The 55,820-nt window shown below is 39.6% G+C and overlaps 4 protein-coding genes and 1 long non-coding RNA gene across 5 annotated transcripts; 4 read left to right on the top strand and 1 right to left on the bottom strand.

Moving 5' to 3' along the window:
- The first annotated feature begins 5,891 nt into the window (after positions 1 to 5,891).
- LOC118210339 lies at positions 5,892 to 9,564 on the top strand. Its single transcript, XM_035386448.1, has 7 exons — positions 5,892 to 5,900; positions 8,005 to 8,115; positions 8,310 to 8,331; positions 8,454 to 8,530; positions 8,614 to 8,691; positions 8,916 to 9,076; positions 9,414 to 9,564. Exons 1-7 carry the CDS (start codon positions 5,892 to 5,894, stop codon positions 9,562 to 9,564), a joined length of 609 nt encoding a protein of 202 aa, XP_035242339.1.
- An 82-nt stretch (positions 9,565 to 9,646) lies between these two features.
- Positions 9,647 to 11,669, top strand: LOC118210288 (protein NETWORKED 4B-like). The gene is made up of 7 exons (XM_035386342.1): positions 9,647 to 9,763; positions 9,908 to 10,080; positions 10,445 to 10,577; positions 10,708 to 10,785; positions 10,908 to 11,080; positions 11,491 to 11,602; positions 11,661 to 11,669. The coding sequence occupies exons 1-7, from the start codon at positions 9,686 to 9,688 to the stop codon at positions 11,667 to 11,669; spliced, it is 756 nt and encodes a 251-aa protein (XP_035242233.1). The 5' UTR covers positions 9,647 to 9,685.
- Positions 11,670 to 12,022: 353 nt separating this feature from the next.
- Positions 12,023 to 12,495, top strand: LOC118224919. Its single transcript, XR_004764723.1, has 3 exons — positions 12,023 to 12,037; positions 12,131 to 12,198; positions 12,433 to 12,495. It is a non-coding gene; the product is annotated as an uncharacterized LOC118224919 (long non-coding RNA).
- Positions 12,496 to 24,429: 11,934 nt separating this feature from the next.
- Positions 24,430 to 47,339, top strand: LOC118226577 (zinc finger protein 292-like). Its single transcript, XM_035416335.1, has 8 exons — positions 24,430 to 24,633; positions 34,270 to 34,424; positions 34,823 to 34,901; positions 36,306 to 36,441; positions 37,089 to 37,291; positions 38,084 to 38,220; positions 38,358 to 38,499; positions 39,030 to 47,339. The coding sequence occupies exons 1-8, from the start codon at positions 24,472 to 24,474 to the stop codon at positions 46,470 to 46,472; spliced, it is 8,457 nt and encodes a 2,818-aa protein (XP_035272226.1). The 5' UTR covers positions 24,430 to 24,471; the 3' UTR covers positions 46,473 to 47,339.
- Positions 47,340 to 48,058: 719 nt separating this feature from the next.
- Positions 48,059 to 55,472, bottom strand: traf3ip2a (TRAF3 interacting protein 2a). The gene is made up of 8 exons (XM_035408040.1): positions 55,313 to 55,472; positions 53,851 to 54,025; positions 52,409 to 52,590; positions 51,154 to 51,242; positions 50,983 to 51,051; positions 50,095 to 50,199; positions 49,658 to 49,732; positions 48,059 to 49,212 (listed from the first exon to the last, which is right to left on the bottom strand). The coding sequence occupies exons 1-8, from the start codon at positions 55,374 to 55,376 to the stop codon at positions 49,066 to 49,068; spliced, it is 906 nt and encodes a 301-aa protein (XP_035263931.1). The 5' UTR covers positions 55,377 to 55,472; the 3' UTR covers positions 48,059 to 49,065.
- Between the last annotated feature and the right edge of the window lie 348 nt (positions 55,473 to 55,820).

The following is a 55,820-nucleotide window of genomic DNA, read 5'->3' as shown; positions in this document are numbered from 1 at the left end:
TTGAACAGGTGTACCTAATAAAGTGGCCGGTGAGGGCATACATATGTGGAACGTGTGTCATGGCTATTAAAATATTAATTGCTGAAAATGGCGGATGTCCTGCATTTACTGTTAAGGCAGTCGTATGTGGAGGAGCCCCGCGGTCTGATATCGAGCTCAGACTGTGTTAGGACTGGCAGCCATGCTGGGTGGTAAGTAATGTGGTGTGGCCGCGCCCAGGGAAGGGTGGGGCGGGGGGGGGGGGGTCTCGATCAGCAGGACATCCGTGTGCCTCTTCGCACAACAGCAACTCCTGCTGGTCAGTTGGGAGTCGGCAGTCTGCACAGGGCAGTGTCGTTATCTAAATTAGTGTTGACTCAGAGGAAGCTTAATTGGTGGGCCGTGGAGTGAAGAGCAGCAATGGCTTGGCATCACATATTTTGTTAGCAAGCCCCTCCAAACTGAAAGAAGCTTGCAGTGAAGTGAATTGGCATACAGACTGGCCATTCCAATCTGGAGAAATTCACATTTTCCTTTTCCCTTTTTTCCCTTCTTATTGTTCAAATTATTATATTTCTTTTCTTTCATTCTTTTATCATTAAATGTTTTGTGTCCTCCAATCTCTCCTTTGTCAATAGTCTCCTCATAACAATGTCCCTTTCCTTATTTCTAACATTTCTCTCCCCTTTATTTCTCTCACTCTGTTCCTTTTAAAACACAAATGGCAGTTGGTTATTTAGTTTTCATTCACTTCTTTTTGTGAAGTTTGAATTTGGCGTTTTTTATTATTAGCCCTATAGTTATGGTGGACATACTGTATATTTCAGAACCAGTGTTACTCTGCCACCCCTCCAGATGTGTATGTCTCCTGCTTCAGTCAGTGAGCAGATGTGGGAGGGAGCTCAGTCATGGAATGTGACCTAAAAGGAGGTGAGAGCATAAAACCAGTGTCTTTGCCTTAATAATAAATAATACCTTTGAGTTGAGTTTTGCCAGGCGGTGTGCAAATTTCGAGAAACTTCCACATTTTCCAAGTGTGACTTTGAGGAAACTTTTTTCAACTTATCTTGGTTTTGAGGCCAATTTTCCCAGTGCTGAGAAACAGGAAAAAGCCTCAGAATAAGGTCTTCTGTTGTGGCGTTTCTGGTTCCGTTTATAAACCTGTGGTTTGGTGTCATGGGAGATCTCAAATATAAACTCTGGGTCGTGAGCTCATTACTTTGCATGCACAAATTTGCATTAACTAACATAGTTGTCAACATTAATCAATGGTGTACAAATACATCAATTAAACATGACTAACTTTTCATTAGTTTTAAGTTAGCAGATGCATTAACTGATGGAGCAGTTACACGATTATACATTTGGGATAAACTTATGAGTTAGCCATTAACAAATGAATGAACTGTTTTTTTTTCTTATTCCAATATGAATTGGCATTGGCAAGTCATGTAGTTGTTAACATGAATTAATGATGTACAACTACATTAACAAAGCTGTACATATTAACTTTTCAGTCAGTAGTAGTTACCAACTACATAAGTTAATGTTATTTCAAGTGACCTTATTGTAAAGTGTTACCACCTTTTCCAAATGACATTTTGAAATGAGAGGGGTACCCTCAAAATGAATAGTGTGAATAGTAAAACATAAGAATCTAATTCTTTAAAAAAAAAAAAAAAACATTTCCTTTCCCAATGATCAGGGCATGTATCATCAAGTATATGAGAATAGATTAGATTCGGGAATTGCTGTGCACTCTTGCTGTATGTTGAGTTTTGTCAGGACTTTGCTAGTCAGTCACAGACTTCTGTATTTTCATGCTTTCGAGGCATGAAGTTTGAACATGGCCCCAGACCATGGGCACATACGCAGAATGGTCCAGTAGCTTCAAAAATGCATTCAGTGCATGTCCATGGACTCTTCCCACAATGCAGTGTTCAGTAATGGCAGGACTGATGCAGACTAATACCTCGCCCAGTGTAGCATATTGCCATGCAGACATCCTCACCGCAACAAAACTAAGCAAGAAAGTGTGGCTTTAACAAATTGTGGGTCACTTTATGTACATGCTAATTTACATAAAATACAGTCAATCAAGTCTTTAAAGAAACATATTGAACTGAACAAATTGTACACAGTCAAAGGCATGTTTTTGGCTGCACGGAGGTAGAACATTACTCTTTTGAATAATTTTTTCACATCCTTTTACTTTTTTAATGTAATGCTATCTGATGACAGTTTTCATTAATGGAATGTGCATGTCCATTTACTGCCCATCTCTTTCAGATTTGTAATGAAGACATGCTAAACACCCACCCCTCAAATTACTGAAAAGTTATTTGCTTGCAGTGTTTAATGTGAATGCCAATTTGCAGAAATTAACTTGGAATTGTTTCAGAATAAAGGCAAACACACTAAAATGTCCTATGTTAGATCAACTCCTACAGAGTACATATGCTCCCTATTGGACTCATGTACCCTGTTAGAGTTGAATTAGCACTGGACAAGTGTTGAATTTCAACTTTGTAAATTTTTCAAATAAAAACTTGGCCAGATGGTCTTTTTGACATACAAGCCTTAGTCCATGCCCACAGAGTTTTTTTGTGACTTTGCACTCGTTTCAATAATGTTTACTGATCATCTCCACTGCCAGCCTTTCTTCAAGACAGTTTTTTGTTGAATTCAATCAAAACATTCCCTCAAGGGAGTGTTTAAATATCTAAGCCTCACAATTAAAGCAGGAGTATGTTGTCTTTCTTTGGATTAATATTTAGCGTGACAGGATGACATTGCTGAGGCAGTGTTCAACTCCAAAGTGCGCTGGACGGTTTACTGGTGTCTCAGTGGCCCACGGACAAAACCCAGAACCAGCCGAGCAGTGGCACAGTGAGGGGGCGGGCGACTGCTGCCGCTGAAGAGTTGGCGATCCTGATCCGGCCCTCCACGGCTGGGTGGACACGGTGGCACAGTGGTTAGCACTGTCGCCTCACAGCAAGAAGGTAGTGGGTTTGAATCTCGGCTTGGGGCCTTTCTGTGCGGAGTTTGCATGTTCTCCCCGTGTTCGCGTGGGTTTACTCTGGGTACTCCGGTTTCCTCCCACACTCAAAGACATGCATGTTAGGTGCACTCCTGCAGTTGCCCTTGACTAAGGCACTGGCCTCAGAACTGGAGTTGGGCCCCGGGCACTGCACTGCGGCTGCCCACTGCTCCTAAGTAACTAGGATGGGTCAAAATGCAGAGGACAAATTACCCCACGGGGTTCAATAAAGTATATCTATCTATCTTTCTTCCTCTCTTCAATGTAGCTTTGTACGACCGAGATGTCCATGTCACCTGGGGGTAAGGAAGGAGGGTTTGGACAGGGGTGAGAAAGAAGCAGGCAGAACACTCGGAAGACACTTCTTTGCAATGAAAAATTGTTTGTTTGTGCTGTTTGCGGGACTGAACTTAGTACACAAGGTTGACTCTTCGGTGCAGCCTCATGTATTGTGGGCGAAGAGAGGAATAGGCAGACGTGGCAGCAGGAATGGTTGTTGCTCAATAGCTTTTCATGTGAAGTCACTTAGCTAGCTAACATATCTTTAGGTAATTCTGTGGAAAATAACAGTGAAGATATTAGGAAATTGCAGCTGGAGGCCATCCCCATTTCCAATCTTCCAACCATTATCTATACTCACTTATCCTGGGCAGGGTCCCAAGGGGTGCTGGAACCTATCCCAACGTGCATTGGGCGAGAGGCAGGAACACACCCTGGCCAATGTATCACACACAACATTCACTTACACACTCATAGCTATGGGCAATTTAGAGTCTAAAATTAGCCTAGGCTCAGGCCGGATTTGAACCCAGGACCTTCCTGCTGTGAGGCGGCAGTGCTCCCCACTGCAGTGGCAATGACAGATTAGAGGAAAACTGGGCCTGAAAGATGCATTTTGACATTACTACATTAATTGGGTTTCGTGGTTCCATATTGGGCCATTACAAATGCTAAGAGCATTTCTTAAAAAAAGAAAACCTGTTGCATTTAAAATAACTGATGCTTCAATTAATTTTGTTTTATGCAATGAAACGTGGAAATTATCATTAAGTTAAACACATTTAACGTATTTGTAGTTACACCATATTTATTTTCCATTTAATTATCATGGACTTAATCTATGAATATTCTCAGGTTCACACATCCCTAGCTCTACGTTTTGAACAAGTTCATTATAAACATCCACAGACCGGTCTTTGAATCTTTATGATGGTGTGCCAGTCGTGAGACCTCACAAAGGCAGGAACATTTATTCAAACGCAGGTGGATTTCAGGTGAATCTCATTTAAATTTTATTTTCATCATTGCATTAAGAATTGCTTGCTTTTACTCATCTATACATTTATATATACTGTAATTTCAACATAGAAAAATGTGAAATAAGTCCAAAGGGGGTGAACAGGAACTTTGAATTGGTCGTGACATCAAATTCAGTTTTTACATGTTCATTGTTACACAAAACCTATAAAAATTTAATATCCTTGGGTATAGTTATCAGTGAAAGAGGCAAATGGCTTGCTAAACCTATTCTAAATACAAAAATGCATACAAATTAGACAATGCTATCTAGCCAACATCAATGATGTTGACTGACAAGCTGCTTTCGTAATAAACAATTTTTGATTTACTGTAAACTGTAAACATGAAAAGAAAGCAAGCACATCAGGTGAAGGCATAAAAAAACAAGTGGCAGGGCTAAAACAACTTCCTGAATAATGGTAGATGTACACAACATTACAAACTGCCTCATCACAGTTTAAATACTAAATGTATTCAGAAAAAATAATCATAATGTGATGCAGATAAAGAATACTTTTACGTGTAGTGAATGTGTCACTCCAAACTGTCACCACAACGAAGATGGGTTACTGAACTGAACTGTAAGCTATGAATTAATAGTTGTTTAATTTTTTCTCTGAGTCACAGAGCTGTTACGGAGATAATTTTCACTTTCTCCTTGCTACTTTTACATTTTTTTGTAATTGGCGGTCCTGATTCAAAACCGTATTTTTAAAAAAAGCATATGAATCAGTACCAGCCTATTATTTTAGGCGGTACTCTACATTGGAATCAGCCAGGGAAAGATTTTTTATGGTGGATAGGCCTACATTTCAACCTTAATAAAGAGAAATATGTAGAATATCAGGGATGCATTGAAATAACTGAAATAATAATAATAATAATAATAATAATAATAATAATAATAATAATAATAATAATAGAATTAAAGCATGCATATACCCTGTAGGCAACAGTGTTCAAGTCATTTGATTTTCCCTTCTTCACAAGAGTCAATTTTTTTTTCTACTTGGGAACAAAGTGTTAGGAGACATGCCAGCTCTAGGTAAAGAAAATAGCAGTGGGGAAAAAGGCAACGTGATATTTTTATGTCCCGGTACGGTACCACAAGGGAAAAAAGAAGCTGACCCTTCCCACCAATCCCATTATTCTAAGATTAGGGCTTTAAGAGGTGATCCCTCCCATCCGCCTCACCCAGTGTGAGTGACCTCGGTGGACCCTGCAGTGATGTTTCATTTCCCAAGCAAACCCAAATAGTTCTTCAAGACTACATTGTACAAAACAGCACAGGAGTGTTCCACATTGTGTCTCCTCTAGTGTTTACACCAGATGAAACACAAGCACAACCAAGACTACAGAATAATAAGTATTCTGTACTATATGTGTATTCTGTGCCACTAAAAATCTTTCATCCAAAATCATCATATATTAGCTTGTAAATGGCACTACCATAACACAGCGACAGTTTGTAATAGCCATTAGACCAAATCGCTAAAGCAAGCACAAAACCCGCTCTGCCTCTTAAATTGTTAAACACACAAATATCTTACTACAGTGAAAATGCACCGTAACAATGGCTAAGGTCAGAATGTTTGGGAGCATATACAACTGTAATTATAACCATTATCCTGTCACATGTAGCAAAACAAATGTATCTTACACTTTGCACTTCACAGAGATGTATTGATCTTTATGTTAGCACTTTTGGAGATATGTGGAGTGCATGCCCCGAACATGCCTTTCATTGACCCCGGTAACTCTGTGATTGCATAAGTGTGCATAGACATCTTCATTGGGACTTATGTGAAAGATACACTTGCTTTGTAAGGGCAAATAAAGTTCAGTTGTACTCTATTTTTCCACTGTAGGCATTTCTTTGGTAAAAAAGTTCAAGCAGGGAGCCTACAGTATTTGTGTCAGTATGGTTACTCTCTTTCAAGATCAGCACCACAGAGAGCAGTGCTAGCCAAGTGGCTAATGGAATACTGAGTATATGGTTGTCTAGGCAACCAAGGAAGCAGTAGGCCTTTTGAAAAATATATGAATTGAAAAATACTTTGTGTATTCTGTATTCCTTTTGCAATTTAGCTCAGCTACCTTCACTGTTAAAAAGCTGAAAAGACACAAAGTTAATATTTGTAATTATTGTGGCCTACCAATATTAACAAATTAAAATGATATTCAAAAAAATACAGCTACAACAACCATGAGGCCTGACATCACAAGGCGGAAGTCGGCTAGAATTCTAAAAGCCATGAAAATATTATGTTTTAAAAGTTCTGTGTATTATGACATCACAAGGGATGTCCGTCACTACATGCAACTCTGCAGTTCAATTATTCACCATTGCTATTCTTAACGCAAGCTGACAGATTGTATTGGTTACTGATTTAATTTATTAATTTACTGCTCTTTTCAAGAATTGTTACTAAATATATACGTAGTGTAGCACGTAAGTATGCCACCCAACGTGTTTTCACGTTGGTGGCTGTTTGTTTTCCCCTTTTCCCTTTTTATTTTCTTTTTCCTCACAAATTCAGCATTTTCCAACGTTGGTAAGTAAAGGGGTGCATTTGTTTAATTTGAATTTAAAACCGCTGGTCCTGGTTATTTGTCTGAACTGTGTAGTGTGCCAACTTTTGGTTTCTAGAAAGTACTGTGGTTTAACAAATGGGTTTCTTCTATGTTATTAATCAGCATTGAAATATGAATTTCTTGTATAGCCTGAAAGAACTGCCAAGATATGAACACCGAACAAGAAACTAATGCTGAACTTATTCCATATGATGCTACTTATGCTAGATATCATCAAGAAATGATTAGCCAAATAGACAAATGATTAGGGGAAATTATTTGTGTATGAAGATATAGGCTACATGGAGCTTATGGACCTACTTTAGCTGACTGTATTAGAACAGTTCTCATTATTATCACAGACTTCCAATTGATGATTTTATTTGTTCATCTTTACATTTACAGTAATGAATAGCAGTATAGTGACTCAATTATTATTATTATTAAAAAGAAATACAGTTACCTATAGACAGCCATATTTCCATATTGGAATGTACGTTCCAACCAGCTTAATAATAATGAGCTTTATGTTGTATGTATGGTTGAAATATCCTGGCCTACATATCAATTTCCCAAAATGGAATGTAAAGTACATTGTTTTGCCAGCATTTATAGACAAAGAAATTGTGCTGACCACTGAATTGTGATTTCAGTAATATTTAATCTGTAATCAATACAATTCTTTCCTTTGCCCAGTGCTGAATTCCCTGACAATCCCTACCTTCTCCAAAGAGGTATTTCTTTGGCTGTCTGACAAGGTAATTTATACCACTTTCTGAAGGCTTTATTATTCATTACAGCATGGTGATATTTGATGCATTAATATGAACAAAAAGCTATTGTTAATTGTGCATTCATACCATTTTATGAGATTTTCATTAGATAAGGTGGGATTTCTTGTCTGAGAAACTATAGTAATGAAGGGGATCAGTGTGTATTTTAACTGATGGAGACTTAGCTATTGTGTGGCCACACTGAGGCATTATAAAGTCATTAAAGTTGATTCAGTTTGATGGACAAAGGAAAAAATACTGCCGTAATAAGATGTGTACAAGTTGACCCGGTTGAAGTGCAGTCCTCTGACCTGGGAAGGTTTTGTGAATCTTGTTCAGCTCATCACCCAGCTCCCAGAGGGCTGGAGAGCGGGCCCAAACTGGGAAGAGATTAATATACTTCTGCTGAACGTAGCATGGGTGTTGATAGTGTGGAGGACAGCAGCGACGGTAAGCTTCTTTCACTATGTTTGCTGTCTGCAAATAGTCTCAGATCTCTGCTCTCTGATGGCATGATCAAAACTTGTCATGTTGTTGAGGAAATCTTCACCAGTGCCTTTGCATGCAATGAAGGTGTTGTCATTGACTATGTTTTTTACTATTGATTATTTTTTCCTCTCCTTTCTCCTGCTTGTTGTCCCCAGGTTAAAAGCAGGATACACCAATGTAAGTTTAAACAATTCATTGAGCACATTAGTATATTTCATCTTAGATGATGGATTACTTGTGTTCCAGCCCTCTTGTTTCAGTGTAAGATTTGTTCCTACTCTGGTTTTCAATTTGTTTAGGGACAAAGAAAAAAGTGGAACGACTGTCTGCAGAAAGAAATACTGCTCTTAACAAGATCTCAGACCTGAATAAAAAAGTAAGTTTCGGAAACCCCTTTACTGTATATGTTGGTTTGGGCATAACTTCAACTAACCTTTTTCATATACTTGTCAATTTTAGAAAGAGGACATTGAAGACCATCTGAAGAGGATTAAAAGAACTGTGACCACCATAATAACTGACAACAAGCTTCTTAAGGTAAAGCGAGAACATTGTGAACATTGCCAAAAATGTGCAATTGTGTGAGACCAAAATATTTATCTGAAATATCTTGAACTGTCTGCATGTAATTCATGGCTGAATTGTGATTGGCAAGAGAAAAAATAAATATCAATAATAAAATTAACAACAAAAATATTATTAACAATAATAACAATAATAATTATGGGCATTCCTATTTACACAATTTCTTTTTCAAAAAGGCTTCTTGCAAGGCCTATGAAGATACAACTTTGAAATCGGCTAAGGTGAACCGCAGACTAAAACAGAAGGTGAAAAACTTAGAAAAAGAGGCAGAAATAATCAACAACACGCTGAAGATGACTGCCAAACTGCTTCAGCGGAGGGAGGGCAGTCTACAGCAGTAAGTTTGAAGCTTAGAGAATATTTAAGGTGACAGCGAAAACAATCAAGTTCAGGACAATGGTTTTATAATGATTTTAGTTGCAAAGACATTGGTAAATACATGATAAATACATTGGTAAGATACATGAAGGGATGAAATTAGTTACGAATAATTACAGTAACTGTATCTTTGTACTGTAATTTTTTTTCTAATTTTTTGGTGATGGAGACATTCAGTTATGGGACATAATAAATATATTTTAAAAGTACAGCAGTTGTGATCAGAAAACAATGAGTTGTGCATTTGAGGTCTTAACACCCCATGGTCTCAGTCTCCAGGGGTCTCTGTTTCTCAGGAAACTGGCTCAGGAGCAGATTCTTCACCAGGAGACAGAGACCAACTTGAACTCCAAGCTTAAGGCCTTCCAACAGGACATAATTCAAATGACCATGGAGCGAGAAAAGACAGAAAATTCACACAAGATCCAGGTGAATAAGTCCAGCTAATTCAATTTGTACTTTTCCTGTTACGTGAATCACATTTATTTTGTCATGGACTTTTTATGCATACTGTGTAGGTTTTGGGAAAAACTGTAATCAATTAGTTTCCTTGCCTTGTCCAATTTAGATGAAGGAACTCAGAGAACAGTCCTCAGACATGGAAAGACTGCTTAACGCTGCCAAATTGGAAAGTGAAAAGCTGAGGGTAAGAAGCTGAAATGGGCCTTTGGCCCAAGTGCCAGCATCGTCAATAATGCTTTGCTAACATAATGTTCATGTGAGTCCTGACTGAAAGTCGAGTGTTTGCCATGCAGAAGTTCCTACATTCGCAATTTCATGTTTAAAACAGGAATCTTGCACGGCCTTCCAAGTACAGACCACAACCTCAACTGAGGAGATGAGTCGCCTAAAGACAACTCTAGACCAGGACCGTAAAACTCATCAGGATGAGATTAACGCCCTCAAGAACAAACTGGAGATGATCACCAGCCTGGCCCAAGAGAAGGAGACCACTTTACAGCAGTAAATATTGAGCAAACTGTAATGTGAAAAAACGAACTTTGTGATTAACATAAAAATCAAGTCCATGCTAATGATGTTATTATAATCTTATTTGTAATGATAATGATTAAAACAACTGATACTCAATGTCCTGGAAAATGTAACTAATAAATACAGTCTTAACTCCTCAAGCAGCATTCCAGAAACTGCATCTTTTTACTAGAAAATCATATTTTTCCCAAACCTTCATGGAGGATATCTTTTAGTTTTGGGACAAAATCAAGACTTTTAAAAAGTACAGCAGTTATGATCAGAAAATAATGAGTTTTGCAGTCAAGGTCTTAATGCCCCATGGTCTCTGCCTCCTGTGGTCTCTGTCTCTCAGGAAACTGGACCAGGAGCAGACCCTTCACCAAGAGACAGAAACTAAATTAAGCTCCAAGATTAAGGCTTTGGAGCTGAACATAAAGGAAATGAGCATGGAGCGGGAAAAGATAGGAGATTCACACAAAGCCGAGGTGACCAAGTCCGGCTAATGCTACTGTAGTACTTCTGTCACTCTTGCCTAATGTTTTGGATTTCTTGCAATAAAACAGATTTTGGACCAACTGTAATCATGACTGTGTTCCCCTTTGCTGTCCAATTTAGATCAAGGAACTCCTAGAACATTTGGTGAACAGAGATAAATTGGTTTACACAACCCAATTAGAAAAAGAAGAGCTGAAGGTAAGAAGCTGTGCCAACATTGTCAATAATGCTGCACTGTTATCATCTGTCATGTCTGAAAAAATAAATAAAATGCTCAACATGCATCAATCTCTGTTTACACAATTCCACATTCAAAAAAGGAGTCTTGCAAGGCTTTCAAAGTAATGACTACAAATTTGGCTGAGGAGATGATGGTGCTGAAGTCGAGCATCGAGCAGGAGCGTAAAGCACACCAAGATGAGATGAACACGCTCCAGAACAAGCTTGACATGATGTCCATCCAGATGCAGGAGAAGGAGACCACTTTCCAGCAGTGAGTTTCAAGCACAAATGTCATGAGGAAGTAGGAATAAAAATCACTCTTCGTTAGAGAACGTAGGTCAGTTTTGATGAGCATCAGCTGTTGCACACTCAAATGTGCCCTTCCCATGATTTAGGTGAGTTAGCAATTTTAGCTGCAGTAACAATTTAAAGAAATCTCAGTATTTATTCTGACAGTCATCCGAGCATCTGTGTCAAACTTCTACCTCCAGTCATTACAGTAGTTGCAGACAGCAATAACTGGTTGGAGACAATATGTAAATACAGTGCCTTGGTGGAATAAATCTTGTCTCATCAAAGCATGTACATGATACAGTATTTGAAAGAAACATGAATTATGGGCTAAAATAATGAGTTGCGCAGTAGAAGTTGTACTGAATCCCAAGGATTCTTATGTTACAGGAAACTGGTTGAAGAGGAGGCCAGAACAGCCCAAACAAATTTGAAATTTGCCGAGTATAGAGAGGAGATTAAGACGGTCACCAAAGAGCGCCAGCGTTATCTGAAGAATGAAGTGAGCCAATTTTCCAGAACTAATAATACTGATATAATAGTGTTATTTCATATTCTAGTGTCCTTAGTAGCAGTTTATTTAGGTTGTAACCATTTCAAGCAGCTTTCTTTTTAGTGATTTTCATGAGCATAGTGTACTATACATATCCAACATAAAACGTCTGTTGACTTAATTACTAATTACAGCAAATGTATTTTCCCCGGTGTTTCATTGTGAGAGCTAATTAACAGGAGATACACTGCAGCCATAACCACTACATTATGCAAGTGCTTAAGTTTATATTCCGTATTCATCTTCATGGTTTTTGTTCAAACTTACATTCAATCAGTCAGATCCTGAAACATTATTCAAATTCATCCAGGGAAGTTCAGTGTTGGAACTCTTTTGTTTTTATTGCAGATACAGATCTATCAAGGCAAAGCAAAGGATAATCTGGTAAGACTAACACAATCACATTTTTAAGAGCAGGTTTGCAATGTAATGTATCTGACCGCAGCCGAATGCTAATTCCTCTCCCTTTGCCTCCAGATGGCTTACCGTGACAGTGCCCAAAAGCTGACCAGGGAAAGGCAAAAGACGGGCAACCTACAGAGGAGGTGGGTTTAGTCACCACAGAATTCTTTAGATATGAGATAGTGACAAATGCTGAGACGAAAACTGACAATGGATGAATTATTAAATTAGTGAGAAGCTGGTTATTGCCATTGACAGGATGGTCCTCAACTCTAAACTCAAACTTGGTTTATACTTTTTGCTGAGCTAAATGGCTAGACGTTCGTGTAGGGTAGACTTGAGGTCATCTGAATGCCTGTGCTTTTATTGGTTCTCAGGCTGGATGAGCTGAATGAAAAGCTGTCTCAGACATTTCAGGCACCCTCTTATGAGAAAGGTGAGTTCTGGGCCCGACTGAGTAGCTCATCCTGCTAAGAAGCCGTGTTCCAATGTGAGAGCACCCCATATTCTGGGATATTCACGATAGCACAAAACTGTCCCCAATGGCACCCAGGGAAGGTGTCAGTTTGCAGGATAGTCCTGGTATTATAGTAAGCAAGCAACTGTTGTTGATCAGGCGGGTGCAGTCTGACACCTGTCACTAGTCTGTCCCTTATACTTTGATTTGATACTTTTCATGAAATTTTAATTTAAGATTCATTTATCATTTGATTTGCATTTCTTACATTGTCTTTTCCCTGGTCATTTGTTTTTATCTGTCACTTCTAGATGACGTTGCTCAGAGTCATTGTCAGTCCACTTCAAGAACACCGGTGAGTTTTCTGACTTTATCTCAGTATCTACGCATAGCACTGTGATGCATTCATTTCATTATGCATAATTGCTGATGCATCTTAATTGCTGGTGCTGAGATAATTTGCATCAACATGCTTATTTTAATAGTTTTGTTCATGTTTGAATTAGCCAATTATTGGCCTGGTTTGACAACGAGCATTTGTAAAATGTTTAATTTTTTATCCTTAACTCATTTCTTTGATCAAAAACTAAAATGAATTCTTCTTTTCCTTCAATTGAAAGGATGTGGATCAGGACTCAAGGCAGCGACATGAGAGACAGCCAGCCTCCAGAGCCCGTAGAGCAACACAAAGATATTTTTATGATAGAAAATATGATTAGTAATTAATGTAATAATTATTAATATTAATGTTCTAAGTATCCCACAGAAGTGGTAGTAAAACATGATCTAGAAGAGAGGTAAATAATTTGGCTTCTGAAAGAATGATGGATGTTTCTGATTACCCCCACCTGGCCCGGTGCCAGTGACCAGTATTCCGTTTAGGCGGTTGGTGATCTTAGACCTTTTTCAGGGGTGTGTTTCCAGCCATGTCTCTTTCCGCGGTGGTAAATGTTTCATAAGGAAAGTTCATATAACCCCAATGGACATTGAAATTAGAAACGCTGAAATGCTGACAGAAATGCTGTCTAATTATCATTTTAAACTGATTAAGGGGAAAAGTTAAAAATTTAGAAATACTTATAAAATATATATTGTTTAAGCCTTTTAAGCTCTATTGGTGATTTTTAAATGTTAGTGTATAAGCCTGTACAAGAATTCGTTTTTAGTGACTTGTATTTAGAAATTTTGAGATGTACAAGATATATTGCAAAAAATTATATTTGAGAAGAAAACATTTGAAATAAGTAACACAGGACCTTGCTAAAAGAGGGCAGAAAGAACTAAAATGAAAAAGAAAGGATTACAAAACAATTTGTTACTAAAAGATGATGGTTATGTATAAGGTTTGAGTATAATGCAAATACAAATTTAGAGAAGAAATGTGTTCAGAGTGAGCAAAATAAAAATAAAAACATGAAACAAGTAGCAAAGGACGAAAGTTTTAAACAAAAGGTATAAAGGATTTGTGTATTTAAATGCATGAAGCAAGCTTTACCAATATTAGTTAAAAGCAATGATGCACCCTTACAGATAAAAATACTTATTGAGAAAGAAAGAATGATTGAAATGCGCACTCGTTATATATCTTGGATGAATTCTGCATGGCTTTCATCCAGAAAAAGAGGGCTACAGCTGTTATTCCGTACAGATGATGAGCAGTTATAAGTTCTCATTAAAAATGCTAGCACAGAAGCAGGCCACACCCCCAGAACAACCCACACCCCTTTTCATAGGTTTTTATCTTGTTGATATGATCTCCAAATAATTGATCCACTACAGTTCAGGCTTGAAAGGCCATATGGTCAACGAGACATTACAGAAACCTGCATTCACACACCACTGTTTCTTCTGAATAGACAGAAATGCCCAATAAGTTATTGCCAAATAGCCAGCGACAGCATCACAGGAAGAGTACTGGAGTCATAGGCCATGAAGTAAACCTTGTTACACAAACAATTGTTTCTTCTTCAGAGGCCCAAAACATGTTTTCCTTAGGGCTGATAAAAGCTTGAACAGGAAGTCAGCAAGGCTAGGGTTTTCATCTTATGGAATAAGATTGATAATTAATAAAAATTTATCTGAGCACTGGTCAAGGCCACTCAAGGGCCATGATGGTTTTGTCCACCTCCCACCCCACCCCCCTCCCCCCACCCCCCACTGCCAAATTCATGTGAGTATATAAGTATGTATATGCATGCAGAGGGTTTTCACTTTTCTTTCACAGTTGTAGGTTTCTTTGGAAGCGCGGTTACAGAGGACACCCAGATTCACCCTAATCAGCATACATCAAGGGTCCAAGCACAAGTCCACGTGTCAGCAAATCTTATGCCACTGGAGGCAACATCCTGCCCTGACTCACCAAACCAGCGTAAGAGGCTTTTAACTTTGTCAATATGTTTCACATTTATATGTAAGCCTGTAACTTTATGTGACTTAAATTTACTGATACAGTTTTGGCTCTGTACTCTAGCATATTGGATTTAAAATAAAACACTGAATATGCAGTTGAAGTGTAGACAAATTTAATTATGGAGTATTTACATCCATATCTGGTGATCTGTGTAGGAATTGCAGACCTTTTAATACATAGTCACCCTATTTTGGGGGAGCAAAAATAATTGGATAAAATAACATAATCTGTAACAGTCACACTTACTGCTTGGTGCCAAAGTGTCAGGCCTGTACTGAAGCCATATTCAGTTTCTCTTTGTTTCTGGGGAATTTTTCCTTCAGTCTTGTCTTCAGTAAGTGAAACGCATGTTTGATTGAATTCAGAACGGGTGACTGACTTGGCCCATCAAGGACATTCCATTTCTATTTTTGGTTGAATCTGAGGAGATAAGATATTTCTGTACACTTCGAAATTCATCCAGCTTTTGATGCCATCAATGAAGAGAATTCCAGTGGCAGCCATTCATGCCAAAGTTGTGAGACTACCTCTACCATGTTTCAGGCAGGGGGAATGGGGGTGCTTTGGGTCATGAGAAGTTTCTTTCTCTACACCTTCCTCCTTCCATCATTTTTGCACAAGCTAATACTCATCGCATCTGTCCACAACAATACTTTGATCCAGAACTCTGTGGTTATGCTGATGTCGTCTTCCCTCAATAGCCTTTCTTTTGCATCTATGCTTATATCTTGGAGATTGATCAGTTTGATAATTGAAAAGGGGTTTTTCTTCACAATTGAACGTATTCTTTGGTCATTCCTTACAGTGGTCTTCAGTGGTCTATCAGGTTGTCTGCTTATGCTGCGCTCATCAGTGCTTTCTTGCTTCCTAACAATGCAAACAATTGATTTTGACACACCCAATGTTTTCTCCATCTCTCCGATCGATTTTTCAGCCACATGATGGCATGCTTTACTGGCACTGACACTTATTTGGTCCCCATTTTGAGAGACAACAGCAACATACTCAAATGCAGATTCCACATCTAGAATCTGGTCTAGACCTTTTGTTACCTTTCTTGTGCATAAATTAATGATGCAACAACACACTGCTGGTCAAGAAACAGCTGGGTAGCCAATTGTCCAATTACATTTTCTCACCCAAAATGAGGGGCACTACATATAAAAAGGGCTTAAATTCCTTAATGGAACTCAATATGGATATAAATACTATTCAAGTAAAGCTGAAAGACTGCACTTTAACCTTCTACACATTGTTTTATTTCAAAACCAATACACTGGAGTACAGCCAAATTAACAAAAATTGTGTCCCTGTCCCAATTTCATTGCATTTAACTGTATGTGCAGTGTAAATATACAGGGACACCCAGCAAATTTTCAAACTACTAAAGGCCTAAGCATCTGAAAAAGATACAGCCTGGCAATCTTTAAATATACATATTTTTATTTATATTAATTAAAGCAGCTAAAAATCTTTTAAACTGCAGGATATGTGTAAAGATTAATTCCTTTATGTTGCGATGCTGTAAACACAAATGGTATAAACAGAAGCAGTATTGGCTGAGAATGGATCTTGTGAGTGTAGTTCTTAGAAACAGTATAAAGCCATAATTATTGCATGTTTTCAAACATTTTATCCTCTAGGCTGTCTGCCTACTACAGGACAAGCCTTCTCCCAAATTTCTCCAGTTGTTTCTATTTTGCTTTCCATGGCCATGTTATGCTCTCTTTGTGTTTTAGACACATATTTCTCCATATCTGCTTCTTTCTTCCTTTTTATCTTTTTCCTTCTCATGGTCGCCGTTCTGTAGTTTTCTTTGTCCATCAGTTGATGTTGCCTTTCATAATGTGGCCTATATGTTGCATTTTGGTCATATCCCTAATGTCTGTGCATCTTAATTTGTCTGTCAATTTTATTTTAAGTATTTTTCTTTCCATAGCTCTTTGTGGCATCCTTAGCTTCTTTAGTATCATTTTTAAACAGGCACACTGGGTAAGGACTCGTCTTTTTTGAAAGACTATCAGCCTAATTTTATTCTTGTATCTACCTATTCCTCTGTTGTATCTTGTATCTACTTCTTTTGTTTTATCGTTCATGTAAAGTATGTTTTAGTCTTTTACCTTTAATTTCTTCTAGTCGTAGAGGTTGACAGAGGTTGATTGGATATTGGGCATATAGTTTAGGTAGGTTTTAGTGGTAGGTTTCATTTGTTTCATTTTTTAAAAAGAGTTCATTCATAGCACTTATATGATCTGTTGTCAAATATATTTTCCTGAATCCTGCATGCTATCATGGCTGCCTTTCATCCAGGATCTTTCCGAGTCTGTTTTGCAGGATTCTTGTAAAGAGTTTGTAGAGATGAGATAGTAGACTAATAGGACAATAATTATTGATGTCTTTGGGCTCTCCTTTCTTACATATTTTGCTTCATTCCAGCTTATAGATACCTTTAGACTTTTAATGATGTAATTGGACACTTCTGTAGTAAAATCTATTACTGTTGTTCCACATCTATTTTGATGTCATCCTTTCATGTGGCTTCATTTTTCTTCTTTATTTTCATTGCTTTTTCTACTTAAGTTGCAATCAGTGGGGCATTTTCTGTGTCACAACTATCTGGTCTTAAAAGCTTTGGTTTTGGTAAGGAAGATTTGTATATAGTTTCATTAGTCTGCACACAATTCTAGCATTTATTGCTTGCCTGTTGTTATTTCTCCATTTTCTTTTTCCATGCTTGCTATTTTTGCAATTCTTTCCTTGTTTGCAAATTTTCTTAGGACCTTTGCCTATCTCAATAATTTAGATTATAATCTATATTATTTATTTATTTTTTTTACTAATTTGTTCATTTCAATGTACAATTTATTGATGATCTCTGGAGATGTGGTTCAGTGTCCTACTCACTGGTTCTGTTGAACCACTGCTTGTGTTTGTGTGCGTCATCATGTGGTGGAACACGTTAATATCAGGTCTATATGGCCAGCAGGTCCATATTGGCTAAGGAGTCACTATTAACCGTGATAAAAGAGCATTTTCATGTTGTAAAACACCTTTTAGGTTTGAATACACAAGAATTACGAATACTGCTGTTACTAATAATCGGCATACTTACCAGATCCATTCTCAGCCAATACAGGTTCTGGCTCTACTGTAGGTTTTTAGGTCAGTGTGATTTATTCTGTATGCAGTAATCATATTTACACAAAGCCTACAATGTAAAACATTTGTAGAATGCCATGTAGAATGTATAGGAAATCGTCCAGGATGATAATTTTCCCAATGCTTAGGCCTTGAGGAGCTTCTAAATCCACTGGTTTAATTTATAGATGGACAGCACATATTTAGATCTATCTGTAAGTATTTAAATCAAAGGCTTACACACAGATGTTTAACATATCAACAAAGTTAAATGCCTCTTAACCTGGTTTGGTGAGCTGGAGATAGATTTATTTTTGCCTCTGGTGGCTCAGGGTCTGCTGATCCAGACTGTTTGCTCTTTAGGCTGAATCCTGCTGTCCTCAGAAATGTGGCTTCCAAAGAAGCCTAACTGTGAAATAAAAGTCCCTAATGCTGTGAAACAGGCTGTCCCTTAAAAAAACCTAAGCTCATGCAAGAAAATAAGCAACTGTGAATAATTGAACATGTATGCAAGCTATGCTTTTTGATAAGATACGTTTCTGTTACTGTGTTACGTAAGAGCAGACTTCTTTAAAAACCTACTAAAGGGTGGGCGGGGGATGGAAGACAAAACTATAATGGCCTTACAGGCTTGAACTGTGCTCATATCAATTCTAATTTTATTTTATTAATTCTTATTCCCCTTACTGAAAACCCTGGCCTTGCTGATTTTCTGTTCACTCTGTTGTCATCCATCATGCTAAATTCATTGGAGGCCATTGCCTCTGAAGAAGAAATGATAACCTGTGAGTGAAGGTTTATGCCATGGCCTAGCAGTCTGGTAGTCTTACTGCTGATACTGTCAATCAGCCATTAGGTTAAAGTTTCTTGGGAGTCTCTGACTATGAAGAAGAAACAATGGTCTGTGTATGCACGTTTATGTAATGTCTGATTAACTGTATGGCTTTGCAAGCTTGGTTGGGCAATTTCTCAGCCATAAATCATCATCAGGAAAATAAAATTCTGTCTTAAGTTTAAATGGTTCCAAATTGTAAGCATTTATTTTAATTTTCCTGTAGTTCCAATTTCAAACAAGGATGTGATTACATTAAAATTACAAAGCTCCCCATAAACACCTGAATGGTCTCATCAGAAACACCTGTTATTGGCCTAGCAGGCTTCCTGTTGACTGATTGCAGAACAGCTATGACAAGGGCTGTGGGCTGTTCGGGGGGCGTGGCCTGCTCCTGTACTAGCATTTTTGATGAGGACTTAACATAACATTTCAGCTTCTGCAAGGAACAACAGCTGAAGCCTTTTTCTTCTTAAAACGAATAAATATTTAGCTTCTCACTCCCGTTTTCTCAAAAATATTTTCACTAATGTAGCATTTGCTTTGTTGCTTCATACATTAAACATATGCATCTTTTACAACTTTTACCATGTGTGATTGAATATATATAACAATTTGTTGAAAAAAGACACTTGTTGGACTTACAAATATTAAGAATGTGGCTTTTAATTTCATTTTTCAAAAGTATTTTTATTTTTAATTAAAGTAGCACTGTCTTTCTTTTAAAATTTTAACAGTGTTACATAACCAAATTCCTTTAGTAACCAACAATTCAGTAATCCTTTCTTTTAAAGTGTCTTTTTCTACTTGTTTCAAATGTTGTTGTTTTTTCTTCTTCTTTTCTTCAAATGTCAATGTCTCTTATCTGGAAAAATTTCTAAATTAAATTTTTTAAGTCACTCAACAACACTCATCTTTGCACATGCTTATACAGTGAAATCTGAAAAACAACACAAATATTTTAATCCTAATAAGAATTAATTAATTTTACTTCTTCCTGAAACATTTTCCACCCTAGAAAGAGACATGGCTGGCAACAAGTAACACAAAGGTCTCAGGTCACCAACAACCTGAACGACAACTGGGCACCTGGGGGAAATAACAAAAAATGTATCATTTTGGCAGAAACCAAATTATTAGTTCTCTCTCCTTCTGTTTCAATGCAATAATAAAAACTTTGTCACTTTGAACCAATTGTGTTGTCAAATTTGTATACATACTGTTTTCATGTAATCAACAAATTTGGTAACCCTAAAATTGTTTACTTTGAAATGAAAGAAGATAGGACATTGACGATGCATAGCATTTGGGCATCACAGTCAAGAATCTCTCCCTGAAGAACTGTTGAGACACTTTTATCTCTACTTTATACACTCACCAAACAGGCAAGAGAGGCATTGGCAGGTTGCCTGGCCTCACCTGTGGGGCTATCAGTGTTTCTGCAAGCATTCATTACCCAACAAATTATAGTTAACTACACACTTAATAAAATGAACATGTGACTCCAGAATGGGAAAACATATTTAAAATGTTACTCCTAGTTGGCCAGAACATTTCCTTATTTGGCCATATGTAAACTGAAACTTTCAATATGCCTATCATGATAATATTAACTTTAACATTTGAAAATAAAAGTGATTTTATATTCCTTGCAAAAAATAAAGGTTCATTGGGGTTCTATATAGAACCTTTAAATTCTTTGAATCGTATTTTAGAACCATATTTCAGAAAAGATTATATCATAAAAATAATAGAACCTTTAGGGTACTTAAAAGATTCAATCATGAAATAATAGAACCTTCAGGGTTCTAAAAAAGGTTCAATTGTGAAATAATAGAACACTTGTGGTTCTAAAAGTTCAAAATATTTAAAACCCAGGCACGTGAAGACAGAAGAGTCACCGACGGTTACAATCTACATTTTGACACGGTGAGTGAGTGAGCAGATTGTATCGTCTGTAACATCGACATTAACTTAAATGAAATGAAAATGTGAAATTTAATTTGTGTGATTAACCAACTGTTAATGCATGACTTAACTGTTAGCACAGTTAATGTTAGTTTTGACTTGAATAAAGCTGACCGGTAAGTAACTGAAGTTCAAGAATATTCAGAGAGAGAGAGAGAAAAAAAGACTATCTACGGCTCTGGCTATCATTACATGTGATACATCATAGCTAACATGCAACTGGCTAGCTAAATGCTAGCTATCTAGACGTAACTTATAAGGCAACGGAACAGGGCCCGATTTCTCAAAATCATTGTAGAGTTAAAATCATTAAATTAAGATTTAAAACAAAGAGTACACAAATGAAATAGATAACTCAAAACTAAATCTAGACTTTATTTAATATTTTTCTCTTTAAACTAATAACTTGACACACGGTCCAAAAACCGTGCGGCTCCACTCTCTAACATAACCCAGGAGACTTCCAGACTATTTGATTGACAGGTTTACACAGAAGTATCTTTCTTAAAGAGACATGCGCTAATTATCTAAACCATAGAAACATAGGTCTGAACACTATCACTTAAGATACTATAATGAAATTATATGTTAATATTTATATATCAATGTGGTGTGGGGATGGCTGGTTTAAGCAGCCACACCTGCCCTGGGTCAAGCTAATTAGACCTGGCCAATTGGATAATTGGTTAAGAATTAGATAATTGGCCAGGCTAATTGGACCCAGGAACAGGAGTGGCTGCACCTGTGCGTAGTGAGGTAATCACTGCGCACAGGTTAAATCTGCCATCCCCACTCACACGGGAAGCTCTCTGTCATGACAGGGTTTAAGATCTGCTCATTTGGCTGTACCACCTTGCCAAACACTCGTAAAATAAATCTGGACTGTTGGAACATCATCTCCCTGTGTCTCTGTGCTGGAGGGCCCCAAGGAAAGCCACTTCAGTGGCCTGTGGCAGGCGTGTTTGCCACAATCAAATAACATAGATTTGGCTCCTACACTATCATAAAATGAGACAGAGGCAGAGAGAAGAGAAATAGAGAAACTGAATAATCCAAAAAGCAAACCAGCAATGAAAAACAAGGAAAACAAAATGATTTAAGATCATTATTTTTTAGCAAGCCTGTTCATATTAAAACGTGTTGCAAAAACGTCACTAAAGTAATGACTGGGAATGTAGCTAACTTAGCTAGCTAGCGTCCATATGTTTTGCCATCAAGACTTGACTCAAAGCGAAGCCTAACGTTAGCAAAGTTGAATAGCCTACTGGTTACATATTACAAACGGAACAAAAGGAACCTTTTTGGGGGCCATATTGTTTTTTACAGGATAATTAATTATGTCCCCATTGGGATAATTACGTATTCTATATAGAATACTTAATTATCCCCATTGGGACATTTCCATATCCATAGCAGCATGTAACTTTCACATTTACAAACAGACATTTATATCAAGAAACATACTTATTCACGCTATAGAAAGGCTGGGCGGATAAATACATAAATACTAATAAACATTTGACATACTGAGGCCTATTAAATAAATCTCGACTCTTACAAATGTATGCACACATATGTTTTCCCCATTAATGTACTGTATGCTTGAACACGCAGGGCCAAGTTCTTGTAATTTGGCATAATTTTGATATCAATACTTTTAATGGCAGGCCTAGATTTTCCAGTTTGAATGAATGACTTATAGTGCTTATATATTGTGCTTTATATGTTAACTTGGCATTTTTGTACATTGAAAATATGTTTTTAATCAAATTAATTAATTAACGAGAGATTAATTTATGTTTAAGGAGGTCTAGAGAAGGTCTGGTTTTACCCCTTTTTAGAAAATATGTTTGGGGTCACATACCAACCACTAGATATCTTTGAAAGGATCCTCTCACAATGAATAATGTAGAGATGCCAAACATAGTTGTGCTGGGGTTTGGGAAAGACAAGTTTGGTTTTTACAGAAATATTTGCTGGGCTACTATGTTGGCAAACTCAGGCAAATAATGTACAAAATATCAGGGTCAGTAATAACAATCGGGACACTTTTATCTACTGTGGCCTGACAGTAACCTCAGCAGTCTGCTGAGGGTTGATGCGATGCGCCTGAGCGGCTGCGCGCTCCCCCCAGTGTCTGTGCTGCGATACTTCCCCTCCCCGACACCCTACCCCCTACCACATGTGCAAGTCTTCGAGTTTTGTTGTAATGTTTGTAATGTTTTTATGATGTTGCTATGTGCTGAGGTTTTTCTTCGTTTCAATGAAACGAGTGCCCTCTCGTTTCATTGAAAGGACTGTTTTTTTCCTACTCCTTCCTCCTGTTCTCTCATTTCTCATCTAATAAGATGGCGCCGCGGATGGCTGCCTCGGTGTGTTGACCAAAACAAATTCCTCGTATGTGAAAACCTACTTGGCAATAAAACCTGATTCTGATTCTGATTCTGATTCTGAAATATAGTGCTTATAGATTAAATCAAAATCAAAATGTGAGATGTAGGAGGGTACAATGTGTGTGCTGGAGTGGGGTTTCTTTGTTTGAGCCATCTCAGACCCCCAGGTGATGCTCACACCAAACACCCTCACAATGTGTTCTGTATTTGCACTGTATCACTTCACCAGACTTTTTTTTCAAAAGTGCAAAATTACATAGGCTACACCAGACAATGATTCCCCCTCCTGTCAAATTCCTGGCCATACCAGTAGCCCCAGTACCCCTGCCAAAAAGCATCCCTGTGTATCTGCTTTGATTCTTTATCCCAAGCTGAGCAGTTAAAATAACACGTTAAAAATCCCAGAGGGATTTTTGAACTGGCACCAGCGAGTTTGAAGCACTGTGTTCAAAGTGTTTCAAAACACATTGCTCATTTAGTTGCATAATAGCAAAAGGGTCTTTGAAACACATACAATTTGGCCTTGTCAGAGCAAGATGGGGGAAATGCTATTGTTCCCCTCAATGATTCACTAGACACTTTTAAATAACATTACTCAGAATACATTTTACATAAGAAATACTAAATGAGCTTTAATGTTCTTTTAAGTTTTTAATCTTAGGCAAACACTGTAATGTCAGATGTAAATTAACGAGGGATGAGTTACAGCTCAACATGGACTGAAGTTATGCTGTATGTATTCAGGATCCATGCTATCACATGGAGCATCCAAAATCACAGCCAAAAATGGCCAAAATTTTTGTGGTCTTATATCAGCTTGAAAAAGAAGTTGCATCTTTTAGTTCTACCGACACTGGTGTACTGGTTCCCACAGGCATGCTTCTCATGCCTTAGTTTAATCTAATATTTGAACACTGGGTGTAACATACACAATCGTCTGATATCGACAGTCAGCCGAAAGAAAAGGGTGAAAACCTCATGCCTTCAACAACATGGGGGTTTTCACGATAATACTACATAAACCTGCAATAAATACTATTATGTAATAATATCACAAAATCTAGACATTTTTGCCACAGACGGTAAATATATAAAATGTTCGAACTATCTTGACGCAAAGCAACAACAGTAAAAGTCGTCGCCGAATCCCACAGTACGTGAACGTGAACGAATGAGGTCACATGACAGTGTGCGTACGCGGCGGAATTAGAAGTGAAGATGGCGGACGAGGAGGCTGAACGAGAAAGGGGAACGAAAATCGGTACAGAAAAAACGATTTTGTCTCTAAGAGAACGACTTCAAGAATTGGACACTGCACTGAAGGACAGTCCGGAGTCTCCCTTTCATTCTGCCACTGAGTATTGCCAGAAATTTTGTGAGGTTAGTCGAGACCTTTCTCGTTCTCTGTGTGTGCACAGTAGGCGATTTTATCTGGCTAGCTAGCCAGCTGTCGTGGTACAGTTGGCGAGCAAGCTGTTTTTGCTTCATTTTGGTTATTTGTTATCGGTTGTAGCTCAGCTTGCTGGACATTGATTGTTTTGTGTGCTTATTCTTGAACTAGTATCCAGCATTCCTATTTTTTTGTACTGAAAGCCCTGGGGGAAATTATGTGCGCAGTGGATATTCGTTTGCCAGTCGGCTAGTTCAGCGAATGTTAGCACAGACTAAGTCAGCCATAAATGGCTAATGATGCTAACTATGCTAATTTAACCAGTGTGTGCCCATGTATGAAATATTACGATTTGATATCGTTGGGAAATAGCTATGGCAAAGGGAATAGGCATACTCGATTTGTTTCCTGGGGGGCAGCATTGCTGGTGCACTTTATCTAGCTAGTTATAGCCTATAGTTATATAGGTTTCCTACCTAGCACTACTGTTTAGTTACTGTGTGGATTGTTTTCTTTAACAGCAGTGATTAGTCGTCCAAGCTCGCTCACGTAATGTATATGCTTTTCAAAGTTGGTTGTAAACTAAAGTGGATGTATATACAGTCCATGGCTTAGTTGGTTGCAAACTAAACAAAATAAAATAGATTTATTTAGCCTACTGTCCCTGCCCTTCATGATTGGTAACGTTAGCCAACGTTAACCACAGAAGTTGTTTGGATTCGTTATTTATCTAATTCAGAATAAAGTATGTGTAACGTTATCCTGCTGGCAGAATGTTTTCTTGGATAAGCTAGCTGGCTAGCTTGTTAAACGTTGTGTATTGTTTAATGTGTGCCTTTGTGAACTGCAAGATAATAACGAGTTGGCTTGCTAGAGAGGAAGGTTGGTTTCGACCCTGTAGCCAGGGCTAAGCTTTTGTTCTTTTGGTCCTTCTGCTGTAGGGTGCTGCTGACCCATACTTGTCATAAAGCCAAGATAAGTAGCTAGCTGGTTCACTGAATTGGCTATCACATGCATGGAAGATGGAAGTCCTTTATAGTTAAGGGTTTCTCGGCTAATGAATATTGATGTATTGAGTCTGCATGGAAAATGTTTATGACTATATTTATAGAAGAATTTGCTAGTTATTGTCACTACATAAATACCCTACCATATATGCCCTAGAAGACATGTTTAGGCTACTATTTTTTCTTTTTAGCTAGTAATGCTCCTCCACGTGCTACTAGATACTTAGTAACGTTTTAGTAATACGTAACAACAACACTTTTTTAGGTTGTATTTGTAATGTCTTATATAAATGCATTTTATATCAAATACATTTTATTAAAGTGATCAAAATTATTTTATGTAAAATATCAATATACATAAAATGATTTTACTTTATATGAATGACCAAAACCTATTGCAGTGCCTTTGTAGGGTTCTTCTTTGTAGCTACTGCTTAGCTAATCGATAACAAAAAACATTCATCACTGAAGATCCGAATCCTCTTCATAGTAGTTGTTCATCAGCATTACTAAATATCGCGATGTAGACAGTTTAAAAAAAACACATTTCACTGTTAAGTAGGCCTAATTGAAATACCATGTGAAAATGTTGCCAAACTGTGTCAGTTTGACGCTGTAAAAAGCGGCTGAGAATTTTTGCCATGAGCGGGGGCAGGTACTTAGACTTTATATATATATATATATATATATATATATATATATATATAAATATGAGTGCTCCAGAGGGCAAGGCACAAATGACTGTGCATATACTTCTTTTAAAAATGGCATTCGGGCTGAAATGCAGGGTATCCTGGGCAATGGGCATGTGGCCGCTGCCTCATTGAAGCACTGATATGACAAAGAAACGCATAAATGAGAGTAGGTGAAGAACTGTTAATTTTAACGTAGGCAAAACGGTTAAATAAAATAAGATTAGGCATAATTAGGTACATTTTGTATTAATTATAGTAGATGTTTAGCGTGTTTTATTGAGTCTTTTTAAAAAAAAATTTTTTGCTTTGAGAGAATAGCAAAGCTGAGCGGTGGATGCTATTCGTCACCAATGTCTTGCCGTTGGGGCAGTATTTAGTAAAATTATATATATTTTTTTTACTACTGTGCACCTGGAGATTAGTGATTGTTTCAGTGTATAGCACCTAACAATAATAGGTTGTTATGCACTATGCACAGAAACACAGCAAATTTTATGAAAGTTGGACTAGATTGCCAATTATTTTTTTGAAGTATTTTTAGGTAGGATTTTTGAAACTGTCCACTGAGAAGTGCTCTAAGGGATGGGATCACTGCTCTGTGAGCTCAGTGGTTTCACTCTGATTCTCAAATGCATCTGCAGTGCCCTCCAAAAAGCATGGGAATGGTGGAGTGAAATGTGTTATTTTTGGTGCATACTTAAGGCATTTGGATTTGAGATCAAAAGATGATTGAGACAAATATAGATGCTCAGTGTATGTGTTTTAAGATTTTACAGAAACAGCTGTTTTTGTGTTGAGTCCCTCCCCATTTTCAGCTGTGCAAAAGTACGTTAATGGATTACTGATGGATGTTAACTCTTGCTCGGTTGTTTCCTTTTACATGGATAGTTCACACAGAGTGAGTGTCTGGTCTTGGTGTTAGCTTTTGTTTTCATCTGTGGAGATTACATTTGGAGTCAGAAGACACACCATCATGAAGATCAGAGAACTAACTAAGGCTGAAAAAACTGTAGGTGATTGGACAGAAGAATTCATTAAGAATGACAGCACAGAAACTGGGTATAGCAAGAACAGCAGTTAGTTTGGAAAGTCTTGGGAAAAGAATGAAACTACTGGTAGAAATAAACACCATACAGGTTGGCCAAGGAAGACAACCACTGTTGATGACACACAAATCCTAGCTATGAAGAAAATCCTAAAACAACAGTCAGTGACATCACCAGCAGTCTCCAGGGGGTTGGGGTGAAAATATCACATGCCACCATACACAGAAGACTGAGAGCAGAATTATAGAGGCAAGAAGCAAACCTCATCATCTAAAATTAAAAGGCCAGATTAGAATTTGCCAAAAAATATAGAGATAAGCAAGAAGACTTCCGGAACAAAGTTTTATGGACAGATGAGACCAAAATAAAACTTTATCTCGATGATGGAAAGGAAAAAGTGTGGAGAAAGGAAGCAATAGCCCATGATTCAAGGCGGCCGCCCCTCCCCCACCTGTGAAATGTGGAGGAGGTAATGTCCTGGCTTGGGCATGTATGGCTGCTTCTGAAATAGGCTCTTTATCGATGATGTAACGAAGGATGGCAGCATTAGGATGAATTCGGAGTGTACTGAGAGACTGACTATGTATAGCTAAATAAATTCTTCAACTCATCACCTGGTGTATCATCCTGCAGCAAAAGTGACCGCAAACACACTGGAAAGTAGAAAGTTTTGGACTCGCCAAATCAGTCGCCTGAATTCAATCCCGTTGAGCCTGGGTTTTACTTAATGAAATGTCTTAGATGGGCTGCTTGTGTGTTTTTTCAAGCTGTCTAAGCTGTGTGTAGGAGAAATCGTGCAAATAACCGATAAAATGATTAGAAATGGGACATGAATGTATTGGTACAATTTTGTTGTGACTGATACCACATTTCAAGTTTTTAAAGGTTTGACTGCTTTCAAGTTTACGTACAACCTTAAACATGCAAAATTATCGACTGTAGAATACGCTTAATTGCGTAAAAGACTGAGGACTGACGACCATGCATGCCACTCAGGTGTCCACTATCGACGTGATTTTCAACAGAAGCCGCTAACCTTCCTAGATTTTTGTAGTTTTGTGTCTTTATCTTTATTTAATGTATATTTGTAAATCGTTATCCAATGTAATTGGACATAATGAAAATATCTGAAATATGCGCTATTGGTTTATGCAAATATGCGATGTCTGCAATGGTATGAATAGGAAATGGTCGCTGTCACAAAGTCACCACCTAAGCCTATTTTGAGTCAGGAAAAACCGTACAGTTGCTGCATTGATTTACATTTAAGTTAATTCATTAACTTTGTTTTTCCCTGCTGAAAGTGGGAGGGATTGAACAGATAAGTAGCTTTCTGTAAAATGGTAAAACATATAGGCTAGGCTATGCATCCAAATACTAAAAGCCGATCGTCTACACTTTTTTCTCGTATTCAACTTTTGATCTTAAATCTAAATGCCTTATGTATATCGCAAAAAAATTCAAAATTTCTCTTCACTGTTCCCATACCTTTGGAGGGCATTGTGTATTTTCTTGGTCAATTCTCCTGCCCCACATCTCCAGCTTTTGTGCTAGTTGACCTTGTCCGTCTGGTGCGGTGTTTATCTTTGCCCCGGAGCTTCAGACTGAATTCATTTTCTTTGCAAATATGTCACTGAGAGGCCAGTTTCATTAGACATAGCATATTACTAAGCTTGCTGGCAATGCTGCCCATGCTTTCCTCCTCCAAAAAAAATCTGAATTTCCTTTCTGAGCTCACGCACTTGGGACAACACTTTCCCTCAGGAGAGTCATCTAGCCTCACAGAAACAACCTTCAGAGAAGAGTCTCACACTTTGTTCAGGGGTCTTGTTTTGATTAAATTGTTTTACGGTAATTACTTCAGACAATGTCTCATTTTGTTTGAGACCCAGCAGCTTTTCTGCCTGGTAAGGTTGCACGATATATCAAATGTGGGTTTTTATTTTTTAAGTGAACCGCCTGTATAGGTGATATTTTGTCTTTTTTTTTCTTTTATCATACATGATGTGGTAGTAAACTACCAAATCAGCAGCCATGTGAAATGCTTCCAGGAAAAAAAAAAAAAATTACTATATCTATTGGATGCTGATAAGACAGCCAATCAGCAGCAAGGACCTTGCAGCTTCCATGTGATTTGGGAAAAAAACAAATCCCATCATCAGAAGCTGTACGTCCTTGCAAGATACAAGATATAGGCTACTTGCCTAGGGATGGAATGAAAAAAATTGAGGAATCGATATATATGGACAAAATTATCCATAATATTTACATTTTTATCACTTTAATTGAAAATGCATTCAGCAGTTCTGTGTTGAAATATGTCTAGGTTAAGATCCTGTAGTTTTCATTTGCACCAGAGGCATTATAGTCACCACAAACACAAAAAATCTCATTAAAACCATATCGTATTCTGTTAAAGAATTATTAAATGCAGTGGAAACTACTGGCAAGTAAACTGTGTTATTTGAACAGAACTTGTTACTAACTCGAGGAGAGACCTAACTGCTTCGTTTTTGCTGGAAAAGTTTCCATGCTGTCATGGAGACAAATGATTTTAAGCAGTTGCCATTCCTAAACCTGTGAAACTAGAAGAAATATTAAAAGAACAATGTATTCAGTTGAAGTATTCGGTTAAGACATGTTCCGTTAACATTTAGAGTTCCATGGTGGTGCGAGGCTAAGCCATACAATTTTAAATAGCCTATTGTAATTACTTCATTGATCACTCAAATTTCTCTGTGAAAACTACCGCCATGTAAAACTTGTTTGAATAAACAGATATAGCCTAACCTTTTACTGACTTGAGGAGAAAACAACTTTTCATTGTTATTTCTTAAACTGAGACAACAGCATGACCTGACAACAGCTTTCTCACAGTCACTTTTATAAAAACAAATAAACAAATAAAACGTCACTGCCATATCCAAACTAAGAATCTTTGTTTTTGTTCAGAAAGAGAGTTGGCTCCACATTCTTTGGTTTCAGACTTGAATTTGTTTACAATCTGTCTTGCCTCACTGATTGCCCTTTCGGAAGGGACAGATATGCTCCTTGGGATAGCTGTGTCCATGCGTCTGTGGTAATTGTTACAGAACCACAAACCGATGCATAGTGTTTGGATAAGTGTTTGGTGTGCAGAATGTTTATTTAAGCATAACGTTTGTTTGTTCAGAAAGTTTATTTATACAAACAATGTTATCTTGCGGTCAAACGGTCAAAGCTATCGAGCTAATCCAAATTATCTGCTAAAAACTGCTAAAAAAATCTGTTACAATCAATATAATAATTTTCCCCAGATAGTGGCAAACTGATGTGGGTCTGTTGAAAAGTTTGCCTCCGGTAATGTTTTCCGGTGCTTGTTTCAGACCACGCCTGGCCAAAACACTCTGATTGGTTGGGAAAATACAAGTATCCCGGGAAGGTTGCCTCCTTCGTTTATGCCTCGAACGGCAAGGCATCAGCCAGGCTCTGTTGAACGAAGTGAAAAAAGAGACTGGCTCGCGAGGCTAGCAATACCTTGACATCCTCCTAGGGGGCACACCCCACTGTTTTAGAACTATGGGGCTTGGCCAACAGTTTATTCACTCAGCCATTGCTTACACCTAAGGGGTGTCTCCACCGGAGGCCCTTTCCACACCAGTTGCCTCGAGCTAAACGGCACACGTCCTCTAGGCTGGACACGTGTGGTGTGCGAGTGTGCATGTGTCTGTGCGTGTCTGTTACCACATGTGTTTGCGTATGTCTGTATGCACGCACTGTATTCATGCGTTCGTACCTCTTATTTTGTCTCTGTGTGCATGTGTGTATACCATCATCTCGTAAACTGTTTATGTTTCCTTGTAGGCCTACTTGGTAGCTCTTTTATTTTTTTATACTACACCTGTCCTAGCGCAGATTTTTTCAATTTAAACGTGTCCTGAGTAAGAAGAATTGTTAGATTTTCTCTTCGATTGAAATGTGTGAATTGATTATATTACTTTATTTATTTATTTTTTCCTGGGCCATAGGGTCATTTTGCATTCAGTTGTGTCTCCGCTGTAGTCCGCAGTGTAATCGATGGCCCCTGAAGGATTCTGCTGCGCTTACAATAGAGCAGATGTACTCAGGCCCCTGAAGTTAGCTGAATTCTGTGCAAGTTTGCACTAATAGGAGAGCAACCTTCTGCTACCTATTGTGTTGTCTCAGGCATAATTTTTTTCTGGCGAAGGAACACAGATTGATCCAGTTCTAATGTTGGAAATATGGTAATTGATATAAAAACCTTGCTAGAAGACTTGCAAGACTTGCTACATCTGCTATTAGGCTACACCGTACTGGTCGGCACACACTGGTTGGTTTTTTCTTGCGGTTGAATGCTTTTTGCCTGAATGTCAGCTGACCGCCAAAAAAAATGTACAATATTAAATTTCTGATTTGTGTTATTGTGAATATTGTAGAAGAAGTAGGACTATAGCTTCCATATAGCAAGATGGTCAAATGACACTCAAGGCTGTGTTCCGTATTCTCATATCGTCTGCAGCTGAGAAATGGGGAAGCCTACTGGTGATTGATGTGTTGAGCCTAATTTATGATGTAGTAAGCCGTGCAGATCCGCCCTGCATCAGTCCAGAGTGTGGTGGCCAAAGTTGTGTGTAAATTGAAACCCATAGATGGGGGGGGGGGGGGGGTGCTGAAGAACCACATTGTTGAATTTAGGAAAGCCCATGTCACAAGAAACAATTCCAAGTAAATTAAAAGCAAACGCTGTGTCGACTTAGGTGACATTCGGCAGTGAACAATAGCATCTACTGCAGTGATTGGTTTTATGGGGATAATGTAGTGACTGATTAAAAAAATGTGTTAGACCACAGAGAAATACCTGCCAAAGCAAGGGCCAACAATGGACGATGATGGATCTTGTTTCTGTTATGTAATGAGTAAATATGAGTGTCGATGCGTGTATGTGCCCTGTTTCGATGTTGCACAAAAGCAGTTTCTGAGGGCTAGTCCGTGCTGTGAGTCGCAGACACGTTGTAAGTAGACCATACAAATAGTTTGGTGAAGCACTAATGGGTGGATGGGGAGGAAACTGATACAAATTGTATGGAAATTGCTTTGTTTAGTGTAGGCCATGCTTCAGTGAGGCTAGGCCACTGAGTTTTTGAATGTCAACCTACATTTTAACTAGACTGTTCTCTTTGGGAACATTTTTTGTGCATAGCTCGGGGCTGCACGCACACTCCTTAAGTTACTCACATGCACACACACACACAGTTATACACGCAAGACAGTCACACTCTGGTTTCCACAGTCTCTATCAGTCGATTTCACAGCGTTGCTTTTACATCCGCGGATATTGTGTTTGCAATTGCATTACTGGCACCGCGACGGCCAGCAGGGCCAGTTAATCCACACGTAGATACCACTGTGACCCAGGTCAGCCTGCCTGCTTCGAGAAGGATTCACTTTCCTACTATCTGTAGCATCAAACACTGTAGCATTGGAGCGGCTGTGTCCTTGGCTTTCACAGTTATATTGGATGGGGAACTAACAGTTAGACTTTCAATACCATCAAAAAGTGAGAGCGACTTCTGGGCTTTTTGCAGTGTGATGCGTTTTAAGTGTTGGCTCAGTATGTATTTGTAGGGTTTGTGCAGAGGGAAGATTTCTTATGCATACCAGTTATGCACATATAGGCTACTCTTGAATGTGTACCGCAGCTTTGGAATACCAATCTACCAGTCAGAACTGTTAGATAGACCAGCTTGGATTCGGGCCATGTGCATTGATGGGATGTAGCAAAGCTGAATTTTGAGCTGATTTACTGTATCCAGCAGTACATTCCGGAATGCTAAGAAAAGATTTGTCTGACTGCAAGAATCTAAGAAGCCAGCCCTGCCATACAGTAGTGACTTTCACAGTGATGCCATTTCACCACTAGAGGCACTAGTTGGACAGAAGGCATGTGGTGTGTGATCAGTGACTGATGACACCAATTACCCATTTCACTGTGAAGAAGTCTTCTCTGAAATGTAGAGCTATTTCTTTAATTCATCTTCCAGTTGTGAATGCAGATAACTTAAGTAGAGGCAAGTCGGTGTAGAACAGTGGTCCCAAAACTGGTTTTGGATCAAGCGGCCAGAACCGAGCTTCGTTTTTGAAGCCTGATTCCTAGTCTTGCTCACTTGCTCACTAGTCAGAATACAAGGCCGATATGTTTTTTGGTTTTTTCATCTCATGTCTCCCCATGTGCTGATTTGTTGATTTATAGTGTTATTTGGAAAAGATTTGAATAAATGTGTGGATGAATTGGGGACAATTTGTCACTGCCGATTGACTGTATCTCATACGCTTAGTGGATGGCCTGGACTTGGCCGGACATCATGCCCATATAAGGGTCTCCCTTTTCCCTACTGCGCTGTCTCTGCACAACATGCTGGCACCCAAAAAACTTCACTTGCACGATTAAAGAACGCTTTTCTTTGAGCCCATGGAGAGTTAATTGGTGACGTCATAGTGACTTGGGGCATAGTTTTTCTGCAGTCTATAGTTGGGACCCACTGTTGGATTTTGGGAGGGGTTGATACAGGTCAAAATAAAAAAAAAAATGTGTTTCTGCACATAGTGCTGACTATACATTTTAGCTTATCAGTCTACAACTCCATATTTGCTTGCCTTTTTGTCGACTGAAATGTAGTACTAAAAGATACAATGGCAGTCCTTTGTTCTAACCATGACATCACATGGTGCTGTGCTGCTGCGTTTCATGCACTAGATCTCACTTACAAGAGATGGTAGTCTCATTGTGACTGCCCAGTAAAATAAGTTGTAACAAGGCTGTGTGAATGAATACTGTAGTACCAACTTGGTTGTGTGCGTGTGTGTGCTTTCGTTCTTAGGTCCTGGTGGAGTTTGGAGCCCAGTGGAAAGTGGACGTGGATCCATTGCCTTTGCTGGAGGTGTACACAGAGGCCATACTAAGCTACGCGAGAGCCACCCCCTACCTGTCCTCCGAGTGTGAAAACGTGCCCCTCATACTTGAACGTCTAACACTGTGAGTGCTTGTACCACCCTTACACGGACATCACACTCTTGGCCTTGGTGCGTCATAGTCCAGCAGGTTTCATATTACTGTGCACTGTGAAGCGGCAAGCACCTACCCATGACATTGTGAACGAATTGCACTGGCATTTAAAATAATAAAAATAAATACTTGATAGATAAAAATGTGTATAACCAAATGAGTGCCCTGGTCTGCAGGTTTAATATTGTTTAGCTGGGGTGAATGTTTGCAGTTTTTTTTTTTTTTTTTTCTTTTTTTTTTGCCTGAATATCCTGCTGCCCAAAGGCTTTCTGCACTAAGTGCACATGTGCGTGTGCTCCGGTTTGTGAACGTGTGATATTTTGAGCCAGGGTGCCCCTAATGAAATGTGCTCTTGTGTTTTGGTATAGGAGCTGCGCAGAGCTTTTGCTAGCCCAGACAGAGCTGGTCCCAAGTGCACTGTGGGAAAGGTTCCAGTCCTCAGTACAGGTGAGCACCCATTACTGCCATCCCAAGTAGGCTTGTCAAGTTGCACGTGTCTACGCTGGTGTAGTTATCTCCACAGTGTCAATAAATTTTGTAATTTCAATTTTAAAATAAAATAAAGTTTAAAAAAGAAAAATAAAAGTGAGACTGCGGAGCTTCGACGTTAACATTATTAAATGAATACATAGCCAATTCTCCTCAGTTGGACTGTTGGGCTGCATTCACACTTGGAGAATATTCAATCCATTTTTGAGCCAAGCTTTAATGTTGAAAAGACCGGTTTCGTTGGAGCTGCCAACATTCACAGAAATATGCTGTTGGGTCTAGAAGGTTGTTTAACAAGTCATTTAACGAGGTAATCTACAGTTGTACATGCTTTCAAAATTTTAATTCTGTAAATGTACCTGGAGGCATCAGCTGTTGTCAGATTTCTAATCTCTTAAACAGCGTAATAAGAATTTACCATTATTTTAGTAATAAAAGTTAGCAAATGCCAACTGACTGCTTAAAAGAAACGGTATTATTTTGGTAAATAACTATAACCTACTAACAAGCGGCACTATGTGCTTCACTAGCTGCAGCTTCGGGCAGGGATGAAAATGTACTACGTAGCATTTCGAACCAATGCGGAAACAATGTGTTGGCAATAAATGGCTAAACCAGGACTGGCTCAAACCATGCGTGTGATTACCTTCTCCGTTACTCATTTCCATCTGCCGTTACGTAGTGGTGTTATTCAGCTTGTAAAATGTGACAGTGAAATTGGCAAAATGTGACACAATTAATGCAATTATGCTTTACATGGATAATTATAGGGGGGCATGGTGGTGCAGTGGGTAGCACTGTCGCCTCACAGAAAGAAGGTTGTGAGTTCGAATCTCGGCTTGAGGCTTTTCTATGCGGAGTTTGCATGTTCTCCCTGTGTCCGCGTGGGTTGCCTCCAGGTAGTCCGGTTTCCTCCCACAGTCCAAAGACATGCAGGTAGGCCGATTGGAGACCCTAAATTGCCCATAGGTGTGAGTGAATGGTGTGTGTGCCCTGCGATAGCTTGACAGCCTGTCAGGGTGTATGCTGGGATAGACTCTAGCACCCCACGTGACCCTGCTCATATAGATAATGGATGGATGGATGGAAATTATAACCCTTAATATGCATTTATCGAAGAAATTCAGGATTGTCTCTCAAAGATCACTCCTATGGTTTGACTCATGCTACCTGATAGAAAAACAAAGAAATTGAGAAAGCCCAAGTGTATGTCAAACAGTGCAAATGACATCACAAATGGCATCACAAATGTCTCCTGTGAACATTTATTGAGGAGAAATAGCATTTTCATGCCGTTGTGAAAGTTGGAGGAGTCGGCATTCAGTGGCAAGTTGTGATTACTGGATTTTGTTCCCTTTTCAGACATCCCACAGTCTCCTACAGCAGAATGGGAACTCTCAGCTGCGCATGCTGTGCGCGCTGTCGAAGGAGAGGGGCGTGTGGTCCAACAGCACGCTGTGTCACATTCTCGCCAATGACGCACTCCAGATGGATAAAGGTTCGTTCGGCCAGGGTTCCTGAATTAAGCCTTTATTTTTGGCTTCTCTCGGTACATTTGGAAAAAAAAAGTTCGGCAGGCAGTAAAGAAGTGCACTTGTGAGATGCGAGTCGAATCCTGACCACGTTGTTGCTGATTGGCTGACAGCTCCATAGGGCGCCGCATAAATTTCCGCAGTGTTCTGTGGGCATGGGGTGGGTTATGGTCAGAGAGTTTGTGTGGCTGCAAACTAACCTGGTCTTTCAGGAACCTGTCAGCAGCCTACACATGAAGTGTACCCCACCTACACTGTGACTTCACAGCATAGCTAGTGGTCTGCAAAGTGAAAAGAAGAGATGGCTGGTGTCAATCTGAATTGATGGAGGAAGTTGCAGTGATGAGACCAACCTAGATGTTCAGTTTGTTATTTTCAACTGGGAGATTTATAAAAAAAATTTATTTAAAAAGAAAACTATTGCTGTGCACATAATTAAAAACCTGCAACATGGTGTAACATTGGCTAGTAATTATCACTATGGTGAAGCGCATCAGTGTATTGCATTTCAGTGAGCTTGGTGCAAACCGGAAGCTTTTAAACAGGTTTGGAAGAAAAATGAATAGAATGAATTTACAAGATCAAGATTGCCATCCCTTTTTTCTCGGTTTAGTTCATGAATTCCTTGCACTGGAAGGACCCGTTCTTCTGGAGCTGCGTGTGAAGCAGCTAAAAAACAGCAACCATTTTGAAAAAGCTGCTTTGCTGGCTAAGCAGTGTGCAGAGTATCCTGAGTTCGGAGGGAGGGGCAACTTCACGCAGACGTACCTGGTCTGTCTGTGTGCTGCTGAACCGCAAGAACAGCTAATGCAAAAGGTGAGTAATCCCTTCAAAAGAACAAAGCTGCCTGTTAATAGTATTAAGTATTGTTATTTTTAGTAGTTTATGCAGCCTTCATTTATGCATGCTACATGAGTACATACTGAAGTGATATCTAAATAGCAGTTGAATTACCTTGCTTATAAGTACGGGGTGTGTATTTAGATTTTTCAAATACCGATGCTAAAACTAAATCTAATTGGTGCCTGAACTGATACCTGCTTTAAAATAAAGAGCAAGTAACAACATTCTAGAAAGTCTTTTTACTGAAAAGGCAAAGAAATGGAACTATTTCATTGTTTTTTTTAATTGTTTAAATTTTACTTCCTACTTATAATTTATACCGTTTCACTTTTGTTCACAAGCTATCTTGTTAACGGTACCTGCTGTAGTCGACCAAGCGAGTGTAACGTTAGTGAAGGCGTGCATTGGAGGCATGGGTGGGAAATGCTTCTGTTGCCTGTAACTTTCGTTTCAAGGCACCAGAGGGAAATGGAAAATGGTGTATATTCTGGTGCTATGCATTTTAAAATGGCACCAAAATCTGCGTTGAGATTCGGTCCAGTAGCCACTGGCTGTCTGGGGACGCAAGCGGTACCCAGTTTCGGTACACAAACCTACTAAGTGTTTTAGCAGTGCACTGGCTGAGATTCGATCCTGCGACCTCTTGATTTGCAAGCCCAGTTCTTTTAGCCACTATACTGCGCATTGCAGTTGTATATAGTATATTGAGTCTTTATCCATCAACTGTAGTTTGTGTAATTGTTGGTTCTGTATTCTCTGTGGCAGATTTCTGAGGTGGACTGTAAAGAGGTACTGGAGATGGTCTGTAACCTAGAGTCGGACGGAGATGACCGAGGAGCCCTCAGTTTGTGCTCCGCCTTCCTCGCCCGCCAGCTTCTCCAGAGTGATGTTTACTGTGCTTGGTGTGTCCTTATTTCCGCCCTCGCACATCTCTCTCATGATAGTTGCATTAAGAGAAATAATTTTTTTCACGTGATTTATAGATACGTTTTTAATTGGCATTGTAGACAGTATCAGTGATAACTTCTCCTCCGTACAGGGAACTGACTCTCTTCTGGAGCAAACTGCTGAAGCGGGTAGAACCATCGGCGCAGGTGTTCCTGGACCGATGCCGTCGGTTGTCGCGACTGTCTAAAACTGTCTACCACATCCTCTTCCTTATCAAAGTTGTTCAGGCCGAGGTGAGCCTCTTGGATAAAATTTTTCTGGTCACATAACAGCCAGTTTTGGTACAGGTCTGTTTGTATGTTTGCAAGTTCATTTAACGTATTTGGTACATTATTTGAATTTGTATTTCTAATAATTTCTTTCCATTCTCAAATTATGTATGGAGCCTGGTGATTGTGTGCAGGACTCAACAATTAGTTATAATTTTACTGTAATAAAATCGGGCATTTACTTGAATTGTGAATATGTTTTTTGAGATAAGTACGGTGATGGTTATGCAGAAAAGCTATTGTGCAGAGAACCATACCCGGTCCTGTATTTCGTATGGAGAGTAGTTATTTCATTTAAAATGATTAAAATTGTATATATATTTTTTCATACAAAAATTTATTTTTTAAAAATAATTTTGTTCTAAATACAGCTTTTTAGAATGCTGAATTCCTTCTTAGAGCCCAGCATCCTGGCACTAATACTAAATTCTATGAACTAAACCTCCTTTGACTCATATTCAGAATTTTTTCATTGGTTTGCATTTGCTTCACAGCTGCAAGATGAGGGTCTACCTGTGTGCATTGAAATGTGCATTCAAGCCCTGCGAATGGCATCCAGCAATGAGGGAAATGTGAAGGCCACCATATGCAAAACCATCTCCTGTTTGCTGCCCACTGACCTGGAAGTGAAACGAGCATGCCAGCTGACGGAGTTCCTTCTGGAGCCTACAGTGGACTCCTACTATGCAGTAGAAGCACTCTACAATGAGCCTGACCAGAAGCAGGACGAGAACAACTCCCCAGTGCCGTATTCCCTGCGCTGTGAGCTTTTTTTGGTCTTTAAGACCCTGTGGCCTTTTGATCCAGAATTCTTGGACTGGAAGGCTCTGAAACATCACTGCTTGGTGCTCATGGGTGAGCAGTCATCCATTGTGTCTTCCATCGACAAGCTCAACGACAGCAAAAACCTGGATGAGACTGATGGTGATGAGGAGGGAGGCGAAAGTCATGACGACTTCAAAGACCCAACGGACTGTTTTCTGGACACTATGAACCAATTGAATGAAATTGAGGATGAAAGACTGAAAAAGAGGGAAATCAAGAAACTGAGAGAGAAAGGATTTATATCTGCAAGATTCAGGAACTGGCAAGCTTATGTTCAGTATTGCGTGCTCTGCGACAAGGAGTTTCTTGGACATAGGATCGTTCGACATGCGCAGAAGCATTATAGTGATGGGGTTTACAGCTGTCCAATATGCACTACAAACTTTAATTCCAAGGAGCAGCTCATTCCACATGTGGCATCGCATGTGAAACAGTCCTGCAAAGAGCGACTTGCTGCCATGAAAACAAGTAGGGTTTTGGCAACTTCTAAAAAAACAATTTCTGACCCTGCTTCCAGCCTGAAAACAGAGTCTGTGATTGAAACTTTTGAGGAAGAACAGAGCATGGAGCACTTTTGCCCTGTTACAAACTGTCAAAAGGGTTTCAAGTTCTTCAGAAACATGATGGCCCATGTGAAAACCCATGGCAATAATGAAGAAGCTAAATGTTTTCTTGAAATACAAAGCAAAAAGGTTGTGTGTAATTTTTGCCGTCGGCAGTTTGTCAGCATTGCCCACCTCAACGATCACTTACAAATGCACTGCAGTGACAAGCCTTACATTTGTGTGCAGCTGAACTGCAAGGCCAGGTTCCTCTCCAACACTGAGCTGCTCATGCACAGGAAGGAGCATACTACCTTTAAAGCGAAGTGCTTGTTTCCAAACTGTGGAAAGATTTTCACCGAAGCCTACATGCTGTATGATCACGAAGCACGGCATTACAACACATTCACTTGTAAAGTTTCTGGCTGTGGTAAGATATTTCATGCCAAGTCGCAGCTGGATTTGCATCAGGAAGACCATGTCACAAAACAGGATCTCCTTGTTACTGAGGAGAAAACTTGGGTGTTGGCGGATGTGAAAACTGAAGCACCAATTCAAATCCAACTTGACCAGGAGGTAAACTGCCCTTCTATGAATACATTGCTTTCAAATGATGAGGATCACTCCTTGCAAAGTGCCGTGCAGCCACTTTCATCCAGTTCAACCAATGAGTTGGTGACTCGGGAAGCCAGCCCTATCAAGATAAAACACTCGGTTGAGAGTATGCTGAACACAACGAGTAGTTCCACGTGCGGGGTTGAGCACAATATTTCTGTAAAGGTTCAGCCAGGTGCTGAACCTCAACAACAGATATTAAATTCTGATGATCCTATGGTTCAGTCTTCAGGGAACTTGTATGTGTCTCACTCAGAGCAACCAGAGTTGGAGAATATATTACCATCTTCTCATCATAATCTAATGGAAGTAGACTCGCAGGGTCAAGCTTGTACTCTGAATCAGACCATCACCCAGAATTTTCAGGCCCCGTCTGCCCTAGATCTTCAGCAGCCTCACGCTCAGAATCCAGTTTTATTCTCTACTTCAGATCAAAGTAATCAGGATTTTTTACCCACTCAGTCACTAGATTGGTCCTGCAGTCAAACTCAAACAGATTTGCAGGACCCAAAGCTATATTCATGTGAATGGAATCATCCTGTAACCTCCTGTAGTGTCTCCTGTAAAAGTGAACCTCTTGAATTTGCCCATCATGTAAGTCAAAACACTTATGACTGCATAGGCTCAGGACCAGCAAACCAGTTGTGCACATTTGACAAAAAACTAGTTGTACAGCAGATCCCTCCCAGTATGTCTAATTTGAATTCTGCTGCTGCCAAATCTGTTGTGGCTACAGCGGTTTCTGCTCAGCTTGATACAGGCCTGGCTGTCAGGGACAAGACAATAGGTAATATTTCTCATCAATCCAGTAGTGATCTTGCTGCACCTGAGGGGGCAAAGGAGAGGCACTACTGCCTATTTGAGACATGTTCTCGGAATTACAGCTGCACAAAAAGCGTCAATAAGCATATGAAAACGGCGCATCCTGAGTTCTATGTACAGTGGAAATTGGCAAAGGAGAACAGTAAAGTCTCAAAAGGCCCTACAAGGGTGCGGCCTGTAAGAGGAAAGAAAGTACTTCCTGTAACAGATGCTCAGAGCATCACAAACCAACAGATGCCATATGCAACCAGTTGTAAAAATCCACCCGCTTCTCCTGGAAAGTTGGCAGAAAATGTCATGAATGCTGTATTGCCTTCTCAGCCTGGACATCCTCATAGTGCAGCTGCACTTACCCGGACTGGACCAATGCAGGCTGACATTGCTAATAGCTCACTTCTGCCTTTACTTATTGGGAACCATTCTGAAAATTCCCGTCAGACCAACCACCCTTCAGTGCGTTTGCCCCAAGAACATCAGTCTGTTGATAGTCATGTTTTGTCTTCTGAAATTAACAAATCTCATGCTGGCTATCCCTCACAGGTGAGCTCTGCTCACACATCAGGTACAGTGAATCCAATTTATAATGGAATATCAGGTGTAGATAAGATTTCAGCTGCTCATGATACTAACTCATTTGTGACAACTCAGATTTGCAGTGGAACTTGGCAGAGTAAGATTCAGACAAATGCAGATCCAGTTTTCTGTTTAAAGCAGGCTGACAATGTTAATTCTGGAATAACATTCAATTCAGTAGATGGAGGGTCTTCAATGAATAACAGTGGGCCTGCTTTTCAGACCACTAACAGTAGAAGTACTAATTCTATCTTCCAGTCACCCATGGACCAGGACTCACAGCTATCTGCCCTCTTGTTAGGTGAAAGTTCCTGTCCGTCTCAGTTCTCTACCAGTGTATCTTTTGCTGCACCTCCCCAGAAAACAGATGAAGGATTGATAAATATTTCCTCATCCAATCACACCACATCACCTAATAAGCATGCAGTAGGCAGGTCTGACCTGGTATCGGCTGTTAAAAATGTCCTTGATGGTGCAAAAGACATTTTGGAAGATCAACCAGGCAATTCAGCAAGTCCTGTATTGCCATTGCAGTTGCAAAGTGGTTCATCTTTAGGTTTGATCACTTCAGAAAAAACGGCTCATTCACAAATGAGTATCTCATCCATGGGAGAAGCCTTACTTTCCAGAGTTGATGTTGAATCCTTAGAAAGTAGTAATATTTCAGGACAAGGCACGACCCCACAAATGAAAAAAGTGAAACCTAGCAAAAGATCTAAATGGCCAGCTATTTTTAAGGATGGGAAGTATCTATGTTGTAGATGCTTTAGAGAATTCCAAAGCCCCAAATCACTCGGGGGTCATTTATCAAAGCGATCCCTTTGTAAAGATCTTACTCAGACTGGCTTGACTGGTCACAAGTCTCCACAGACTACTGATGTCTATAACCAACCAGCAGCTTCAACTATAAATCCAAACATGCATTGTGAGGACCAGCCAGCGCAGTCATTCAGTGGTGCTATGGAACAGGAGCGCTCTCCCAATGTCACTTTAACACAAGCTAATACTTTAATATGTGAGGGTAGAAAAGATGGTGAATCCCTGCAATGTTTTGATAAACTCCCCATTCGAAGCCATTCCATTTTTGAGTCCTCTCAGTTTGCTCAAGGGACATTCCACAAACCCTGTGAGTCATACTCATCCGATGACCGTTTGCCAGAGAGCACAGTCATACAGCACACAGGGAATCTTAATTTCAAGACAGAAAAAGAATACGGTGAGGAGGGTTTCAACAAGTCCGAAGAACCGCAGCTGGAGAGCAGTCTTTTGTCTCAACCTCTCCCTTCGGTACTAGTACAAAATGCCAGTTTAGAAAATGGCTATCCCACAGATCATCTAAATGAAATCCTAAGAGCTGAAGCATTGAGCAAAATGAGAGAGCTAAAGGAGAATGCTGGGAAATCCCAGAGGTTTGGGCTATCAAATGATACTCTGCTGGCCACCATTTCCAGTCTTGCTGAAAATCTGACAAGAAATCCATCACCACAGTTAACCTCACCTGATGTTCAGCAATTTTTACTGAAGCTGAGGAACCCCCTGGACTTTAATCAAAACAAAAACTGTGATGAGAACATAAAGAAAAAATTACGCGATCAGATTTTAGCTGGGGATATTCTCAGAAGGGGCAATGTTTATGAAGAACCAGTTACTGATGCAAGCACTGGTCCTGATTTATCTGGTGTTCCTCAAGTTGCAGAAAGCTGCCAGAGCACCGGCATTTCTATGGTAATTCAGAAGACTAACAATGACTGCAAAGCCCAATCTAGCAGTGGGGGAACAACCACTGCACCCCCTTCCCAGACTGATGGAACATTGCCTATGCAAAGTTGCACCGAACTGGCAGAGGGTTCTTCAGTGGTTTGTGAAAAATTAGTATTAGGGGAACCTATGAAAAATAATAAAGATGAGAGCCCTGCTTTGTCTGCTGGTGATGAAACAGTGATGGAAATTCAGAAAGCACTACAGAGATTGGATCTAGATAAGGAAACCATTGAAGATCAGTCTTCTGTAGATAGCTGTTCCCCTCCGAATGTTTCTGGTTGCAACGAAGAACTCCCAAATAATGTTGAATCTTTGAAAACTGTAGATGTAGAGAGAACAAATGAAATTGATATTTTGGAAAACATCTCAAAACCATTCTTGTGTGAAGAAGAGGGTTGCAAGTATGGGGCTATGACGAAGGAAGCGCTGTTCAAACACCTTATCAGGGTACATAGCTACACTAATGATATGATTACAGAACTAAAGAAAAGCCCAGCAAAGTTTTCTCCTTATTGTTGTCCAATATGCAGGAAGACATTCACCAGAAACACAAATCTCAGAGTGCATTGCGAGTCGGTTCACAAAATGTCACGAGAGGAGTTTGTCAAGCAGAAGGTGCGCTTTTGGTCTAACAAAAAGGCAGATAAAGATATTCTTGAGAAGGAATTGAGCAGTAGTCAAAATGGCATCTGTAGAATGAATCCATCCCGTTCCCAGAATGTCCCTCTAAACTATGCAACGTCTAAAACAATTATAGACAAAAGGCAAGAACAATTACATTTACCTTCTGAACAAAATACAGGGCATAAACAAAAAGCAATAACAAAGGACTATGTTTCTTGTTCTTTTAAAGAGCAGACCTCAGCTCAACAGATGAGTAATGTAGGCCAGTCTCCTAATGTACAACATTCATGTGCAGCTGGCCCATGCTTAGAGAGGCAGCTGAGAAGACCTGCAAGAGCCTCTGTGAGATTAGCTGCATCAGTGTCTCCTCAAGCAAGTTCCAGTCGAGCTGAGACTAGTTCCCCTATTGAAAAAATGGCTCCTAAACTTAATCAACCCACAACGGTAAAATCCCAAATTGAAAGCCCACAAAAAACTAAAGAGAAAAAGGTGGAAAACAATGAAGTGGAAGATGCTTTCAGCCCCTATAGACCATACCGCTGTGTTCACGAGGGATGTGTTGCTGCTTTCACCATCCAGCAAAATCTCATCCTTCATTACAAGGCTGTGCATCACTCTGCTCTGCCAAAATTTGACACAGAGGATACTGACCACAGTGAGGATATCAGTCGTGAGGGGGAGGACGAAGTGGAAAGGATTAGCGAGTTCCGCTGTCAGGTTAAAGACTGTTCGAGGATTTTCCCACAAATAACCGGCCTGTTGCAACACTACCTCCAGCTTCATGAGTTTTCCCTGGACAAAGCCGATGCACTGATGTCCAAGATTAATTTCCAGAGGTTCCAGTGTGATCAGCCAGAATGTACATCATCTTTCTGTGATTTCCAGAGATACATTGGGCATATTAAAGAAGATCACAAGATTGCAAAGGTATCCAAGGCTGATGGCGTAGAAGAAACTTTCCAGTGTGAGTATGCTGGCTGTGACCGTGTCTATTCATCACGTTCAAACGTTGTGCGGCACATCATGAATAAACACCAGGATTTGTACAAGCTCATGATGCGGAAACAGAAAAGGCGTGAAAGAGAGCAACAGGCTGCGAAGAGATCAAAGGAGTTAAAAATCACTGGAGTTAAAACAAATGGTGGGAAAGAGAACAGAGAGAACCAAAAACACAGGCAAAAGGGGAGCAACAAAAGGCGAAATCCAAGGCCAAGATGCCACTGGACCAGTTTCGGAAAGCCCTCCCTGAAATCCCTAGAGGAAGCCTCCGGGATGTGCACCAAGAAATTTGCCTTGCAATACCCTTGCATGCTGAAGGGCTGTGATTCTGTTATGAGCTCTGAACGGAACGTACTGAGACACTATGCTTCTCATGGTCTTACCGAGCGATACATAGAGGAGCGGAGAAGTGGTTTCATATTCTGCAAGAAGTACCCGCGCTCAAGACAAAAGGACGCAAATGAGTCTGAGGATGACACCACAGACACCTCGGATGTAGATGAGTCAGAAAGTGAGGAAAGAGAGACTGAGAGTTCCAAACGCACCTGCAGAAAAGTGGAGAGCCCTGAGCTACTCGAGGCCAAGCAGCTGTCCAATGAAAGTACGGAAACCAAATCGGCAGAATCTGAGGTAATCAAACGTAAGAGGGGTCGACCCCGAAAGGTGCACATTACAGAGCCGAAAATAGTTGCTTCAGGGAGTCGGAGGGAGAGCTTGAGAAACGGCACTAATAAAGTCAACCAAGTGGATGACAGTGCGGACCGCTTTAGCATAGTCCAAGAACAAAAGGGGCAACCAGAAAAGGCCATGTCTTTGAGTTCCTTCAAGCCCATGGGATTTGAGGTGTCATTCCTCCAGTTTTTAGAGAAATCTGCAGAGCGTAGACACCCAGCAAAAAGGAAAGCCAGTGAAAGACACTCCAATGAGATGCCATCCAAACGGCGTCGCACTCTTCAACAAAGGACTGTGAACATCATTTGCGAGAGGCCTAATTTGCACAGGCGTGCAAAGAACCATCAGAGCTTGGTTGATTTTAGAAACCCTCTCAAGCTGAAGTCAGTGAAGAATGTGAAGATTGTGGTTGACACAACATTTTCCAGCAGTGCTGATCTCTTGCTGAAGCAGCTACAAGAGATGAGACCTATGGTGATACTGAAAAAGTGGCTATATAGTTGAGCAGCAAAGGTGGAATGATTTCACTGTCAAAGACTCATACTCAGGACTTGATATTATGCTGCAAATCATCTAAAAACTTGACAAGTTTTTAGATTGATGCATTTTTGAATAATGCATCACTGTTTCTCTCCAAACATTTAACGGTATTGGTGATTCTTTGTCTGGCGTACTTGAAAGCACCACACGTCTTTACTTAGAATAATGTGGCTGCTTTTAAAGTTTGTGAAAATGATTTAGCTCTTGAACACTAAATTCAAATGTGTTTTTTTAAATAATTATGTAGTGTTATGAACTTGTGCTTGAATGTTTGCATTTATAAAGCTTCTGTTATGAAATAAGTTGCCTTTGCAAATTTTAAACAGGAAGTCTGGTCAAAAAAGGATCCAAGCTTTTTCAGTGAATACACAAATAAGATTGCTTGTCAAAGCACTACTTATTCCCAGTAACAGTTCTCTGACCACTTAAACACATCTTGGACAATGTAGACAACCTAGCGAGTATATTGGTTTGCTTTATGCATGGTGACAAGTTCAAGGACTCATTAGGTCCAATAATCTAGCTGTTTTGTATGTCCTTGAAACATGATAAAAATCAAATTTGGATTTTTGACCAGACTTCACCTTTAAATAAACAGAATGACAGGTTGTGAATTTTGATATATCCCTGTGGGACTACTTTATAACAAATGGTTATGTAAATTGTAAGAATATATTCCAATTTTTGCAGAGTGCTTTGTGTGTAGTCCAAGTTGGTCTCCTTAATTTAAAATGCAAATTGTAAGGTATAAAATTTTGTGTATACATTATTTGAATTGACTCCACCAGTGGTCTTAAGTCAGTCCAATTAAACAATGATTTATTACTCTTGTGAATTTGTGATTACACTTTAATACAGGTAAAACCAGTATCTAAATATTCTCACTTAGGCTGTCAGAGACCAAGCTGTGCATCTGAGGTGATTGTCAAAACCTTGAGTGAAAGGCCATGCCCACACTGAAAACACCATAATCTGGTTTACACTTATTATTCAGAGGAGAGTACTCCAATGCAGACCCGTTTAGTTTTGTAGAATGTACACACACTGTGGCTTCATTGCAGCTAAATACTTTGCCCCACTCAAACGGGGGTCCTGTTTGATTACATCCAATGGCAGAAAAGTTTGTTTTTCCAATTTGCAATGAGGGGATAACCGTCTAATCGGCTGTAAATAGACCAAGTCTGAATTGATTTCTCAATTAAATGCAGGAGAGTGCCCTCAACTTGAACACAAACCTGTATACACACAAGAGCTAGAGGGAATGCTTTTCAGTAATCAATAAGTGAGGTTGTCAACACTACTACAGGGTTTAACTAATGGGCCCATTCACACCAAGGTAGTGGTGGGGAATGACTGAAAAAAAAAACACCTCAGATCTGCTGATAGAAGTCAGCTAAATGGTGTCCCCTTGTGGTGAATCTAATTAATGATTAAAGACCATTGCAGATCTTTATCATTTGTTGGGAAGCTTAGACCACCAATGCTTTGAACCAACATGGTTAAAATCTTCCTGTGTTTACAATTTAAGTATTTTCATTGTGTTTATTTTTGCTATACAACCATGTTGGCTTGTAATCACCATTTCATGGTTTCTGATAAACACAGTCAGAAGTTTTGAGGAGTCGATGCACAGTAATAACTTTATTTTCCCTGACTTGGTATCAGTTTAAGTAGATCAGTGGCAGGCTACAGGAGTAGTTATACACATGCACATACCGATACACGCAGGCAAGTGTGCACAAATACAGTCACACAGTTTATAATGACAGTACATTATTGACAATATGGCATACATTTAATCTGCTCCTCAGTCACATACCTGTACATAGTTAACCCATTATTCAGTAAATACACTATATAGGACGTCAGCCTGAGAATCATTGGCAGTGTAAAGTCAAGCTGGTGAGAAGGGCAGAAGTACACACCAGGTTTGTATCAGAGTAAGGTAAATTTCATTCTGTAGTAAATTTTGGGTGATAGCATGTATATAATAAAAAAATTAATTTCTTCTATAGAGATGTTAAGCCATTGTGTGATAAATTCCCTCAGAAAAAAACTGCTATAAAATGATTGATTAACCCCATTTTTGAACCTTTTTCTTTATACCAGTATAATCAAATACTGTCTCCTGAGGTCTGTCCAGCTCTGTCACAAACAATTAGCCTTTAATGTGCACAATTGAATGTTCCAAACCTTCATCCGCTAAAAACCATTTCCAGCATGTATGCTAGGTGAAATTAGCTGCTGCTGATGGTTCATTGAGCCTGAAAAGAAATGCAGTGGGTCCCACATGTCCCTGAGCTAACACATTTTTTGATACTTTCACACGATATTCTGTTTCACATTAAACAGAACTGACAAAGGTTTTGCTTTCCCATTTTTAAAAACGTCATTTTTGAGGTTTAACCCATGGTAACTGGACACGCGTGTTGATACCACAGAGCCGTTTGTTGCAGGGGGGGGGGGGGGGGGTGTTGCTACTTGGTACAATGGCAACAGGATGAGCAGAGAGGGTTTGGAGGTGCTCCGTCAGGACAGATACCAGGGCCTTCATTGGTCACATGGGGGAGATGCTGAGGGTTAGCTCCTTGCCCAAGGGGGGCAGGATGTACCTCTCCTCCCGGAGTAGTCTGAGCAGGAGGTCCTCCACGTCCCTGGGCCACCGGTAGATCCTTGTGTTGAGGAGCCACCCAGGCACATGTCTCTGTGTAGGGAAATTATGTTGCAGTGTTCTTACTGCATTCCTAATACAAAATTCTATAACTTTTTTGAGGAAAAAAATTGAAGGAACATATAAGGAATTATATGTAGGTAAATTGTATAATTTGGTAAATCAATGATTTTTATAAAGTCCCACCTTCACTACATCTCAAAACAAACCACTTTGTTTACAGTAAATTGCATCACTGGCAGAATTGTACATCAGTCAGAATTCACAAGTTTCATTTTTAAGAGTACAAAATGTATAGCCACTGTAAAGCACTGTATTGTGTCTGTGTTTTCTTTTTATGCTGCCAGATGAGCGAGATGAGTCTACATATTTAACAGAACAATTCAATAAGCTTGTTCAAACATTAGCTTTCTTAATAACTAATGTTTTTCTGTCCTGAAATCCTGGCTAATGGAGTGCTGATGCAGACTGGACTCACCTGGGTTGCATTTGGGAAGAGCACGGGGATGAATCTGAAGTTTAAGCTGCCTTGCTGGATGAACTCATTTTGCATCTGAAAGATGTGAGAGAAAAAAAAATACAATTTAGAACATCAAACATTTTTCAACCTCTTCTATGAGAATTACTGGCTATTTGCCTATTACATTGCATAGTTAATATCAATTTATTTGTTAACCAGCTTAATTTAAGTATCATTCTAAAGGGCACTTCAGGACAGTCCTACCTGGGAATCAAACTCATAAATTAAGTACCGAGTTTAGAGAGATGGATTTCTACAAATTTCTGCTGCTACTCATTCTATAATTTAAAAGTTTGCCAAAGCTCTGCAGGGATTTAAAACAGTGCATCACTGATGGCATATGATAGCCCCACTCATATGCAGACTGAAAGATTTCAGTAAGCCGAGGACCTTACCATCGAGTGGATGTATTTGGTGTGCAGGCCATGTTCATCCTGCCGAGGCCCCTCAATGTCCAGCTTATACTGTGGACTGATGGCTATGATGATCAGCACTGATTTCTGGAAATACGACAATGTTATGATTAATTATGAACAAACTTAACTGTTAAAGATGATGCTGAGTCCTGGATCCACTGCCTCCAGAAAATTCAGGGTTCATTCTCTATCCTATGCTCTTTATTCCACGTTACAAGAGACCTTCAAAATGAGCACAGGTTTTATGAAGAACCATATAAATGTAATTTATTTTAGATTTGTAATTTACACATGGTTAAAGTGCAAATTCTCTGCTTTCATTAAATGGTATTTTTTATACATTTTGGTTTCACCAGGAAGAAATTACAGCACTTCTTATACATAGTCCCCCCCCCCATTTCAGGGCACCATAATGTTTGGGACAAGTGGCTTCACAGGTGTTTCTGTTTGGTCAGGTGTGCTCAATTGCTACCTTAGTGCAGGTATGAGAGAGCTTTCAGTGTCTTGTCTTGATTCTAGTCTTTTGTTTGCCTTTGTGGTCTGTTATTGGCTTTTGTCAACGTAAGGACCAGAGCTGTGTCAATGAAAGTCAAGGAAGCCATTATGAAAAAATGAAAAATAAGAAAAAAATGCAAATAGGCAAAACTTTAGGTTTACCAAAATTAACTGTTTGGAATATCATTAAGAAGAAAGACAGCACTGGTGAGATCAATAATCGCAAAGGGCCTGGTAGGCTAAGACCTCTACAGTTGCTGACTGAACAATTCTCATCATACTGATACACAGTAATTTATGCGAATATCCTAGTATGCTTTAAAGGTCATTTGAACATTCAAAATAACAAAGATGAGAAATCCATATACATACATCTTTTAAATAGCTGTCCATCCACTTTGTGATGTCCATACGTCTTATTGGGTTATCAAATATGTCAATCTAGAAAAAGGTAAATCAGAAACACCTTTTCTTATTTTTATTTTTTTTTAACCAGTTTTAAATGAGGTTATTTATGAACCAATTTAAGGACTTTTAACTTACAGCAGGACGAAATCCTTGATTGGTCATAAATTCCACAAAAGGAACTATTTCAGACGCAGTATCCACAGAGTAGGTGACAAAAACATTGCCTAAAAGTTTTAGAGAAAGGTTAAAATCAATTCCAAAACAAAAAAGCTAAATCCCAATCTGAACAAAAAAGTACTACATCTTAACAGCAATAGGAGAATAAAAACAAGTGACACACGTGATACAGCCCCACGATTCTACCCTATGTTGCTACAAGACCTACGACTATTTATGTACAGTACTCCAAACATTTACGCTTGCAGATACATGGTTACAAAAAAAGAAAAAATAACGTTTGTACATAACGTAAAAGTATATTTACGTTATGTATTTACAGTTAAAGCATATTTACTGAGGCAATTCGGGTTAAGTAAGTATCTCAAGGGTAAAACGGCAGTACCCTGGATCAAAATTGTGCAATATTTTGGCCCATGTCTACTGCCACTCCACACTGCCACTCTGCAACTTGTGGCATGGCTTCTTTCGTGTAGCCCTTGTCAGACCCTACACCCCAGCTAGGTTTTCACTCCATTCTTTCACCTTTAGTTGCTTAGGAGACCCCCCCTCTTTCATGTCCTACCACTCGGTCTCTACTATGACCCTTCAGTGAATTGCCTGTATCAGACCGACCTGTTAGTCTTTGTCTGTCTTCAGGCATTCATGGAAAACCCACCACTGCACTTCTACAACAGCTACAAAGCCCTTACCAATTTTATATAGGATCATTTACTGCAATATTGATTAATTCTTAAGAGGGTCAAGTACGTGTCTGTAGTGTCTAATTTCCTTCACTTGTGTAGTGCCTGAGTCTGATTAGCTTTGCATTAAATATCTGTGGTGTTGCTGTCTCCTCTTGTAAACTGGTATGCTCTGGTGGTTATTTTCAATATTGAACTATCATTTTGGAAAGAAAGATCTGTTGATTGTGATGCCAAATGTTACAGATGGTTTAGCTCAGTCAAAAGGCCCATGCAAATCCCACATTGACCCACGTACTGGCTAATGAAAGATGAGGAGTGATATTGGTGGCTAGGTCTAGCTTCCTCAAAAATTTGTTATTTGTTTGTCTGCCACAATGCCCTTGGAAGTCTCTAGTCTAGCAAAATGAATGAATATGATGATGATGATGTAAGTTCTTATTTATGATTGGTTTCATGTCAGCCTCCTGACTTGTGTATGCTTGACGATTTCCAGCGGTGCTGTTTTTTTAACATTGGTGTACACTCACGGCACTCATCCGGCAGGCTGATGGTCTTCCTGGTGCCCTGTGCAGTGGAGCCCCTCGAAGGAGACGATGATGGGAGTACATTGACCTCTGACATCACCTCCTGTGGCGGGGTGTCATAGCGTGGCACATTAACGCTGCACTCTGCGTTGGGCGCATGTGGGCCAAGGAAGCTTCCAGAAATCCTGCAGTAGTGGCACATTTAAGGCTGCTTGCACATGATCCGCATCCAAAAGCCCAACACGGCGTCAAACTATTACATTCCTATGGAGGGAGAGTTGACGCCCGACTTGGCAGCAATGCTAAGCCTGGCGTAGCGCACAGATCACAATTAATGCCGAGTTAGGATCCTCAAAGTTTAAATGTGATTTGAACTTTAAACTTGTTTGAAGCTGACCTTTTGAAGCACGTCCAGCTTTGTACAGGATTTTTGCATTCACAATATGGCAGACAACCTACTACTATCACCGCTTGTTACAGTTTCCCAAACCAATGTCTTTCCTGGATGGATGACGTCAAGTTTCAACACTTGCCAGCACTCGATTCTTCTTGTGTAGCCACCGCCTTACGCTGAACACAGAGTTTGATTCTTGTCATGTGAATGTGGCTTTAGAGCGCACCTCAAAGTTAATCTGAAAAATGTATTGAATCAATGAAAATTGAATTCTGCTTTTCAGGGTAGTTTCCCTGAATTACATTGTTAGCCATGGTCAAATGTATTAAGCAAAATACAAGTTAATAAATACAATTTTTCTTTTCACTGTACGTGCAAATTGGATTTGCATTAGGACATTAAGACTACAGAAAATCCCTGAAGAAGGCCAAATAGATCAGAACGTTTGGATGTTTCTGATATTAAATCTCAGTTTAAGGTCATGTTGGCAGGAGATCCAGTGTACAGGAGTTGTCTATTACCTTCATTATAAAATCTTTTTTTTTTTTCCCCTAATGCATCTTTGTTTTGATTAAGGTACATAAACTTCACTAGTACTGTAATACTTGGGGACCTGTCTTGTTTACACTATAAAGTCTTCTTTGCTAATCTTTATCAAGCATGTGAGAGAACACAGCATCAGGCCAACACATGCTGCTGCTCATCAAAGTATTCCAGTAAAGTACTGTATTCTGATCCTAACACACTGTGCTCTTTGTCTGAGATAAATTATAAAGACCAGCCATTCAACATATTTTAACAGGGTAACATTACCTGTGAATAACTGGTAAACTTATAAGACACAATGGACTGATGTTACCATTTTTAAGTATACGCAAAATACTGAGCAGAAGCAGCCTGCTTTGTTAATTATTTGTGGACAATCTAAGTACATTTTATTGTACCATCTTGTGAAATAAAAAATCAGCCATTTAAATAAAACAAAAGGTGGGAAAAAGATACAAAGAAGTGAGGAAATCCCTAAAATAATTCCCAGAAGAGTTTTATTTACCTGCTTTCAGGCCTTCCCTGCTGTCTGACTTCTGCCTGTTGCAAAGGGCAATTACACAGGTGGGGGCTGTGGCCAAAAGGCTGATGATGCAAAAACATTCTAGAATCCATGGCACCTCTTGGAAGATCAAGGCAGTGTTGAGGGTGAAGGCACCCACAGTTCAAGGGACGAATGTCTGTGAATGAGAAAAAGAGGGTCAAGCTAATCTAAAATAAGTGAATGCTTATTTATCATTCATTGATATTAAACGGTCTCATTTTTTTGGGTTTGGGTGGGGGAGACTGTAAGCATAATTAAATTCTCTATAGGGCGAAAAAATACAAACTGTTCTCACCACCTAGCCTGCGGAATTAAATCAAACTGCAAACACATTAGAAAGCATGCTTGACAAAAGTGTACGCCACCCCCCATACCGGAATGATAATGAGTTGAGCCAGACCTTTCTCCAGCGCTGGCACAGCGCTGAAACGAAGCGTGGAGATAGGTCTGGCTATGCGAGACTATGTACAATTAGATTAAAATAATATTCCACCATCAGAAAAAGTTCAAGCTTCATGGTACAGTAAACCGGTGCATCAAAAATAACACGACGAGCCACCTATGAATGCGTATACTACAGTATGTGAAATGCCCAAATTAGAGAATAACGCAAACCTCAGGAAAGACACTCAGTTTCATTGTGAGTGGTATAAATTCCAACAAAGCAGGCCACAACAGACTACTGTAAACTCAATCATATTTAACTATGGTTCAATGTGGTTCTTCTCACATATTTGGAGTACAGTATACATTGCCATCATATTCAGTGTTTCCTATACAATGAATTTATTTGGTTGGACAGCCTAAATAGATTTCTCCCTGCCAAAAATGATTTTTCGGTATTTAAGCAACACACTATACTTTTGTATTCGTTATTCTTTCTTTTAAATGTCAAAGTGATATACAGCTGACTTGTTTTGCTGTGTGAGCTGGCCCTCCCCCCTCCCTCTTGGCACATGTAGAGCAGAGTAGGGAGGACAGTGCCTGAACGTCAACATAATTAGAAAGACAGTAATCATCCGACCGTATCTGTGCCAGATAACAAATATTTAAAGTTTTGCAAATTCAGTAAAATTCACACAAAATGTGAACAATGTGCAGCAAAATTAGTAACCTCTAGACAGTTACAATACAATTAAAAAAACACTGCAAACAATCCTTCCGCCAGGCCCAAACATGTACACGTACACAAAGTCGACTGGCACAAATAAATTCTCAACCTGTGGAAAACACTGATATTTCTGGTTTTATTATATATATATATATATATATATATATATATATATATATATATATATATAGAGGGGGAGAGAGAGAAAGAGAGAGACCAGCATATACATCTGCAATCAGTTTGAATGTGCAAGTCACCCTGACAGGTGCTTTTTCTATAAGTATAAATAATAAAAGAATCATTTTCACTCACTGGGACCTGCCATGGGGGGGCCACAGCCTGATCTGTTGCCGTAAGGGTCCCGGGGCCCCATCATGCAGCCAATGTCAGACCTCAGTGGCAGCGGAGCTTCCAACACATCCTGAGACTCGTACCCCGTGTCCTTACTGGGGAGGCTCTCTGACCTGCCCTGCCTGGGTGGGCCGTCCGTCTCCCCAGGTGCACAGCTTTTGGCGTCATCCTCAGGACCCGCTGCTTTTCCAGGCATGGGCCGGAGGTTGCTGTTGACTGGGCGGAGCCTGGCTTCTAGAGGGCCGCAGGACAGCTGTGACGCGTCAAGGGGCAAACTTCCCACAGTCCACTCCCGATGCTGTGAGCCGGGTGCCGCGGTGACTGGACAACAGTTTGCGTTAGGGCTCATCCACCAATCTGCCCCACCGTAAGCGCTCCTCTCATAACTGTGTCTGTCACAGGGAGGCTGCGGGTAATCCATCAGTCGGAATTGGTTTTCTGTCGTAGCCCCGGGATCGGGCCGACTACT

Source organism: Anguilla anguilla, chromosome 1 (assembly GCF_013347855.1).
Source record: "Anguilla anguilla isolate fAngAng1 chromosome 1, fAngAng1.pri, whole genome shotgun sequence".
NCBI lineage: Eukaryota > Metazoa > Chordata > Actinopteri > Anguilliformes > Anguillidae > Anguilla > Anguilla anguilla.
This window is presented reverse-complemented; position numbering and strand designations above follow the sequence as displayed.

What these genes read in the sequence shown, in the direction of transcription:
- LOC118226577 (XM_035416335.1), top strand. Translation starts at nt 24,472, where the DNA reads ATGGCGGACGAGGAGGCTGAACGAGAAAGGGGAACGAAAATCGGTACA. An exon ending in GGTTCCAGTCCTCAGTACAG is followed by an intron (nt 34,902 to 36,305) that starts GTGAGCACCCAT and finishes TTCCCTTTTCAG; the next exon opens with ACATCCCACAGTCTCCTACA. An exon ending in TCAAAGTTGTTCAGGCCGAG is followed by an intron (nt 38,500 to 39,029) that starts GTGAGCCTCTTG and finishes TTTGCTTCACAG; the next exon opens with CTGCAAGATGAGGGTCTACC.
- traf3ip2a (XM_035408040.1), bottom strand. Translation starts at nt 55,376, where the DNA reads ATGATGGGGCCCCGGGACCCTTACGGCAACAGATCAGGCTGTGGCCCC. An exon ending in CAGGGAAGGCCTGAAAGCAG is followed by an intron (nt 52,591 to 53,850) that starts GTAAATAAAACT and finishes CCACTACTGCAG; the next exon opens with GATTTCTGGAAGCTTCCTTG. An exon ending in ATCAAGGATTTCGTCCTGCT is followed by an intron (nt 51,052 to 51,153) that starts GTAAGTTAAAAG and finishes ACCTTTTTCTAG; the next exon opens with ATTGACATATTTGATAACCC.
- LOC118210339 (XM_035386448.1), top strand. An exon ending in TGTGGAGGACAGCAGCGACG is followed by an intron (nt 8,116 to 8,309) that starts GTAAGCTTCTTT and finishes TGTTGTCCCCAG; the next exon opens with GTTAAAAGCAGGATACACCA. An exon ending in CTGACAACAAGCTTCTTAAG is followed by an intron (nt 8,692 to 8,915) that starts GTAAAGCGAGAA and finishes TTTTTCAAAAAG; the next exon opens with GCTTCTTGCAAGGCCTATGA.
- LOC118210288 (XM_035386342.1), top strand. Translation starts at nt 9,686, where the DNA reads ATGAAGGAACTCAGAGAACAGTCCTCAGACATGGAAAGACTGCTTAAC. An exon ending in TGGAAAGTGAAAAGCTGAGG is followed by an intron (nt 9,764 to 9,907) that starts GTAAGAAGCTGA and finishes TGTTTAAAACAG; the next exon opens with GAATCTTGCACGGCCTTCCA. An exon ending in AAGGAGACCACTTTACAGCA is followed by an intron (nt 10,081 to 10,444) that starts GTAAATATTGAG and finishes TCTGTCTCTCAG; the next exon opens with GAAACTGGACCAGGAGCAGA.